Genomic DNA, 72,089 nt, shown 5'->3' on the forward strand with positions numbered 1-72,089 from the left:
ATAATACTTTCTTGTTCATTATGAGATTACTAGAAATCAATTAGTTGAATCTCATGGGGTTGGTATAATAGTAAAGACATGATTCTTTTTTTTTCTCTTACAAAAATCTTGCCTACAAATTCAAATTTTGTTAGGTTATTTCTTGATATTTTAAAATGGTCGAGCAAGTACATGTGTTTTTGACTGGTTTTAAAACGATGGACCAATTGATCAATTTTTCTGGCATGTTTTTCACCTTTCTTCCTAATACATTTGAATTATTAGAAAAGTTTTTTTTTTCTTTAAAACAAAATTTTGGATTTTTTTCTTATATTTATAAAACATTTTTAAAAAGTTGATAACAAAACAAAAGATTGGATTGTAATCTTAACTTTAAGAAACAGAAACTAAACATAAAATAGTTATGAAATGAGATTTAATTTTTCCGTTTTCTTAATACACACCAACTTAATTTATATATCAACCAGTTTTAGGGTTATATTATTAAATAAAAAAGGCACTCCTTTCGGGACGGATCTTTTTTCTCGAACAAATTCATCCTTAAAAAAGAGTACTTTTGATCGATTGAACTATATTTATGTTAGTAGGCTGTGGACATGTCGACAAAAGGTTGAAAATTAAAAATATATATATAGAAATGCGCTGGCAATATGAATATAAATAGGAAAGACTTACAATTTTGATGAAAATCTGTAATATACATAATCTTTTCAAACTGAATATTATTGATAGTTCTACACATTTTGAACTTCAGACAATTTTGTTGACATAAAATTATGCATAATGGGGTAAAGCTTTTTTAAAAAAAAAAAATATTTGAGAACATTGATTTCTAAAGAAATCCTCAAAATATAGGATTTCTAAAATGGGTGGTTTTTGGGTTAGTTGTTCACCTTAAAAAAAGGTGAGTAATTCTTCAAACTTTTTTTTTTTACTTGAAATTCTTGATCCACAAATATTACAACACAATTGTTTTGAAAAGCAGTTATTATTTTAGAATATTACATTACAAATATGGAGAGTAGGTGATTCGAAGTTTCAAACCCGCAAAAAATTTAAGGGTACGAACACCTAATCATTTAAGTCATAGTCGGGTCGGATTTGTAAAATAATTTATTTATTAATAAATTATAATTAAAATAAGAATATTGAAGAAAGGGTGACATATTGGGTTGAAAAAGAAAGGTAAGAAGAATTGTTTGGACCTACGAGCATGTGCACCGAATTCAAATGGGACAAATTGGATAATTCACATTACAAATAATGCTTTTTTTCCTTTTTCTTTTCTTTGTTGGGTTTTTGGTTTTTTTAGCCTTGAATTAATATTAGAATTTTGATTCTTCTCTTGTGACTTCTATTTTCTTGTCCCAATTTTGATTGTTTCTTAGTTATAAAATATGGATGAAGTATTCGAACTCACGACCTTCTGGTTGCTTTAATTCGTTAAGTTATGCTTAGGTCGACGAATTTTTACTATTATTACACTTTATAAATTTTGTTTTTGGCTTTTTTTTTTCTTAATTTGTTCCTGAGTGTTTGTGGACTATGGAGTCAATATTCTAAGGTTTAAATCTTAGTTGAGTATGGAAAATTTGATGTTTTGTTAAAGTTATTGAATTTTTAAGGCTTATTTTTTTGTTTTCTATTTCTGAAAATTGGAGTTTATGAAGACTTAATTTCATTTATGTGTTTTTTTTTATCTACTTCTTAAATAATATTTTCAAAATCTAAATCAAAATTTAAAAACTAAGGATTCGTTTGATCACCATTTTGTTTTTAAAAATTATGTTTGTTTATGCTCACAGTTTCTTTTGGTGTTTTCCGCTTTCTAGAAAATACATTTGAATTCTTAGTCAAATTCAAAATAAATAAATAAATAAGCTTTTGAAAATTATTTTTTTAGTTTTAAAAATTAAATTAGATTTTAAATATAAATAGCAAATTAACAAAGAAATACATGGATGAAAGTAGTGTTTAGCTTAATTTTCAAAAACAGAAAAATGAAATAAATATCAAATGGGCATAAGGTGATGTTTAATAACCCTTTTTGTTTTTAGTTTTCTATTTTTAAATATATATATATTCTTACAATTATTTAGTTTTTTTTTTCAGTTTTCTAATAAAAAACTCATTTGAATTATTTAGTTAAATTTTAAAAACAAAAACTACCTTTGGAAAACTTTTTTAATATAAAAAATTTTGGCTTAAATTATGAAAAGGCTTTTAAAAGATACATAAACATATAGATGTAAATTATTTCTAAAACCAGAAAATCAAAAACGAGATTGTTATCAATTTTGCTTAAAAAATAGTTTTTAAAATCTTGTTTTTATTTTTAAGACATTACTGCTCAAATGTTCTAGTTTTGTTTGTTTGGTTTTTTTTTTTTTGTTGCGATTGAAATATATTTTTAAAAAAGGTTAAAACATATCAAATAAATTGCAAGAAGATTGAAAAATTGTTACCAAATGTTTCTGTGGCCTAAATAAATAAATATATATATATATATATACACACACACCCCAAATTCATCTAAAAAATCCAACTAGCCTATTACATGTGATTTCTCACATACTTGTCTTAGGTAAACATTTATTGATTGATGTGTTTAAGTTTGATTATAAAATAAGATTTTAACCCTCTAAAATATATATATTTATATTATTAGTCATTTTTCTTATTTTCATGTCAGTCACATAGGTTGATACAATATCTTTGATTTTGGAATTTTAGTTCTAGGTTTATTTATATATATTTTTTGATTTCAACGTATGTCGATCGGGTGGGAGCTATGTTCGTATTGTCCTTATTTTTTCAGTTCAACAATATATGAAAGTTTGATTCGACCTTTTGATTGAAGATATACACCTTGTTGAGAGATATACTTAGGTCATCCAATTATCTAGATCCAAGTCTCTTGTATTTAGAATTTCTTTTAATATGGTCTCTATAGTTTTAAAATTTTCAATTTGATTTCCTAGAGTTTACAAAAACCTCACAAATATCTGGTTATCATCCTGACACTTTTTTTTTACGTATCAATGAGTTGGTTTTTCTATCTGAATGACTGCATGCATTAGTTATTTTATTAGAGTTATTTAAAATTGTGAGTAAAAAAAAAGGTAGTTAATTTTTTTAGGACTAAAAGACGGTTTAAGGATGACTTTATGAGATAATTTAACCATATCATAAAACAACACCAAATTGAAACTTTTAAAATCATATACTTGTCTTATAACCTATATAAAAATAGTCAAAACAAGTCTAGCTTAGCGGTAATTGGTATATCTCTTCAATCATGAAGTTGTGAGTTCGATCTCCCACCCCCAAATGTTGTATTAAACAAAAAAACCTATATAAAAATGGAGAGTATTATATTATAAAGAAGAAAGAAAGTGATTTTGACTTATTTATTTTCTATATTTGGTATTTTGTGTTTTGTTAAGTAATTTTCAGGTACCCTTTATCACATGCAGTGTGGGGAAAAAGACAGATTTCTAACATGTGCTCAGAATAGTAACCCTTCACAAAAAACCCTGTTTCTCTAATTTATTGATATCTTTTTCTCTTCTTCTTTTTTTTTTTTTGAATATTTTTTTGTTATATTCAATTAATGTTTCATATAAATATTTATGGTTTATTCTTTACTTTGATTTTTTTTTATTTCGATAACATACATTTTGATTCTTATCTTCTTAAAAGGTAACTATTTATATATTTTTATTTTTATGTCTCATTTTTTCGATCATAATTTTAATTTGATACTTCCGTAACTAAATTTCTTGAATAGTTATAAATTTATATTAAATATTTTTATTGTATATAAATATGTGTTGGAATTTTGTAAATAGACATCAAAGTTAGTTACTCTTGAAACATAAAAATCAAAATAGACAGTTTCGAAAGTACAAAAGATTAAAATGAACAAAAGTTAAAAATATGTACAAGACTAAAATGATTATTTTGAAAACACAAGAACCAAAATGAAGCCATGCAAAAATTATAAAGATCAAAATAATATTTAAATCAATATTTATTATTATTTTTTAAATGAAAGATTAATAAATTTGTTAGATTTATCGACTTAAACATAATCCTAATAAGGTAGGATTCGTATCACAAAAATTATTGGATTTAACACATCAAATTCTATTTCTCTCATTCTTCGTTATATTCATGTTATAGGTAATGTCATTGTTTTATACGATGACTTGATTTTTTTTTAAAAATGATAATATTTTTTAATTAAAAAATGAGCATATTAATTCATGTCAATTAACCAAAATTTATTTAATAGACATGTCGTGTTAAGATTCTTGGTTTAAATTCTAATTTAGTATTTTAATTTTTAAAATATCTATTTTACTCCCTATATTTTTTACAAAATAATCATTATTGCCCTGTATTTTTAAATTGTCTATCTTATTCCAAAACTTAAAATAAATATAAATATTTTGATCCAACTATTATTTTTCTCTCTAATAACTACCTATTTCAATACTCTCTTAATTATGACTTAAATACATGTCTATATCAACATATTAATACATATAGACGTGCTACGAAGTTGTTATTTTGAAAAAATAATAATAATTCAAGAACTAATTAGATTAACATTTTTCAAATTTTACGGACCAGAATAAAATAGTACTCAGTGAAAGTTGAAGGATTCAAATAGGCACTACTAAAGTTGAATAACCAAAATGAAATAATTTTTAAATTATAGAGACTAAAATAAGATTTAAATCTATTCTATCATAGTTGAATAAATAAAAGAGTGACTCAAAATTGTAAGACATCATTGAACTTAAAAGGTAAAAGATTAGGTTTAAATATTATTTTGATTTGCGGCTTTAGTTCATTTTGACCTCGTGCACTTTCAATTTTTATTCATTTTAATCTCTTGTACTTTCAAAACATGTATTTTAATCTTAGTACTTTCAAACATTCCGAAAGTATATGAACTAAAATGTACAAAAATTTAAAATATAAGAATAAAAATGGATGTTTTGAAAATCTGTATACTAAAATCAAACAAAAACGAAAGCATGTAGACTAAAAGAGTATTTAAATATGAAGATTAAATAGACATTATATTTAAATAAATTAATTAAATTTATAATTGAAATAGGGTACTTTATTTTGCTTTTTTCTTTTTTGCAATTAATTTTTTATTGAAATGGGGAGGTTTTGATAAAGTTACAGAACGGGATCCCGTGATTGGCGAGGGGCCGTACGGACAACGACTTACTATTTATTCATATTTTATTTTATTTTTTGAGAAATATCCATATTTTAATATTTGAATTAAAAATAACTGTTCACATGTCACCAATCTTCACATCTATCTATAAATTTAATTTTTCTTAGTATTCTAATATTTTATTTTTCATAATATATTTTTTAAATGTAAGTATTATATACATTTTATAAAAAGTTAGAAAGTGTACATTATTTTATCTGATCATGTTTTAATTTTGTGTTTATTTTTTTCAGAAAAAATTTCAAGTAAATTTAAAATAATATTAGTAAAAGTTTTTAATTTATTTTTTAAAATTTTAATAACAAAATTAACTCTTTATTTTATTATATTACTTTATTGTTATTTACTCTCACCTGCTATAAAAATTGTAAGATGAATTAATATGTCACGTCAATATTTAAGTAAAATTTGTTTGTATCCTCGGATGTTGGCGCAATGGCAAGAGGCTTGAGAGTGTCACACCCAAGATCATTTTTTCGTATCATCTAGTCTCTATTATTAAAAAGAGTTTTAGTATGTTATATTTTAATATTTTTCAATATACAATTCTCATTAGTCATTAGTGAATGTTAAAATTGGTCGATGATAAATTTGATATTTTGTTAATTAGCTGGCAGAAATTATAAGAGAAATTTATCCATTAAAGAGAAGAGAAAAAAATTATGCCAATTTCTTAAAGAATCTTGGAGCTCATATAATTCATCTAAATATCTATTAATCTCATAAGTTTATCATCAGTCAATTTTAACACCTATTCACCTATAATTTTTAGAAAAATGTTAAAACTAAGAAATAAAAATAAAAAAACTTTAATATTATGTCCTAAACATATATTTAGCCTAAAATTTAAATCAATTGAGATATAATACAAAAAAATGAGAACACAAATTACATAGTTATCCTCAAAGAATTAAAAGAAAAAAAAAACAAACAAGCAAGGACATGGACATGGAAATATAGACCCATAATACTGTCTCATTCTGTCGTTTATCTAATTTTCATACCCTTTTCTCAAAAAAAAAAATAATAATAATAATAAATAATGCTCCTTCCGGAGTGGAATCCAAAGCATATTATGGCAATTTATTTTATTAGCTAAATATATCAACTAATTTCTTTTTGAGTATGAATTCTTTGAGAATTTTTAATCCATGATCCATTTTTTTTAAAAAAAATCTGAAAAAGTTAAATATAAAAATTTGTAAATATAAAAATTCATAAAAATATTTAAATTAAAAAATAAGAATTTCATCATATCTAAAAAGTTAAATATAATTAATATTATGACTATATTAGTGAGATTTAGTTGTTGCTTTTCGTAGTTTATCAATTTCTTTTGTAATATAAAGAAATGTTCATTTATCCCTCATGCCGATGTCGAACCCATCGATACATAATGTTGATAGATGTTTAATATCATGCTCCCAACATATCTTCCAACTGAATTAAACATTTTCCTTTATTTTCTATTTTGTGAAAGGAAAAAAATATCTATTTGTTTTTCAATTTAGTTTTATTTCGGCAATTAAAACTCGAGCATGTTGTTGTTTTCATCTTTGGAATTCCTTTGTACTTCTGCTAATTTGCAAAACTAGGCTTTTCTTTTTCTTATTTTATTATTAAATTTTTATCAATATCTCGAAAAAACTATAAGTTTAAAGTTAAATTATCTATAGTTTAACTTTCATTTTAATTCAATATTTATGGTTTGGGTTTAATTTAGATTTAGTTTTATAAATTTCAAAGTTTCAGTGCGAAAATTCTTGCGAACTCACTAAATATTTGGTCATTCTAAGTTTATCACCAACAGGACTGACTTGAAATTTATTTTATTTTATTTTTCAAATTACAAAAGTACATTTGTTAAAATTTTAAAATATTATATATATGGTTTATTTTTTCCTTTCATTTTCATTATCCTATTATTGCAAAATGCGGGGCAATAAATGCAAGAATCCACGTGAGAGTATATCTAGATATGATACCTGATAGTTACAATATAAAAATATATTATTATAAATTTTTTCCATTTTTTATTATTACTTTTTGTCATCTTCCAAAACTTGGTCAATTTCTTCTTTAAATCTAAAGCCGCCTCCTCTCTGACTCTCTTATTTAAATAAGTTAATTTCAGATTCCCTGTAAAAAAAAAAAAGTTAATTTCAGATTTAAATCCTTAATATTTTAATTATTTTACTTTAAAATAATTTCGCTCTCAACATAAATTTAATTAATGCGTATTTTTAAAAAATATCATAGTTTTTTTAATCTAGCATAAATTAATTTCTTTGATGTGTTTAATATTACATTTAAGTTTGAGTTTGATTTAGATTTTTTTTTATAAATTTTAAAAAAAAATTCTATATTTAAAAATACATGTGTTATTCTATGCTATTATGAAAAATGCCTCAAGTTTAGTAATTATTTAAAATTTAGACACCAAAAGCAAAAATATTTATGAAATTTAAGGTCCCAAATAAGATTTTTTTTTATGACGCGTTGATTAGTAAATATAGTCAAAACTATGCTTATGCCTAACAAAACACAAGTACTGCTCTAATTTTGAGTGGTTAGCCCATTTTATTCGTTTATTTATTTATTTATTTATTATTTTGAGCTCAATTTGAAAATTTAACTTTGAGGATGTATGATATGTTGACTCTTTTTCCTAAACAATTATATATTTAAAATTAAGTTACTTTAACCTAATTTATTTTATCAACAATCTTGGAAATTAAACTGAGTCCAAATTTTAGTTCAAATTATTTCATCTTATTATTCTTTTATTTGTCCAAACAAAACTACCAATTCACGACATCTAATCCAAAATGGAGCGTCATGTTTGCAACTAATGATATTAGCCTGGACTAAAGATATATAATATGGAATCTTAAAATATAATTAAAAAATTGTGTAAAACTAAAATTTTTAAAAGGTTACACAATTACTGACCATGAAGTGAAACACTATTTTTTTAGCCTTTATTTTAATTGTTAATTTTTAAGTTTTCATTTTTTATAAATAGTTAGAAAATTTAATCAAATAAAATGATTTCGAAAATTAAGGAAAAAATAAAATTATTTTTTGAGAATGAAAAAGTTAAACTCAGACCATAAAGGTCAAATGAGTAATTTAACCCTCTTTTTTTTCAAAGACGGAGAAATGGTCAAGACGATTTCCTCTTTATAACCCTCTATTCAAACTTAGTCATATTTTATTCTCGTACTCTTTTTTCTGTCTTTATTTTTTTTTACTGTCATATTTTATTCTCACTTTTTTTTTTTTTTTTTTTTTACTTTTTTGACTGTTATCAACTTCAAATTATTTGCTAGAGAAAACGTGTGTTTCTTAAACCTAAAATAATACTTAAAAAAAGCAATGATTTCATTGGTTTGTCATAATTAATTTATGACCCCGTTAACACGTATATATACATACTTCCAATTTAAATATTGTTTAGTGTATTCTATTGAGTTTCTTTGATGTGTTTTTGTTATAATTCCTTTGGCTAGTTATAAAATCAAACGAGTCAAATATAAAAAACTTAACAAGAAAATGCTCGAATCCAACTGAAAAGTATTTCCTCAAAGAATTAATATCCATAAAAATATTAATTGGAAAAAAGAATGAGAAAGTTAGTGAAGTTACTATGAGTTATAATGAAAAAGTTCGAAATTGTAGTTTATTGACTCAGCCAAACTATAAGGATAAAATTGCCATAAATTATATTCATATGAATGAGTATTTCACGTGATAGAATATATATTAAAAATATATGTTATTATAAATGTCAATATTTATGAAAAGTGAGAGAAAAATATTTTTGAAAAACTCAAATGTAAGATGCAGCGTATGTTATATTTTATATTCAAAACATATATCTTTCTCAATTGGAATAAATTATATATCTATGCCATATTCATAAATATTATGATAATAAAGATATAATTGGTGGTTTGATTAATTTTTGCCTTGTGCTCAAAATCTGTGTGTTGAAAAGTCTACTTTTTTTCCTCCTATTTTAGGTTTTAAAATATCAATTTGTTTGAAAAATAATCCTTTTTTTTTTTTTTTACCGATTTTACCATTATAGTTAGTTAGGTGAGCTAAATTTAACTTCGAAAAAATATTATTTTTAATAATTAAATCTTAACCTCCTTTGATAATTCAGTTTGAGTTATATTTAATTTTTTTAAAATAATTTTAATTATATTCCTGACTTTTGTATTGTATTTTTATTTCATCCATATTATCAAGAACACAATTAATGAATTACAAATGCCAATAAATCCTTCTATTTGTTTACCATATCATATCAACTCAACCAAAATTATTTAATATGTTTCATATTCTAGCTAACTTTGCTAAGCTCTAAATAAATATATATATATATATATATATATTAATATTTGAAATATTTGAGGATTGTTTTAGAAGGCTTAGTTATTAGCAAATTAGTAATTATAATGGTTTGTTGCCTTTAATGAAACCATCATTTATTGTATGTGTTTCTTATATATTTTGTATATGAATTTTGTTCTAAATGTATCTCTTTGTATAAGTAATAGAAAAAAAATATTTACATAAGTCTATAAAAATATGGCAAAAAATAGAACTGATCACACAGAGATGTATGTTAAAAAAAAAATCACAAATTTTTTTTAGAGCCAAAAATTCATGAATTTAAATAAATTATTTTTGTTACTACAAATTTTAAAAGAAGAATACTAATTAAAATGTTTAATATAAAAGTACTTCAAAACGCTTTCAAGTCTTTTTTATATTTTAAAGAAATTTTTTTGATATATATCAAGATAAAAGGAAGATTAAAAAATATTTTAATATTAGAGATATGACGTGGTTGGCAATATTAAATAATTTATGGGATTTTTAAATGTATATTTCGGTAGATGGAATTATAAAAATAATAATAACAGTGCATTATATTAGTAGTTGTCATTAAAAAAAAAAATGTTTGCGAAAAAAATTCAATATTAAATAAAAACAAGCTGCAATTCTCATTAAAAAAATCACAAAAAACATTATTTTTATTGAAAAACATTAAGTTGATGCTGCTGCTATATTATTTTAAAATACATTACTTTATTATAGATTTGTGTATATAATTCGAGAGGAAGAAGTCCATATATGTAGATTTACTTATCTTATACTATAATTTCTAGTTATATAAATTCATATTATAATAAATTTATATTTACAAAATCTTCATTTTATGATATATATAATTAACATATTTATAAATAATGACCTACAAACAAAATTACATAAACACAAATTCAAATTTATGGAACCTATAGTATTTTGTACAATCAAATACAAATTTAGGCAATCTTCCAATTTATGAGCTTAGACTTACTAAAACACCGAGTATGAGTGAAAAATATCCTAAAATAGTTTAGGAGACTTTTGAATTTTAATTATGTTTTTTAAACTTTCAAATATCTATTTTTATTATTAATTTTTAAGTTTGTTCTATTTTGATCATTGAACTATCAAATCGTGTATTTAAAGTCTCTGGACTACTAAAAAGAATATTTTTTTATTCTTATTGTTATTAATTTAATTTAGTAGTTAATTGTTTGAGATAGGAATAATATTACTTTTCAAATATGTTTATTAATGTATTGACCTGAACAGATAAAGAGTCATATAAATTATATGAGATGTATATCAAATAATATGAATATTGGGTGAGATAATAATAGCAATAACAATAAATCACAACATGTTCAATGACATCTTGGAAGTTTAAAAGCTAAAAAAAAAACCTCAAAATTTAGAAACTAGAAACTTTTCTAGATTAAATTATAAATTTAGTTTATGAATTTTTAGGACTGTGTCTAGGTTATTGAAATTTTTTTCAGTAAAATAAATGTAATATGTTATTGAATTTTAAAAAGTTTAATAAAGATTGGTAACAATATTGTTTACTTTTCTTGTTATTAGTTTATTCTTTTTCAATAAGAAAACGTAAGTGCTTTTGGTAATTTTTCTTTTTTTTTGGTTCTTGAAAGGAAAGAAAAAAACAACATTTTTTGTAAGTATTTCTTGCTTTGTTGTTCTTTAGCTAAAATTAATTAAGAAAAGTACATGTTTTATATGAAAATTAAAATTTGCAAATTTCTTTTACGTTGTATTTATTTTTTTATGTGTTTATGTATTTTATAAGTAAAAAAATGATAAAATAATGTTTTTATCTTTGTTTTGGAAAAAAGCTGGAAACATAAATAACAAATGGAATAAACTTGGTTTTGGTGTACGAAGGTTTGGAAACATTAACGAAGAACGTAAATAGCAACTAAAATGTTTATGCATTTAAAAATTAGAAATAAAAATGTTATCAAATAGACTTTAAAATTTCAATTTTGTATCTGTTGATGTTGAATTTGATAAGTATTTAAGATTAGCCAAATTCGACTCAAATGAGCTATGAAAGAGCGAGCAATGCAAGGGAAAACTGAGTTGCCCTCAAACAGAATAGCTTACCTGATAGAGGGGGGAGGGGGGGGTGCCATTTTACACACAGAGATATATAAGTCTATTATGACTATTCCGACAAGCAGTTAGCTAGACAGTTATGAGTTGTTAGATCATAGGTTGACATTGGTGAGACTAGGAAGCATGTCTTTGCAAAGATCATCATAGTTAGTCGAACTTCAAGGTCACGTCCAACCTTTTCGATACTATATCTGGTTTGGTCGACCTATTCAATACCACGCTGGTCGAGCTTGATAGGTCAGCCACTAGGATGAGTTATTCACTCTTACCTAAAGATCAACTTAATAGCTTCGTCGACTTATGGATGAGCTTGATAGCTCGACCTCGACCATCCAATCACTCAAAATGATCTATTCTTCGGTCCGACAATGATAGCAGAAAGGAAAAAATAAGAAACTAAACAAAAACTGTAAGGGCAAAAAAGAAAAAAAAAAGAAACAAGAGAGAATATTTAGCACAGTCGCAAGTAGGACACTAGCACATGCCTTGAAAAGCAAAACTCTGGACCCGATAATACCCTTCAAACCCAACCGTCGTATCCGAAAAACCCCATCAATCCCCGAGGACAATTCCGTCATTTCACCTTAACCGCCCGACACTTTTCGCGCCAATCTCTCTCCGCGTTCTCTTTTTTATTTTTTTTTCCTCTCTGAATTTATTGTGTAAAGTAAATGAATCCAATGAGTTGAAATTATAATGTAAAAATTAAAGGCATTAATTGACCAATCGGTCCAAAGTTTTTGCGATCTGTGACTCTCTTCATGATCCTTCTGCTCTTCTCCTGTCCGGTAGGTAGCAGCTTCTTCACTCTCCTCTTCCACTCCAAAATCCAAAAACCCTAGCCCTCAATCTCATCCCAATTCTCCCTTTCTTCTATGTGAAATCTTCCTCTCCGATTCCTTCCCTGGATCATCGCCCACTGTATGTTCACTTTTTCCCTTTTCTTCTGTTTTTTATTTTCTGGGCTTTCCGCGATTCTATATACTTTGCTTCGGTTTCTTCTAAAACTGATGGACTCACTCGTGATTTACCAATGTCAATTTTGGGTCGAATCTGCTTTTACTGTCACAGTTCTGAAATGAATGTTCTGTAACTTAACTTCTACTGGGTTTTCATTATTTTTTCTTTTTGCTCTTTCTCCAACCTCTGTTTCTTGTCATTCAAGGTTGGGTCTGGGTGGGTTCCTTTTTTTGTCCTTCAAATTCTTTTCTTTTCTCTTTCTTCCTCTGCACCACCAGTTGGGTTTTACGAGCATGATTGAGTGCTAGCAGTGTTTTGATTATCTTTGGTGAGGAAGAGGTTTTCTGATCTACTATGCTTGCTTTTCTTGAAATGTAGACTTTTACTACTTTCTCTCGGTTGATTTGGGATTTTCCATAATGTTTATATCATTGTTATAATTGGGTTTTGGGGCTTCCTTCGTTGTGAAGTTCTTGTTTCGTTTGTTGATTTTAATGGGTGGTTCAGATCTTGTGGATTTCTGAAGTGTGACACTGGAAAGAATGGTGGTGGGTTTCCAGCAAGCGGTTCTTGTGTTTTTGGCGCTTCTTGTTGTTGGGAGGGCGGACATTTACATAGTCAGCATTGAAGGAGAACCTATTGTAAGTTACAGAGGCGACCTTGATGGTTTTGAAGCCACAGCGGTGGAATCTGATGAAAAGATCGACCCTACCAGGTTTCGACTATTCAATTCTGAATTTGTTAATGGTTGTGTGTGTTTTGTCTTTGTCGTGTTCATGACTGGAGTTCCTAATCATGGTTGAAAATAATCATCTAATGCTTTCCAGCCCGTGAATCATTTACCACCGCATAAATAATTGGCGGAAATTTTGAGCTTTTTTCGTCCGTGTTGTGAACTTTTTCGTGTGTGGGTTTTTATATTGTGAAATGTCATTTTCTCTCTACAGAGATTTCAGTTGATTATTTTGGGAGCTGTCAAGATTTGTTCCCCCTTGTTTTGACTTGTCTGGTCTTTGTCATGTGATTAAAGTTGAAGAAACCTATTAGGTGTTGTGATGTATTACACTTAATTATTTATAAAAGCTAGGATATTTGGTTTAGCTAGAATTTGACCCAACTAGTTTTATATTTTTCTAACTGGGCTCTGTCATGCATTAAAACTATTCTCTTAATCAATAACAAAATACATACAACTTGATCGGTCAAATACTATTATACTGAGATTAAAATAAACCTCAGGACTCCTAAATTGTACATTTAAGGGCAATACCACTGCCCCCTTCAGTACAGTGTGGTCAATTTATTTAAAAGATGATTACTCAAGAAATTGTAAACACTTCTCCTGATTATTAGAATGACATGGGGGGTGGTGTGGTGTGGAAGGGAAATAATCTGTAGCAAGTAGGCGAATAAAAGCGCTTCTTAACCTGTATATATTGCTTTTAATTCTATAAAATATTTAGTGGATTCCATGTCAGTCGAGCTCTTGGAATAAGACTTCATTATATATGATTATGAAAATATATTCTTTTGGACAGCTAGGCAATTCTAAATAGTGTCCTTGTAATCAGTAGCTGTTTCCTTTTAGTTTTGAAGGGTTCTGTTGTACAGAAAGATTTTACCAGCTTTATGTTATTGAATATTATGCATCTCATACATGGAAGTTTCTTTCAGTGAACTTGTGACATCCTATGCTCGTCACCTCGAAAATAAACATGACATGCTTCTTGGGATGTTGTTTGAGAGAGGATCCTTCAAGAAGCTCTATAGTTACAAGCATCTCATCAATGGGTTTGCAGTTGACATCACACCTGAACAGGTAAGACATAAGAAATCTTCTTGCGTTCTCATTTAGTGAAATAATTGGTCTTTTCTATGTAATCTTAGTATCTCTTCAATTTGTAGGCAGAGATTCTAAGACATACACCAATTGTAAAATCTGTTGAGAGGGACTGGAAGGTTAGAAGACTAACAACACACACGCCAGAGTTTTTGGGCCTTCCAACTGGCGTATGGCCAACTGGTGGTGGCTTTGACAGGGCCGGAGAAGACATTGTGATTGGATTTGTGGATTCTGGAATTTATCCACATCATCCAAGTTTTGCAACATATAATACTGAACCTTTTGGGCCGTGTTTGAAGTATAAAGGGAAATGTGAAGTTGACCCCAACACCAAGAAGAGTTTTTGTAATGGAAAGATTATTGGAGCGCAACATTTCGCAGAGGCTGCTAAAGCAGCTGGGGCATTTAATCCATCTATTCATTTTGCATCTCCTTTGGATGGTGACGGACATGGAAGGTTGGCCCTCCCTTTTTTCTTTTACTTTATCTGGATAAAATTATTTTCTGTTTGTGCATAAATTTATTTATTTGTTTTCACTTTATCATGATCAGTTATTAAACTGTGTTTCATCCTAAGAGAGACATTTAGATACTTAATTATCAAGAATACATCTAAGCGAACATGAACCAATACAAGATATGATTTTTTTGTGCAATGGATATGGTAGACTCTTAATGCCCAAAAAAAAGAAAAAGGAAAAAAATTGCAAGTAAGAAAGAAGTAAAGGAGTATTTAGTAAGTTTACTAGTTTTACTTTTTTGTAATTTTATGCATTTGGTAAAGCTCAATCTTATAACCAGTAGAAGTATAAGAAGGTATTATGTGAAAATTCGTAGACGAGAAATTTTAAAATTTGCATGACTGCTTCCCATATGATTTTACTTGTATGCTTGCATGGTCAGTTCAACTCACTCCATTCCTTGTCATGAGTTGGTAGCCAAGGATTTTAATGCATGACCCTTCTATTACCCTAGGGTCGTTTATATGATCTGATGTGCAGTTTATATTGAGGGCATAGTCCACAGAGCTTGGAAAGATGATCAATAAGTTATTTTTATTTGCAGTTTTGGAGTTGAATATTGTCGTTCTTTTTCTTTTTTTTTTTGTTTTGTTTTTTTTTTTCCATTGATTTTTCCTTTAGGACGTCATTTGTAATATAAGTCTACCACGAGTATTTGTTTGTCTTTAAGATGACTTTTTCTTTTTATTACCCTAAGGTCTTTAATCAATTTTCCCAATCCTTGACGTGATTGGATTTTTAGTTTATACTGGAAGGCATAATCCTAGAAATCTGAATATACGGTCAATCCAGTTTCGGAATCGAATCTTTTGTTTTTAATCATTTTCTTTCATTCCTTTTTGTTGATTTTTTCTCTGGCACGTCTTTGGTGGGTAGTTTAACATGAGTACTTGTTTAGATTTAAGGTGAGAGATGATCAGATAATCATGTTAAAAAGGATTAGTGATGGAGGAGATAAACCATTGTTTTGAAGGAGCAGCTAAGAGATAGTTTGTAAGAGTATTTAGTTCTAGTAATATTCTGAAGCCTCACTTGCACTAAATACTTTCCTAGATATCTTTGGAAGGCGTAGAAGCTTAATTTAAAATGCATGAAACTGCTTGCTTCTTTTTTTAATTATTTTTTCTCTTCTTCTTCTCTCCCTTCCAAAGATGCTATTCTTACACAAGAAATGAGTTGCAAGCAATCTGCTTTGTTCATTTTATTATGGAGATGGTTGATATAATATATTTTTTATTTACTTTATGTTTTACTGTACCAGCCATACGGCAGCAATTGCAGCTGGAAATAATGGAATCCCTGTAAGAATGCATGGCTACGAATTTGGTAAAGCAAGTGGGATGGCTCCCCGTGCTAGGTGAGGGAGATAGAAATGGCTAAATTTAAAGTAGCTGTATCATTCTCCTTCTAAATGTTTCACTTGAATTTTCTATGCATAGAATTGCTGTATATAAAGCTCTCTACAGGATTTTTGGAGGATTTGTTGCGGATGTAGTTGCCGCTATTGATCAGGTATGTGCATCCAATGACTTCTGATGGAAAAATTAAGAGATTACATCTTTAGTTGCAGCCTTTTCGTTTGTGTTTTCATCAATCGGCTCGTTCCTTCTAAGAATTATGTTTTAAATTTCATCTGTGAGCCTTATAAGTCTGTTCCCTGTTGGGATCATTTTGTTTTTGTCCTTTTTTTTATTTTTTAATTTAAAGTAAAAAGGTTATAACTGTGGAGTCCCCCTAAGTTCATATTCTTGGTTTACAGCTACATGGGGAATTCCTTATGCAGATGCAATATATGTTCTAACACATGCTTCTTTCTTGTCTTGGGGATGAACTGCTTGTTACATGAATCTTTGTACTATTCACATCAGTATTGCTAAAATATATGGACAATTTTTTATCTGTATTCACTTCTCTTCGTTCTTTGTTTGTTCCATAGGATAGCTTAACTGACAAAAAGAAAAAGGGTCTATGTAAAGAACTCTAGGTTCAAACCCTCTCCCCAACTGTATTTTTAAATAAAAGAAATTCATCTTTCCCTATTAATGTAATTTGAGATCATTTCCTCTGATGGTAAAATTTTTTTGGGATGATTTAAAACAATGAACTCATGTGAACAGGCTGTACATGATGGGGTCGACATTCTCAGTCTTTCAGTGGGTCCAAATAGTCCTCCTGCAACTACCAAGATCACATATTTAAACCCTTTTGATGCTACCCTTCTTTCAGCTGTGAAGGCTGGTGTATTTGTTGCACAGGCTGCTGGAAATGGAGGCCCATTTCCTAAAACTTTAGTGTCTTATAGCCCATGGATAGCAACTGTGGCAGCTGCAATTGATGACAGAAGATACAAAAACCATCTGACACTTGGTAATGGAAAGATTCTGGCAGGACTTGGGTTATCACGTAAGTTTCATCAACTTACTGGTCTGGTACTTCAGCCTTCAAAAGAAACGTAGTTGTCTCCCATATCTAATTTTTCAAAATTAAATGAAAGCTCACGGTTTTGATACTAATGTAGCTCTATTGATATTGTGATTAGGGAGCAAATTGTTTGAGTGACAAACTAGTGATGATACTATCTCATTAACTCCCCAGGATTATTTTTCTTGTTTGTTCTGTGAATTTAAACTCAGCACTATTGCTTAACCTATGATTATTTAGTATTTAGGAAATTCATAGGATATTCAATATCTCATATAGATGGTCCCATAAGATTTTTATTTCTATTTTTTTTTATTTTTTTGGATAAGAACATTTCATTGATAATATGAAACTACATAAGGCGGGGGAAAACACTTCCATTGGGCAGTAAGAGAAGTCGAGCCATAGCTACGAAAGTATGCAGTTTGTTTACACAATGTGAGGGCCAAAAGAGAGAGAAGATTGAAAAAAAGGACTGTCAAAGCATGGCTCCCTGATCCGGGAGTTCCATCTGTTCCAAGAAGTCTATAGGAAGGCTCTAATAAAGTTGAGCCATAAAAGTCGTCTTCTCTCTCTTTGAAGGTGATAATTTTAAAAGAACTTTTGGGAATCTATAAGATCTTCTACATTGTCAAATGTTATTTAACCTTATAATTTGGTTCTAGTATTCTGTAGGTTCTTTTTACATTTATTTTGCATTGCAGATGTCAAATGCCTTTCCTGCTTCTAATATTTAAAATCATATTGCAATTGATTAAAATAAGTAGATAGAACTGATATAAATTTGTTGTTTTGTGCAGCTGCTACACATTTAAATCGAACGTACACATTGGTTGCAGCTAATGATGTTCTGATAGATTCTTCAGTAACGAAGTACAGCCCCTCAGATTGCCAAAGGCCTGAAGTTCTAAATAAACGCTTGGTTGAAGGAAAAGTTCTTCTGTGTGGTTATTCATTCAGTTTTGTTGTCGGTACCGCTTCAGTAAAGAAAGTCTCTCAAACAGCAAAAGCCCTTGGTGCAGCTGGCTTTGTCCTTGCTGTTGAAAACGTCTCTCCTGGAGCAAAATTTGACCCTGTTCCTGTTGGCATTCCTGGGATTCTTATAACTGATGTCAGCAAGTCGATGGTAATTTTTGAATCTCTCCTCTGCAAATACAGTTTCCTGCATACAAAAGCATGTTATTGCTCTTCAAAAAAACTTGTCATCTTATAGTGTATCTTGCTCTTCGAAAATACTCAGATTCGGTATCCATATTATAATATCCATAGTATACAACTCTTTAGCTACACTTTATTTTTTGGATTTAACCTTTCACTTTCTTTTGCTTTTCTTTTTCCTCCATTTATATTGTTTACGCTTGCTTGTTCCTTCTAAACTATTGTCTCACTTACTCTTTCGTGATTTCGTACTTTGGAATTTACTTTTAGGATCTTATAGACTACTACAACACCTCTACACCAAGAGACTGGACAGGTCGAGTAAAGAGCTTTGAGGCTGTGGGTAGAATTGGGGATGGTTTGATGCCTTTATTATACAAATCAGCTCCTGAGGTGGCATTGTTTTCTGCTCGTGGGCCCAACATTAGAGATTTTAGCTTTCAGGATGCAGACCTTCTCAAACCGGATATTTTAGCTCCTGGTTCTTTGATCTGGGCTGCTTGGTCTCCAAATGGAACAGACGAGCCAAACTACGTTGGTTAGCATCATCGAATCCATTTATCTCAGTATTAATGTTCCTTTATAGCAACCATTGTTCTAATAAATAATAACAGAGAATAAAAGAGAACAAATCCAACACGGTCGGATAGAGTTTGATGTAGTTTTGCCCCATTTTTTTATAATCAAAGGAACCCGAAACCAATATTTATTATTTGAAATGGAATACTCCATGCTGACTGTTTCCTTCTTCCAGGAGAGGGATTTGCTATGATTTCTGGAACTAGCATGGCAGCACCACATATAGCTGGTATTGCAGCTCTTGTGAAACAGAAGCATCCTAATTGGAGTCCTGCAGCCATCAAATCGGCCTTGATGACGACATCAACGACGATGGATAGAGCAGGAAGACCTCTTAAAGCACAACAATGTTCCGAAACAGAAGCCATGAAACTGGTACCTGCCACACCTTTTGATTATGGGAGTGGCGCTGTAAACCCAAGAGCAGCCCTGGATCCTGGACTCATCTTTGATGCAGGTTTGTCTTCGTCTTGCTTCCCTTATCTAAATTTGGTACTTTAATTCTGAAGTAACCAATCACGCCGGTCAAATTTGAACACGGGTCTCTACCGAGACCGCTTAAAGGGAGTCACATCTTAATCCATCTTCCCTTGGGGATTGGTTCATAGGTCATGCTCACTTGTCTAGCTTTCTTTCCTTTTTTGGTGAAGCTCAAGCCTATTCAGAAATGAAATCAACCATTAAATTTCAGAAGACGTGAATAATGAGAATGAAAACGTCCATATGAGCATAAAAAGTGACATGATTTTTTATTTTTTATTTTTAACGTTGAATTTTACTAGGATGGCGATGATAGTTAAAAGTCTTTTCCACGTCTGCATATATGCATTCAGGCATAGATTTTTTCTAAATCATTTACTAGCACTTCAGGAGTAGTTTTTCAAATATGTATCTGATGGCCCCCGCTCACATCTGATCTCGCTAAATCTCAGGTTATGAAGATTACTTGGGATTTTTGTGCACGACCGCAGGCATCAACGTTCACGAGATACACAACTATACAAGCTCACCTTGCAACTTCACCATGGGGCATCCTTGGAATCTCAACTCCCCATCAATCACCATCTCCCATCTTGTGGGAACTCAGACTGTTACTCGCACGGTAACGAACGTTGCTGAGGAAGAAACCTATGTGCTCACAGCAAGAATGGACCCTGCCGTTGCCATAGAAACAGATCCTCCAGCAATGACTTTACGATCTGGTTCCTCCAGAAAATTTACAGTAACTCTCACAGCTCGATCACTGACAGGAACATACAGTTTCGGCGAGGTTCTAATGAAGGGCAGTAGGGGACACAAGGTTAGAATACCTGTAGTAGCCATGGGATACCAACGATGAGTTCGGTTTTGGGTGAGGTAAAAGATTATGTGGTTGTAATATTCTTTGTATCTGTTGGAATAAGCTAAATAGGATGTCAGATGTAATTTTTCTGAAATATGTATGTGGCTGTAAAGAATCAACTCAGAACAAGAGGGAAGGCTCCTGGCTTCTTCCACTTAAGTTTTGATTACTAATTTGTTTAGTAATACAGTTAGATTTTGCATAATGAGTTCTCTTTTTCTCAGATTCCTCATTCTCTATTGGCTTGTTTGCTATAGATTTTGAATCTTTTCACAAGGTAGGCCTCATCGAGTTTTCTCGACAAATCGACGTGCACACACACGTTCTACACACATAAACTAGAGATTTCAGATGTAGCCCTTCATAAATATGAATTGAGTTTTCTTAATTACCATATCAATCTGCACATGTGCCACTCGTAGACTAAGAGATATATGGAGGACAAGTATCGAAGAGTAATTAGAAGAATTATCTTTATGCCTCCATAAGTATGAATCGAGCTTTCTTACCATATCAGTCTGTACATGTACAAGACGTAGACTAAGAGATATATGAAGGACAAGTACTGATGAGTCATTAGAAGACTATCTTCTCTCAACGACTACTTTTCTTGGACCATCCTAATCAAATTTCTACAATTGTTGGGAACATCGATAATAATACTCTTTTACCAATTTGACAATATCATATAATATTATTTGGTAATTTTAAATTGAAGAAAACTTTACACAAAATAGAACAAAGATAAACGTTAATCTTATTGACAATTACATTAGGTTGAAGAAATTATTCTCACTAATATTTTGTTTAAAGTATAATTTATCTTTTAGGTTAGCTTATTTTATATGTCTAAAGAAACATAGGTATGATTTTGTTCATTCATAATCGTCAATAACATAAGATGATGCTTAAATCGATTTTAATCGCTATCTATTAGATGATAGTTCATACATGCAATAAAAAGTTATATTTGTTGTAGTGATTTGGTGTACACAAACATTTCATCGATCAGAAACTTTTGATATACGATGACAAAATAAATTAAATAGAGATTGACCAAATAAAAAGTTTGGTAAAATGGGACCTTTGACTTTCTTAATATTAAGGTCTCATCCTCATCCAAAATATTAAATAGGTTTCAATGTATCTAAAACCAAACACATCATTTAAGTAGAAACATAGTAAAAGCCTAAATGGGGGGTGTTAGGTGAGAGATGAAATAATAATAAAAATCAAAATTTTAAATATCGATGAAAATGTCGAGGTCTCAAATCTGTGGAAATATCAATAATAAAAATATTGATGTCGTCGATGGATATTTCTAAAAAAGTTATAAAAATAAAAAATTCATAAAAGTATTTTAATTCACAAATAAACATTTTACCCATTTTAAATAAATTAGAAATTATTATTATTATTAATATTATGCCACATTAGTGATATTCTTTTTATATCTTTTTGTAACACTCTAGACCCAGGATTAGGAGTTCGAACTCAACACCTATTTGCCCCAAGAAAGATCATCTTTATCCAAGCTACTTAGAAGAACAAAGACTATCCTTATAGACTAACACGAGTCCTTTCAGCATGCTTTGTCTTCACTCATATGCTTCCTTATTATGACCGAACCACTGAAAAGGAGAACTATCAATTCTTTTAAACCTTTCCTAACCATGCTTCCACAATCTGAGGATCCCTCTCATTTAGATGTGGTACCGATTCATCAATGTACCCCTCCTCTCCGACGTCATATTTTTTCTTTATATTCTGTCAATTTTTTATGACATTCTAGAAATTTCAATTCAACCCTTATATCGATGATTAAAAATGTTGATGGAAATATCGAGATATCCATAAAAATTTAATACTTGAATAGAGAAGAATGGGAACACAACTTTGGGATCAAACAAAAAAATGAAAAAGAAATCCTTGTTTGAGATTACATTGCATTAATTTCCCAATGTGTCTACTTGCTCTTTAGTTTCACGTTGGATGTTACCAAAAAAATTGAACAAATGGTGACAAGAGACCGTGTGGAAGTTTAATGCATTTCCTTGACCATTGACTACAAATTCTCTCTCAATCTCTCCCCCTTTGCCCTATAAATACTCTCATTCCTTCATTTCTCTAACTCATTCCATTCCAATTTCATCTTCAAAAAAGAGAGGGAAAAAATGGTGATCTCTCAATCTCTCTCTCCTTTAATATACATTTTATTTATTTTTCTCTCACTCGTGTTTCTGACGGTGTAAAACTATATGATCATATTATGTCAGTCATACTGAACAACGCTTCTCTTATTTTTTACTGTTAGTTGGTCTCTTATTTTCTCCATGGTAACTCTCTCTCACTTCTCATTTTCAAATTCCATCTCATGATTCTAATGGTGTAAAACTGTTGGATAGTATTATGTCAGTCATTTTTAATAACTTATTCTATTGTCTATCAATCACGTGTTTGTTTCTTATTTTTCCAATGGTAACTGATCTTTCTTCTATGTCTTTTCTATTAAGATAGTAGAGATCCTCTTCCTTTTCGTTTATCAATAACTTAATTGTCTCTTCTACATCGTTACATTGACTCATCATGTATGTTCGAATAATGTTAAATGATTTACAGAATATTTAAAACATCGAAAAGAAAAGTAGAATAAGTTGGAAAGTTTAAAAGGTGAAGTATAACTTATACCCTAAATAAACTTTTATTCTTTATTTTTTAATTATTGAATTGTGAATTGTGGAATATATATATTCTAAGAGCTGAGAAATTGTAGGATGTGGATGAGAGCATTGTTTCAAAGTGCACTCCAATTGTACTTGCAAAGCCTTTGTCTTTGGAGGAGGAATCTGATGCGGAAAAAGCATCGAATCTTCTACGTCATGTTTTGACTATCATCAAAGATCTACGGCCAGGATTGGATCTCATTTCCTTCAAATACAAGGTACGGTTCAGATCACATGTCTTTCTACTTAAAATTTAATCTAATTTTATGTTACTGAAAATATTTAAGCATAATTCTTAAATAATTAAAATTGAAGAACAAAAACATTATTAAAATTTTAAAAAGAGGCTCCAATGACTCAAATATTTCACTTGATAATACTTTTATCGTTAATTTTTATCTTTAAGAATTAAGTTTGTTTACGGTTTAATTCTTAGTTTTATTTCTATGTTTGATAATACTTTTATCGTTAATTTTTATCCTTAAGAATTAAGTTTCTTTACGGTTTAATTCTTAGTTTTATTTCTATGTTTGATAAATCGTTAATTTTTATCTTTAAGAATTAAGTTTGTTTATGGTTTAATTCTTAGTTTTATTTCTACTTTTTAAAATTGTAACCCATTTCTTTTTTATTGCGAATAATGGATTTGTTTGGTTTTTTATTTTTTAAAAACTATGTTTATTTAGTAATACTTTTCTTTATTATATAATCCACCTTGCGAAAGAAAAATACTTTTAAAATTCTAACTAAATTTTGAAAACTTGAAAAAAAGAATAGTGGTTGTCGAACCTATCAGATCTAATATAATGTACTATGACCACGAGCCTAATTAAATTAATTAAAGATATTGGTGCATATTCGAGTATATGGATAAGAAATTTTAATACATTTTCAAAAGTCTATAGTTCATCCCCGCTCTGATAACTAAAAGAAATTAGTAAAGATATCGATAACCTCTCTCAAAAGGCTAGAAGTTCAAAATCTCTATCCACTCCCGTTATCGAATGAATGGATCTCTACATCATAAAAACGTCGACGGAATTTATATTTTCACATTAATCTTCATCGACATTGACATTTAATTAAAAAATTAACGGTTGGAATTTTTTCTTTTTTTTTTTTTGATGATGATGTAGGCCCCACCATACTACAACATGCCAAAATCTCATCTTCAATGTTTTGGAGAATCGGTGTATTGTTTGGGAGACGACATGTTGGGGAAGTGTAACGACGGGAAAACTGGTGTCGACCGATTGGCCGCAGTTGTCGGATGGAGCATTTCGACAACTCGCCCTCTCATTTTTGGGGTTTTCCCTTATAACCCAATTCTTGGAGAGACCCATCATGTTTCCAGGGGCACTCTCAACGTCCTACTTGAGCAGGTCTTTCCCTTTTTGCCCCATCGTTTTTTCAATTTTGTCTCTATCTTTTCATGTAATCACGTTTTTTGGATGCATCTATTTCTCGTCAGTTATGATCCGTTGAGCTATGTTCTCCTTGACAAATTTTTTTTTTTCTTTTTTTCTTTTTATTATTATTTTTTAATTTTTATTTTGCCCATTAGAATTTAATATGATTATGATTTTGAAATATTGCAGGTTTCACATCAGCCACCTGTAGCTGCCCTTCATGCCACTGATGAGAAACATAACATAGAAATGATATGGTGTCATCACTTTTCTCCCAAATACCGTGGTAAATTATATATTTAACCTTCATTTCTTACAATATTTTCCAAATATACTTATATTAAAAAATAGTTATAATTTTAATATTTCTAGAAATTAATTGCAAATATTGTGAATGAGTACGTGTATATATACATACAGCAAATGCGGAAACGTAAGATTGAACTTTCGACCTCTAGAAAATGAGTAAGATACATTATGTTGTGCTATACTCAAACTTTGATTATGATAATCGGTGTTTTTAAATTTGATGTAATAGTGATTGACATACCTAATTGACCGAATCTTTGAAATTAAAAATCTCATCAAAACGTGAATCCGAACACAGTTAATAAGGCATATATTATCCAAAAGGGTGGGTTCCAAATTTTAAAAAAAAAAATTTATCAAACAAGGATATGTGCTTTTTAATTAAAAACCGATTAATATATATATGTATACTCTTCATAGTTAACTCTCTCCTTTCAAATATTTTTCGGTTTCCAATATATCTCTCTAATATATGTATATATATAGAAAGAGTTTTAAAGTTTGCGTTTATTTTCCTCTCTCTAGCATATCTTTCTATTCAACAATGAGAAAAGATTATCAAACAGGATCTTAAATTATTCGTCTCTCATATCTAAAGATACGAAAGACTAAAAGGTTCAGCGACGTTTAAATATATAGGTACATGCGTGGAAACTGAGATGTGCGGGAAGAGGCAGCTAAAGCTCAAAAACCATGGCGAAACTTATGAAATGAACTGTCCAAACTTGGTGTTCAAATTCCTTCCAACAAAGGGGCTTGAATGGGGAGGGAAAGTGAAGATCCAATGCCAAGAAAATGGCCTAACAGCTGAAATAAGTTATAAAGGCCTTGGCTTTTTAGGTCGCAAAGCAAATAGTAGAGCCATCAATGGCAACATTTTTGGTGATCAATCTAATTTTCCCATTAACCTCTGTGACATTTACGGCCATTGGGATAGGTAAAGTTTCGAGCATCGATATATATATGTTTTGGGTTAAATAGAAGTATGGTCTTTTGAACTTTTAAGATTGTGTTTAATAGGTCCATACACTTTAAAAAGTGTAATATACATTTCTGACAAACTTTAATTTCAGTGTTGTGTCGGTTAAGTTTTTGGAATTTAAAAAGTGGGTCTAGTAGATATTTGAACTTTCATTTTTGTGTCTAATAAAATCCCGACTTATAAAACATTGTTTAAAACTTGGGGACCTAGTAGACACCATCCTTCTAAAAATTTATAAGCTAGCCTTTGTCATTTAACCTACTTTTTGTTCTTAGCTTAGGCAATTAAATATAGTAAAAGTTATTTATAATTTGACAATTTAATTCTCTATTTTGCTCAAAATGCAGAACTGTCACACTGAAGGACAACAATGGGAATGTTAAAGTAATATACAATGCAAGGGAAGTGATTTCCAACTTAAAAGCTCCTCTTGTTCATGATCCCAAGGTAAAATTACAAAACCTTTTCAGTTACGATACCATCACGTACGAAATCGATCATATATCATTTTTCTTCGTCACATTATATCGTAATTTTTCCCGAATTGAAACTTTTCGTTGATGAATGAATATGATCAGGGTGTTTGGGCAACAGAATCAGCCAAGGTGTGGGGGGAAGTGAGCCAAGGGATTATGAGCAAAGATTGGAAAAAGGCAAAGAAAGCAAAGAAAGAAGTGGAAGAAAGGCAAAGGGAGATTGCAAAACAGAGAGAATCAAGAATGGAGAAATGGGTTCCAAAGCATTTCAAGCTCTCTTACTCCAAAGAAAATGGTTGGGATTGCTCTCCTATTCAAACCACTGTCCCACCAGCCCCCATTGTTGTCCCAATTTAGTACCTTTTTTTATTGTTGAACAAAAGTTCATAAAGGTTATATTATATGGTATGGAAGAAATAAAGTTACAAAAATGGTAACTAGTGTAATAAAAGTGTAGAATATATCAAACCTTTGTTTGAATTCTTTCTTTTTTAGAAAAATGAAGCTCTAGCTATTTGATCTGTCTTTTGATTTATATATATATGATTATTATTATTGGGTATTGTTTTTGTTTTCTTGTTTGGGAGAAATATATATATATATATACACACGCTGTAATATAAAATATCTCTAGTTTTTTCCATTCCACATAATAGAACAGATCACAGTTTAATCAATAATAAAGGAAATACGAGATAGGGATAGAAAACAAACACCAAAAAATATACTGGTTCACTCCAAGCTCGGAGTTACGTCCAGCTGCAATATGCAAGTTTCACTATAATGGGAAGATTAGAATGACCTTTCTTCACTCTATGACTCTCTCTAAAACAATAACAACTTAGCTTCGAAGCACTACAACAATAGTTACTTAGATATATAGAATGAAGAATCTCATGAGAATCGTGAGAACGGACTATCGACGACGATCTAGAATCCAAGATGTCACTTTCTTCTCTCTTCGATAAAAATGGCCGCTGCTCCCCTTTGTTTTGCTTCTGTAAAATTCTAATTCTTCATATTGTGGAAATATAAAATAAAAGAAGGGTGGCCAGCAAATTTGGTGATGAAAAAAAAAAAAAGCTAAGTCACGGCCTAATACAATAGCTGAAATGTTTTGGTTATTATTTTATTTTGTCTCCATTCCCAATAGAAAGAAACCATGAAAGGTTTGAAGGAAAAAATTAAGAAGAAAGAAAGAAAGAAAAATATAACGTGGAAAAAAAAAAGTAGAACTTTTCTAATTAGGTTTGGGTGATATGACATTACACGTGAGATGTGAAAAAATAAATTATAATTTTAAACGTGCAAAGGATGCAATAGTTTTGGTTAGAGCAAAGTATAGAGGCTGTCAGTCTAAGAATGGACTGTGATGTGGACTAGCCATGCCTGAACATGAGCGGCTGAAAATCCGCCTAGAGAACGGGCTAGACGCAACAGATCGGGTGACGACCTGGGAGTCACTGCTAGAAAGGTTCGACTTCAAAACCGTACGTGGGGCTTCTAACTTCCCACCCAAAAACAACTCAGAGCTTAAAAGTGGGTGTGAATCAAGATAAAGGGGAAAATCCCTACATTTGGTGGCCCGGGCCTAAGTGAAAGTGAAGTGGTGGTGGGCCTACCAGTGCATCCGGGGGTATGGCGGCTTGTGCTGTACCATCGATCGTATTCTTGAATTTGGAATGTAACTGGTTTGTTAAGATGTTGTAGTTGCAGTGTAACGATGTGAAATTCGCACTCGACACCTTGCACCACATCTGCTTAACCTAAGCTGCCAGTGAAAGACTTTTACAATAGACCAAGAAGGTCTTTTTAGCATACTTTTGTTTCATAGAAAAAATCTTTAGGGAGTTAACTATAAGATTGATCTAAGCATGCTTAACTTTGGAGTTATGTGAAGATTGAGTAATCGAAGAGCAAGGTGTACTTTGTTGTTATAGACAATAACTATCAATTTTTTTTAAGTCTTTTTCTTATCCATATACTTATGTAGTTTCAAGATTTCTCTCATTTTGGATGTAGAGTCGGTTCAATATTTATGTACAACTCTACTCGAATGTCACGATAATGGTTTTTCTTTTAAAATATTAGTTTTATCAGGTAATTATCCAACTTATAACAAGATTATTTTTGGAAATCTAGCATAAAAGATTAGATTGAAGGGAAGTGCACATTGAAAAGCAAAGGTTGGTCTCATATATGAAAGAGTAAACTAAATTCAAGTTGCAATTTTTATATATTGAAGGATAAAATCAACCAATTGAATAGAAAAATCACTTGAGGTTTAAATAAGATCACAATTGAAAACAGAGCTTTTATCCTTTCTTTAGTTAAATACAAATTCAACAGTTAATATTCATCATTGTTGTATAAAATAGAAGTTCATCCAAATATAATATAATGCAGCCAATTAACTTCCTAAATTTAAAATTTTCAGATAATATAATTTATATATATATATCAATTATGTATATTTAGTTCTAATAGATCCAAATTTTTTATAAATAAAAAAATGTCTATGATGAACTTTCTTTCAAAAATAAAACTAATTCCAAGAGTGTTCTCTCCTTTTACTTTTCTCCCTTTTTTTTTTTAATTTTATAATAGAGCATGGGTTTGAGCCTTCCTCATGTAGAGTAGCTTGAGTTATACAATATTTTAGTTTGAATTGTTTGTATCTTGAAAAGGACTTTGGTTCACCAATTCTAAATTAAAAGAAAAATCATAACATAATTCATCCTAATCTTTATTGGTTCTAATTTGGATTAAGTTTAATTTTTGTCTTTAAATTCTATACTCAAGGTTTAATTGAATTAGTCCTTGATGTTAACTTTATGTTAAATGACTCCCAAAAAAAATAATAATTATAATATGGGGTGATTAACTAGTGATGTGACGTGTAATTAGACTTTTTCATATTTAATATTATTTTTACTTAACGTCGACACAGATCATTTATCTTTTATCTCTCTTTCAACTTATCATGATTTCGCTCTCACTCTAGAAAAGAAGTTCACTCTTTTTTCATTCCTCGATTAATTGGAAACTCTAATCTCATATTCTTCTTATTATTTCTTTTTTCTATGTTATTGAATCCTAGACTTTTGTAATAGTAATAGATGTCTTATCCACTAAACTATGCTTGAATTACTTAAGATTATCGATCGAAATTTTCGAAATGTCACCATATATATAACTCCTCTCTCTAGAATTAAATCAATCTCTTATATTCATGAATCTTCGTAATGTATGAATTTGGTTGTGTTTTAGTCAACACTTGAAGGTTTCCATTATTAATTAGTCAACGTTTTGTGAGGTCAATACTTGAGAAGGTTTTCTTTCTCTTACTCTTATTGTCTTGTCTGCCTCTCCGACAAGTCTTTCTTGACAGCCACTTGTGGAAAAAGAGAGAGATGGAGAATACTAAATTAATAGGTTGAATTATATTTTTAATTTGAGGAAAAAAACTTTTAATCATGAATTTCACGATGCGTATCAATTTTTATCGTAAACTTATAATTTTATCCTATTGCACATTAAACAACTTAGATAATTGTATTGTAATATTTACATTAAATTTGAAAAAACGATTGCACAATTCTTACTTTTAATAATAGAATTCATTTGAACAACTTATTCATGAATGTTCAATGAATTACAATAATATGGATGTGTATGTGGTGGTAGAAGTTTTTTATCTTTTTTTTTAACAGAGTTATTCAACAGGTTGATTTTGTACTTTATGATCAAACTTATTTTAGGTAAAGTTTGATTTCAATAAAATTAGTGAATTTTTAGAGTGTTTCAAAAAAATAAAAAGTGTATTTTTAGAGAATTTTTTTTTTGTTAAAATGAGTGGATGAATTATAAAAATTGAACATAGGTAAAAATTGTAATACTATCTAAGTCTATAATATAATTTGATGAAATTGATTACCTAATTTAAGGGCAAAAACTGATTTTTTTTTTCCTTTCGATTTTTAGATTACTATTTTAGTTTCATTTGATGTCTATGTCTTTAAAATTTGTATCATATTGTTACCATATTTTAATTAACATTTAAAAATGTCTATGGTTTACGAAGAGTAACACAGACAATTTGTTTTATAATTAAAGTTTTATTAAATAATTTCTTTTAACTTTAAAATCAAGTGTAATTTGTTGAATCGTAAATATATATATAGTCTTCATACAAATAGAAACAAAAACAAAAGAATAAAAAATAAATGTTGACATAACCAAAATATAATCTAACTAGAAAAAAATTTCTCCCCTAAATCTTTGACAATGATATTCAATATCTTCAAGAGAAAAGAAGTTTTCAAGACACATGGGCATATTGGAGACTTTGAGATAATAATTTTCCAAATCAAGAATATTGCAATCGCTCTTTCTCAAAATAATAATAATAATAATAATTGCAATCGCTTTCTCATAAATTAATTACAGATAATTTTGAAATTAGGAGATCTTCTAGACTTTGTGAATCTTGTTAAATTGGAAGTATTTAGGGATGCATTAATTATTCTAATGTTGCTTACATCAAGAAAATTTGTTCATATATAAGAATAGTAAATTGGATTAGGTTATATTTATATATATATATATATACTTAATTACTTAATTAAACCACTTTTGGAGGGAACTCCAAATTTCTTTTAATCATATTGTATGTTATAAACGTAGGATTTAGATTCGGGGGCTATAACGTCGAAAACTTCAACAAATACCTGCACGCACATAAGATTTGCACACTAGTGTAATTTTAAACAACACATTCTACTACTTAAGTAAGACAAAATGATTGAGTTGAGGGTAGCAAAGAGTAGAGTTATGAAAAAAATGTACCTTAGACTCAAAACATCTTTTATTTATATAGAAGTAGTCTCTAAGGCTAGACTCGAGTGGATCAACTCGATCGAATATATAGTTGGGTCTGGTCGGATGGTCCAGCCTAATCAATTTGACTTGAACAGTTGGTTCATACATCATTTCCTTAACGAGGTGAACATATAATAGTTTCCATATTTTGAGGGGATTATAAAATATTAAGTTAACTTATATAAACATTACACCATTATTGCAATTAAATCATTTTTCTTTTAATAATTGTTTCAATTAAGAAAAAATACCGTTAGAAAAACTAATTCAATATTTAGTAGAGATTCAATCCAAAAAAGTCATTCCCAACGTCAGTAGATAAAGTATCTATTATAATCTATAGTTGGATGCTCACGATAGACTCAATCTAAGAAAGAAAGAAAAAAAAAACCAAAGTGCTAAATTTCATTAATTAACTAATTACTCATTAATTACACGCAAAGATTTAGTTTTAGCTTGCAAATCCGATTTGTTGATCCTCTGGTTCAACGGCCTCTCCTTAATGGTGTCCAACAATGGCTTCCACGTCTGCGAGCTCTGCCCCGCCGCCGGAGAGTTCCAACGGGGCCCACTGGATGGCGGCGGCGGCGGTGTCTTTCCGGCGCATTTGGCGGCGGCGGTGAGCCTTCTGGCTATGGAGGCCAAGTCCATGGGGGAAACGTCGGGCTGGAGAGTGGAGAAGGGAAGCATGAAGTAGACCTTGCCGGGCTGGAGGACGGCGTCGGGGTTCAGCGCCGGGGCGGAGGCGGCGGAGACCAGCTGCGCCGCGGTGCAGAGGAAGTGCTCCGGCGGCTTTCCGGTGACGTGGCGGACGGTTATGGGGTGGAGGAAGTGCTGGACGTGGCCGCTCAGATGAACAACTCGGATTTTTTCGTCGGCGACGGTGGAGGAAGATGATCGGAGGGAGATACAGCCACCCATTTCTCTCTCTCTCTCTAGAATTCTTGTTTCTGTTTGGAGAAATTCCTAATGTCTTGGAGAGTACAAGGAAGAAGAAGAAGAAGAAGGGAGAGTTTATAAGTATAGAACAAGCCAAAAGGAGTAGACTTTCAGCTTGGGTGGCCCCATTTCAAAACATAAAGTTTTTCTAAGAAGAAAAATAAAAATTAACAAATTGACTTAAATTTTAGAAAGGTTCATTAAAAATAATGGAACAAAGAAACAGTGAAAGCAGTATTTAGGAGCTTAATTTTAAAAAATAAAACAATTTAGTCTAGGTTTAGTTTTAATTTAGTGCATATCTTAACTTTGGTTTCAACATAGTCTTTATAATATTAATGAACTAAACCTTACAAAACTTCTTTAAAAGAAAGGTCCAATGGGTGACCATATTCTATATAGTAATGGTTTGTAATAATATATGGATTATTTGTGAGGATTAGCCCACCAATGTACGGGAATTGGAACAAATTTGAAATTATACTTAAATCATAATTAGAACAAATTGAAACTAAGCTCAAATCATACCGATCAAATTGGTAATTATGAATTTGTCTCGTGTCTAATTGAGACTATTTAGTGATTTTCCAACTTTAAAAAATCTGGATTATTTTCATCTAGGGTTGTTAGTAACACTTGGCATTTTCAAAACTATGTCTAGTTTATAATAAAGTTCTTGAATTTCCAAGAATATATGTACTGAATCTTTATTGTTAATTCGTTTAACGTGAGATAAATAAAAAAAATGATGAAGCATAATTAATCTGAGGGTATTGCTTATTGAAAATTTCAAGTTAATGTTGAAGAAATTTTATTTTTCACGTAAATAAATTACTGTGATTTTATTTTCAAAAAGCATGCATGGACTAAAGTAAAACAAATTCTATTTTTTGGAAAAAAAAAAAACTTGAACAAGTAACAGAAAAACAGCCAATGAGGGAAAGAGAGAGAGGCCTCTATGTCGTATTTTGTATAATTGTTGGGGAGAAAATTAATTTCACTAAAGTTTATGGGTTGGTTTGGAAGAGTCAATGGTTTGCTTGAGATGTGGTGGAGAATTTGGAGTAATATTTTGAATATTTAAGATGCCGTAGCCGTGGGGCTTATTGGTTATATATATACAATTTAAATGAAAAAGAAAAAGTTATCCTTTTTAAACGTCACTTTTCTTAAAGATAATACATTATTTAATTATTGAAGGACAAGGACAACTTTGTAATTTTAGGGTTTCATCGTTAGGGACTAAAAATTATAAAAATAATAAGAAAGTTTGTATGATATAAATCCAAACATAACTCAATAGGTAAGATAATATTATCTGTGTCTTTCTCTTTATTTGAGAATTCATTTGATTTTTTTTCCCTTTAATCTTCTCTTAATTGCAATCTATCTAATTGATTAACGTTGAACATAATCAAATGTTCAAATTCCCACATTCATATTGATTTTACAATATATATATATATATAAATCGCAATTGGTTCTTTACACATGATCTTGAAACACCCGTCACTATCATGTCAAAAGAAAACATCACCCATAAAAAAAATAGTTAGCATCTTGTTACAATAGAAGTTTTTGGATAATATATGTCAATTACCATTTGAACTATGCTCGGTTTGGCAGTTAATCATTTTCATTAATTTAATTGCATCAATTTATTACATTTCTATTTTGATATTAAAAATTTTAAAATAATATACTTTAATAAATTAATTTATTACAATAGAATAATTAATTTAATACATTATTAACAAAAATTTAATGTAACTTTATTATTATAAATTTTATTGAAATATTTTTACTAATTTAATTAATTAATTTTAATAAAATAAAGTAAATGAGTACATCTAGAAAGCAATTTACTGAAAAGAGGAAAGAGAGAGGACCCAATGTCACAAACCTTGTACGGTTTATCGAGAAAATTTCTAGTACTACGGGAGTACCATACTTCCTCCCTCCCATTGACACAATAAATGGAAGAAATTGACCGAACATCATTTTTAATACACTACCGATGTGGCAAGCTTCAAATTGAAGAGAGTATGGAACTCAACGTGTAGTACATAAATTTTCCCCCATTTACCCATTATTCCCATCCTCATTCTCCTGATCCAAACCACTCCCAACGATTGGTTGAATGGAACTTAGAATATATATACGTTGGAGGACAAAATATGGCATGCCACATGAAAAGTTAGGAAAGATTGAATTAACAGATCATTCTCCATGATCTCGAAAACATACAACCTATTAAGCTCGACCAACTATGACTTGATAGCTCAATCTAACTGTTGTTCGTCGATGGAAATAATCATGTGTCGAGATAAGAAGCTATACCATCTGTAACTACCTAACGAACTATCAAACGGTCTAACAGAACGGTCTTGTTGGACTCCACCACTTGACACCTTAACATCATTCTAACCCCAGATACGCAATCTGATTCTTTAGCTTGAGACGTAAAATCGATCTCTTATTGACTTGACTATAAAAGTGTCTGTTTTCTTTTTGCAGCGACTCAGTCATACCCAACCTTATTATCCTCGAAAGAATTCAGATAGTTTATTGCAACATAAAGAAATAATGGGAAGAAAAAAAAGGGTTACTCCAAGTTTTTGTTACGAAAGTTAACAATAATGATTTAATATAGAACTTCGTAATATATTTGAGAGACTAAAATAAAAATTTATAAATTTTATGAATAAAATTAAAAATAAAATATCTTTAAGAGAGCCAAACGCGCATAATAAGTTTAGCCCCAAGGAAGCGGCAAACTTTAGAAATTGCAAGCAACTCCTTTTCAATTTTTAAATGGAAGCATGTGTGATGTGTCCTTCATTGAATGGATTAGGCGGGAAACTTTTTTAATTATCTAAATGATTTAATATTTTAACGTTGAAAAAATATGACCCAAACTAGATTTAGAGAAATATAGGTTTTGTGAGAGGTGGAATCCGACTTTTCGCTTGGAAATATGTGTCTAAATCATGGTTTAAATAAGTCAAAATGACAAAATCGATTGGACGGAATCATCCTTAACTAATTCTATGAAAATGCAACTTAAGACTGATTTGAAAATATGGATGTTACTAACGTAAAAGCCGTGTACGGAGAAATTACATATCTATTCCTCACAAAGATATGTAATTTCTACGCATCCTAATCAAGTTCGACTCAAACTTAGTACTAACTTAAACCTCGATGTATACATGGCCAAGTACCACATCGGTACAAGATCTTATGTGCAAGTCATCACCTCGATTGATTAGACATCCACTTTGAATATGAAGTCAACCAATTACCTCGTCCAACCAACATCAACAGGTTCAATCCAATAATATTGTGAAATTTTAATCTACTTCTAGCAACAAAGTGTTATTTGTTTCTAATAATAGATTTTTTTTTTTTAATTTAGACATCTTCAAGTTAGATTTCTCTTTTAAAATATATTTTCCAAAAAGGAGAACAATCTAATTATTTTTCTATACTTATAAGTGACGTTGATTTGATTTTATATTAATGTATGTTTTAAGTCAAGTTATGCAAATTGACCATAAGTCTTCAGTTCTTCTATTTTTTTTTATCTTTGGTTCAAAAAAAAATTGTGGAATTGTTTGACGGTTGTTCTCAAAATTAAATTAAATTAAATTTGGAATATACACACACGCAAGTAGCAATAATACAAAAATGAATTTTTAAATACAACAAAAAATTGATCTTTAAAAAACAGCGTAATCAAAACCAGACTCATATTAATATAAAATACATTTTTAAAAAAAAGTCAAATCTATGTCATCTTTGTAAAGAAAAAAACATGTTGTAACATTTTTAGGAAATATATATTAAATTCATTTTTTTAATATATTCATACAACTAAGACTAATTTCTTTGGACGCCTACTAACCTTACAGCATCTCGTTGTTAAAAAATTAATAGAATTTTAATATCCTAATGTCACATTTATGGATATTAAATATTCACGTAACCTTGCTAGCTTTAAGTCTAGTCGTTGTAGTTTGATTAACCTCACAAATCATCCACAAACTGTTTTTTATCCACCTAAAAACTCGACCTACATCTTTCTATTTTTCACTCAACCCAAACCCTAATACACTCAACTAATATGGCTAGTTGAACAAGAAAATACCAACTCATTCCAACATAAAGAAATTGTGTTAATGTGGCAACAATATAAACGATTTGTTAAATTTGATAAAACCATAGAAACAAAATTAAAACTATCTTCAAACTATAGCGACCAAATTTTTATAATTTAAAAGCCTAGTGCTTCCCAAATGCCTTAACCGTTACCGTTGAGCTAACAGGATTACAAAAAATGTTAAACTAGAGTGGAAAACCTCCTTCAAATCTAACCATAAGAGAGGTGATAGGTTGGTTTCCATTTCCAAAAGGGGCTTGGGCCTTTCTCCATATGTTCTGTTCTTTTTTGGGCTTGGGCCCTCCTTGTTTCCTTTCTTCCGGCCCACTTTCCTTTTAGACCCTGCAGCTGCAAGCAAGATCAAAACCAGTGCTAAAAGTTAATGTAAATTAACATGTAAAAGAGAAAAGTCACCAGAATACAACATTGATATAAGACATGTAGATTCAAACCTTTCTATCTTGGTTGGAGATATATGTCATAATCAACAGAGCTATGGACAGGTTAACAAGAATAGATTGATATATTTATGCATCCAGTTTCACTTGAGAAAACAGAACACCTTCCAAGCACACGGTTCAACAGCGATCTACTCCTTTGCAGAATATCAGTTACTCGAGCACCTAAACAAAATATGTTCGGGTTATCATAAGATTTTTTTAAATAATCATGTCATACACATTGACAACAACGTTATAATCATTTCATCAGCCTTCAAATAGTTTGCGGGATGATTTCGTAAAAATTTTGCCAACTCTTTTTGTAAGTAATAAACTAATATAGTAACGTTTTAATGTTAGTATATTAGTATATTAGTTTATTACTTATCATTTGATATTTCCATGTCCTCATGTTTGAACTAATAGGTATCTTGGAATTCCATAAATCTAAAAGAAGATTAAAAATTAACATGATCAACTCATAAGCTTCTAGGTGTACTTCCCAACACTACAAATGTAAACCTATAGTGTCAAATTTACATGAAAAATATATATTTCCACAACAGTTTATATATCAAGAGGGAAATCAGAGAGAGTAACACAAAAATGCATCCAATTCATCTTGCATATGGAATGATAAATCATGTTTACCTGCACAGAGTAATGCTTCTCTTTTCGCACATTAACCAAGAGGAACCGCTGTAAGATGAATAATCGATACCGTTTCTGTTATGCAATCAACCTCCGATCAGATTGAGAGTGCTTCCTTTGCCCATTGATCAGCATTTACCAAAGGGGAACAGAAATTCTTTTATTAACGGAGAGGAAACTCCAATTAATGATGAAGCCGAGTTCTTCATTTTTTCCCTTCACAATTAGCCTCTGTCCAAATTGGAAATTACCTCCTTTGCTAATTGACTAGCCTTTTGAACATTTCCTTCAGAACAAAGGGAATAAAGTAGAGGATAGTAGAAGTTGAAGTCCTGGAAATGAGGCCTCTTTTCCAGATTCTCGTACTTCGTGTTTCCTAATGTGTCAAAATCTGATGATTCACAATTTTGAAGGGTTATCCCCGGGTAGGCTTCGAATCCAGAACTAATAACAGCAACAGATTCTTTGTCATTTATATGTAGTTTACGAGGTTGATTATAGTCAGTAGAATGCCTCTGAGCAGAGAAAACGATAGAGCCAACTTCATTAAGAACAGCATAGGCTTCTAGGATACGTCCTTCCTCGCATAAATGAGCAAGAGCGCTTCCGATAGACTCTGTTTCAATCTCGGTATCAACCTTGTCAATCAACTCCACCACTGATTGGGACTGTAGCATCTCAAGCAGTATATTACGTGCTTCTTCCATCCTTCCCTTGGCACAAAGACCTCTTATCAAATATAAGAATCCCAAAAAATCGGGTAAAATACCTTTCTCCCTGAACTCGAAAAAGAATGAAAGAGCACCTTCCATGTCACCCTTTCGGCAATATGCCTTGATTGCGGAGCTCACAGAGAATTCATCAGGACTAAAAACTTCTGTCCCCAATACATGTAAAAGCTTAAAGGCTTCTTCAATTTGACCAATCCTGATGTAACCATCAATTAATGAATTGTAAATGTGTGTATTTGGTTTAAGACCTTTCGGGATCATCCTCTCGAACAACTGCCTCGAATCTTCCAGGTATCCTTCTCTGCATAAAGAGTCGATTAGAGTCCCATACGTGATTACTGTAGGTATCAAGCCTATTATTTCCAGTGAATCAAATAGTTGGAATGCTTCGGTAAGACGACTTTGAAGGCACAGTCCCTTTATGACTGAATTATAAGAGACAATATTCAACTTTATTCCATTTGTTTTGGCACAAACACAAATATCCAACGCTTCGGTCATTTGTCCACCTTTGCAAAGACCATGAATCAGAATCGAATAATCAAATACGTCCCCAAGCGAGGGATTGTTTCCACTTTTCATTACAAGATTATAAGCATCAATAAATCGTCTTTCTTTTACTAGCTCTTTAAACGTGGCATCAGATACTGTAAATGTTGATATTTTCTCTTCCATTTTCTCTGGAGTTAAAAGAGTGAACTTCCTGCATTGAAAGTCTGCAAATATCTGCTTAACAATGGGCTCAGCTAGGCCATATTCTTTCAAAAAATTAATCAAAATAGACCAACTCATCTGCGTCATTCCTTCACTATTCAATGCTCTTACGAGTAAATAATATGTTTTCGTTTCAAGAAGCAAACCGACTCTCCTCATTCTTGAATACAATTCACTCGCCATCTCCGGGAAACCTCTCTTGCATAGTAACTGAATAACATCGTTGTATATAAAATTGTACATATCTTGTTCCAATTTTTCCATCCCATAAATTACTTCACAAAGCCCTGCTGCACCTTTTTCTTCAAAAATGGCCCTAATAAGCATCCTATACACACCTACATCCAAAGTCAGACCTTTGAGGTTCAATTCAATAAAGACCTCATAGGCCCTTTCTACCCGACCTTCTCTGCAAAGTGCTTTTATAATACTATTGTAAACAGACACTGAACTGCATGATGCTGACTTGAACTCATCAAATATCTCGACTGCCTCATCGATCCTACTAATATTACAATATCCATCAATCATCATACGGTAGGTAACTGAATTTGCAATAAGGCCAATTTGTGGCATGCTCTTGTAGAGTATATAAGCCTCTTCAAATGCGCCAACCATGAAAAGTGCTTTGATCAGAACATTACACATGACAACATCCAGAGAAATCCCGGCATCTTTGAGTCTCTTCTTTGTTTCGAAAATGCCAGTGATGTTCTGTTCTTGGATGTATCCATGTAACAGAGTACTATATGTAATAACATCGCCATGTAACCCCTTTGATAGCCTATTAGCCTCCGATGTTCTCCCCAATTTGCAGAGTCCATTAATCACAGTGTTGTATGTAACAATACTTGGTTTCATCCCTCTCGTTTCCATTTCATCAAGAAGGCCAAAAACCCGATCGAAATTCCCATTTCTGCAACATCCATCAATCATAGTTGCATACATAAATTCATCCACCTCCATCTCCAAACCCTTAACCATTTCGAAAAGTGCAAATGCTTCTTCCAGTTTCCCTTTCTTGCAAAACCCCAGCATGATCACCGTATACGTAACCGAACTCGGTTCTAATCCCGATTTCTTCATCCTCTCTAAAACCCCAAACGCCTTCTCCACATTCCCCAACTTGGAAAGACCATGTATTAAAACGGTATAACTTATTGTATCAGGTCTTATTCCTTTCTGGACCATTTCCCTGTTCTTCTTAAACACATCCAATAGCAAACCCTCAGAAATATACCCACATATCCAGCAACTATAGAACACAACATCAAATGCCAAATTTTCCTTCTCCATTTTACAAACCAAATCCCAAACTTCATTAACTCTATTCAACTTACAGAGTGCACTAATGAGCGCAGTATAAGTCACTAAATTAGGTTTCAAATTCCCCAATGCTTTAGCATTCTCGAAAAATTTCAGACCCAATTCTGGTTTCCCAATCTTACAGAACCCAGAAATTACAGAACTACAGACAAAATTATCAAAAGGGTAGTTCACACCCTGATCAGACATTAGCTCCAGAAGCTCCACAGTCTTATCCATCTCACCCAAAGAGCTAAATTTACGAATCAACACACAAAAAGTGAAAGAAGAAGGCAAAATACCATGGTTTCTCAAGCAATCCCGCAGAATCCCCAATGCCTTTTCTGGGTCTTCTTGATCGACACAAATTCCTAGAATCAGCAAGTTCCACAGACGATTTCGATGAAAAATTGAAGCCTCCGGCATGTGGGACTTCAAGATTCGCTCTGCGTCGTCGTATTTGTGGGATTTCAGGAGAGCCCATGTGAGAAATAGGTGAGTTCGGGAGTTTCCTTTGATGTGGTTGGCCTTAATTTGGGAGAAGAAATGAAGGGTATAGTCGAATCTACGGTTCTGGTAGAGAAAATGAAGGAAGTGATTGATAGATTTGAGAGTAGGAGAGAAGCCGCTTTTCAGTAAAGTTTGGAGACAGCGGCTTTTGGATGAACCGTTGGAAGAAGAAGTTAAAGAGCGAACTCGTTTAGGATTGAAGATGTTGAGAAGAAGAAGCATGGTTCCGAACGATTAAGAGATTCGGAAGCAATTTCTGAAGCCCTGTTTTTACTGTCCAAGATGATCCCGATCGATGCTCAGGTTTCTGAGGGGTTTTGCCGAAACCAGATTTCTTGGGAAGGTTATATATATATATATTTTGGTTTAAATATTATTTTTTATCCATTTTAACTCCCAAAATGTCTATTTCACTTTGGCCGATTTAATTTTTATTTGTAGGATATTTATTTTTTATTAAAGGATCGTGAATTCGAATCCTAACCTTCACATGTTATATTAAAAAATATTTAATACAATTTTATGATTAAATTTCAAAAAATTTATTATGTGAAACGTAATGCTAAAATTACGATGGAAGGAAATGAGATAAAAATAAAAATGAACTACAAAATTGTCATTTTTAAAAAATATAAAGATAAAAATAGACGTTTGAAAAGTACATGAATTATAATAAATAAAATTTGAAAGTAGGTGGACTACAATGGACAATTTGAAAGTAAATGACCAAAATTAACCAAAAAAGTAGAGGGACCAAAATATTATTAAAATTTATACTTTTCAAATTTTGTCGATGTATTGTTTTGGTTAAATTACGAGTTTGATACTGAGTAATTCTCAAATTTTCAATTTGGTCCCTATGATTTTAACTTAATTTTAGTTTGGTCCCTGTCATGATGATCATGACCATGCTATGTGACATGTCTTTTAATTTGCATGTGAATGAGCTAATATTTGATATTTGGCTCAATCTACAAGTTGACAACTGTAATATAGTTTTGGTCAAATTAAAACTTTTACATTGGTAAATTTTGGGTGAGTAAAATGATTTAGAGACCATTTGTAAGATTTAATAAAACAAACTCATAGAGATGAAATTGAAATTATATTAAAACCGCATGGATAAGTTTCTTTAGTTAGGTTTGTCACAAAATTAAAATGTGACATAAATATTAGAAATTAAATCATATATGTGTCTTAAAACTAAATTAATGACATTTCATCCTCCAACTAAGAGGTTGTGAGTTCGAATCCCTCCCAACATGATGTACTAAAAAAATGTCATTCCATCCTCTCTAGGGTTACCATTGAACAAACAATAATAAAAATAAAAATATAATTAATATGTGATATACTTTTGTTATCCAATTTTTCTAAATCATGTCTTATTCTTTATTTTATTTAGAGGGTAAATTACCAAAAAAAAAACCTTAATTTTACCATTTGTCATTCTAAAAGTATCAATACTACTCTTGACCTTTCGTAAACATTTCAAAAATACTCATTTGAGCAAACATTCATTAATATTTTGAACGAAGTTGACGTAGAAGAATTTAGAACGACGTGCAATTAACGTGGAAGTTTACTTGGATTAACTCTAAAAAGAGAGAAACAATATTAGAGCAAAATTGAGTAAAGAGTGATGAAGCAAACTCTATTGACAATAGAGGAAAAATACTTTTAGGGTAAAATTTGGTAAATTGAGGAAGCTTTCACATTAATTGCCACATTATTTCCAAATTATGTCACATAAACTTTCTATTCAAAATATTAATGGATATTTACTTAAAAGAATATTTTTGAAATGTTTAGGAAGGTTAAAAGATAGTATTAAAACGTATTTTTTAAATAAATAATAAAGTTCACGAGTATTTTTTCTATTTTAACCTTATTTATAGATAAAAAAGCTCGAATAGTAAAGTGATCACGATAACGACCCATCTACATCTTCCAACAAGATGGTCAATCAAATGCTTATTTTCACTGCAATTGCCAATTGATATGAAAATGAAATCCCTAAATACCCATGTCACACATCTTGGTTGATTAGGTGAGAATGTTTGATCAAACTTCCAAATGGACCTTAATAAAAAAATTTAATAATTCTTTTCAAATGGATACCAATTATTTTGAGGTTTCTTAGATGGCAAATATCATTACATAGAAAAATAAGGTTCAAAATTTATCTAATAAAATACGGCATTAGTAAAGAAAACGAAATAGAATGAAATTGGATCAAAAGAATATACTACTTTATGCAGCTACTCGCTAATTAGTCGTTGTATCTTTTTCTGACTAACGACAATTTTTTCTGCGACATTTCGACTCGGATGGCACTTGGTATGGTCAACACCAATCGTGTTCAGGTCATAGAGCTAACACTAATACACATTGGTTCATCCAACTATGTCCTAAGCTTCGTGAGCCTCTTCAATTCAATAAAGTCATACTTGAAAAGCCCCTTTTGCAAATTTATTGATTGTTTATTTAAAAAAATGTTGAATTGTCACCTAGCTCTTCAAAGGGTTGTTTGACCAGTCTCAAACCAATGCTTATTAAGCTAGGCCAAGACTGTTCGATGTCGACTTATCACATCCCGGGGTTATCAATTGTTCTTGGACTATATTTTAGTTAGTCATACATTTTTTTTGGTTTTTGGGTGGCATTGCATAGGGAATAAGGCAAGAATGTTTGCTTTAATTAACCATGAGATTCAAGATACGACTACTTCTGTAATGCCTATTTGCTACTTTCACTGTCATCTTTTACAAAGTGATGACCCACAAAATGCCCCAAAATGGATTAAATTATATAAAAAAATTCACATCAAATCACTTTCCATAAGGAAGCAAACTCCCCAGTTTAGCCTCCCTCCCTCCTACCTTCACTGTCATCAAACAATGGTTGGCTTTGTTTTAGCCTTCACAAGATGTGGCGTTTTTTTTCTGACTTTCTTGTTGTAAGAGCGGACGGGTTTGTTCGAAGCAACAAACTGATATGATCAAAGAATATCAAGTCAAAATTTTCTGTTTGAAATCGACGAGTAGTTGGAGAAGAGGTTTAGAAGGTTATTTAGAGCCTCGGGATAGAACTTCCTCGCAAACAAGTAACACGGCCTCTGTACACCGTTCCACAAGCATGGCCATCTTTGCACTTCCTTCTGTACATAGCTCAAATACAAAAAAAATGTTCAAATGTTTGTCGTCGTAGGCTTTATAACGTATAACAAATCTAAGATCTGTCAGAATAGGCTTACCTTCTCGTCACTTGTAACGTGCACACTTACATCGATCGACTGCAAACAGAGACATCCAACATAATCTAAAATATCTATACTAACAAGATGTAATCAATGTGTGCACAACATATTATAGGCGTCTCGAATCATACCGTGATATTTTGCAGAAGTTCATACGTAATATCTTGAGCCCCATACGATTTCGGATGCCACTTTCTTTCAGACCAATCGACGTGAGTAATAGACCAGTTTGCAATCCCTCCAGGATCCGTTATCTGGACGACATAAAACCCAACATTTTGTTGGAAATGCTCAAAATACACAAGTCTGGAGATGTGATTCTAAGGTAAACGCTTACATGGAAAAAGGTGGGCAAATAATGCTCATCTGCAATGCAATTGTGGCCCTCCAGGCCTGGCTGAAATGACCAACAAATTCTTATTACTATGTAGAATCATCGTCCTAGTTCTATTAATCAAACATCTCCGGGACTGTGATTCATAATCGCTGAAATAAAAGTACAATTTACCCTGCAATAATCTCGAAATTTTGAGTAGTAAAGGTTGTCAGCCACAACAATCAAAGCGTGTTGTCGTTTCATCGAGAACCACTGCACAAAATTTTCAAATATTGAGGTTGTGAAGCCACAGGAAGAAGATCAGATTTCTAAGGATATGCATCATGCCAAAAACTTTTAATTCATGACAACGTGGTTAGTTTCGAAGAATTGGATGAGAGAGAGGTTTAATAACTGTTAGCATATGAATATTCAAACTAATGAAGCATGTTTCATGAAGCAAATTTCCATCCATGTCAAAATGAAACCAAACAGTTCATATGTAAAGTAGATAGAAAATGATTGTTTTGAACATGAACGACCTAAAACTAATCTAGAAACTGACGATATTGTGGTAGATAATTACTATACTCTTCAATATCTATACCTGAGCACCCTTTCTGAAGTCTTTCATCTCAATTTCAGGTAGCATATGCTCTGAGTACCTCCCATTTCCATGTGGACCAGGATCGTTAAAGCTGAACGAGAAAAAATGACGAGAAATAAGTAATCCATATCTCCAAATCAAATTCGTGTAAAGAATATGTTGTGCGGGTATTGCTCACCAGTCCACATAGCTGATATTTGTATAGATCAAAAACTGGTAGATATAATCAAAGTTATGAAGCGGTACGCAACTGCAATTTCAGATATAACAAATCAGTATCGTATATAGCAAAAGTAATCACAAGTTCGATCAGAAAAGTTGAGCTAATTCAGTAATTCCATATGATGATCACCTATCAGAAAGTAAGACAAAATGCTGATTATCAAGATCATGGAGAGCATTTGCTAACAATCTTCTCTCTGCATCGACCATGGAAATTTTACCCCAAACAACCTGACATACAACAAATTCGCCAAACTGATTACAAGGTGTTTCGATAAAAGATATTAGTCATGAGAGTGAACTTTTCCTTCTGAAAGTTAAATATAGACCTCATCGCTATGAGTTTCCCGGCCAGCGAAATAACGGCTAACATGTATTGGCTTCTGCTTTGATGCATGGACATAAACAGAGAATTTCCCTTCATGGCCCTGACAAGAGATGGAAATAGTTTCAGCCGAAAACATCAGGGTTATACGGAATAATAACGGCTTTAATAGCTTCATAGAGAGTAGTAGAGATTGACATATGAGATTAAGATATTAACTTCAACAGATTTCTCTGCCATGATTGCCTAGACAAGCATTCGAGTGAAAAGGTCTTCATATAGATAAACCTATACAACTAGAGAGTATTAAGATTTCAAACAATTCAACTGGACTTGTATATCACGAAGTAAAAGCAAGATTCGAGTTTTTCCCAAGTTGTCTCGGTCTTAAATTATAACCTCAATTCAAATTGTTGGTTTAACAAAGCATATTGTTCATCATGCAGAGTCCAACAAATATCTGAAGGATACATATTATATAATATATACAAGTTACAGTAGGCAGCAAACACATCGACATCCCGGATAAAAGTAAATATGATGGCTAAACTGTTAAAAACATAATCACTACATGAAGATCCGGGAAAAGATCAAGGAATAAATAGTGATAATAGTAAGCAAATACAGAAACTTACCTCAAAAAACTTATCCCATAGCTTCTCGAAAGGCAGGGAACCAGGAGTCAAGAACAAGAATGCAATTTTAGGAGTTTTTGTTGAAACAGAATGTGTGTTTAAAATTTCTCTAATAACAATACGTGATGCGATCTCGGCATCACTATATTCCCTTGCAGGTGCGGGTGGGAGCCAGTCAGTAATAACCTTGCAGCCCTTAGAAGAAAATATGTAGCAGGCACCTGAGCCATTGGGTGGATAGATATAGGCACATATTAGGAACACACTGACCATAGAAACCAAGATAATGATCCATAATGGCCTCTTGGTAGGACGTTGTCGAGGACCAGGCAGAATTTTCATATCGCCCATGTCTAACCGCCACTTTTGACCTGTCTTCATCTAAAACAAATGCATCACTACTTCATAAATAAATGATGTAAGTTGTGTCCAGCACAAGCCAACGGCCAATACTATATCAGGATGATTTGGACCCAGAAAACGTCCAATCAAATTTTCAATGTGAATGATGTTAAAGAATCTGCAAATTGAATACAAAAATTGATCCGTTAGGAGTTGAAGAACCCATCGAAATGGTCAAAACTTGAATCACTAAAGATTTAGTTAGATGATAAGAAGTAACCAAAATTCTTCATGCACACCCTAAAAATACCTATGCACTAGCCTTCATCTTTCAGTTTGGCAGATGTCTCATGTTCTCTACTGTGGATCTATCCATTTTTTATGAGAACCAAGCTTCCATTTAGATAATTGAAAAAATAAACAAACAAACAATACAAAAATAAAGTCAAAAACAAAAAAGAAGGGCTCCAGTTATTCTTATTGGGAATAAGAGATAATTAAGAAACAGAAAACAAAGAAAGGCATTGAACCTAGTAAAAGACAGCACCTCCCTCCAAGGTTATCTTTTACAAACATTTTGGAAAGTCATGTTTTGTTCTAACCAAACACTCCAAAGAAGAGCTCGCATAGCATGATTTAACCATATGACCCTTGGCTTCCTGAGATGGGACACCACAAAGACAGGTTACAAGGGCTTCTTCAACCAAGCCTTGGAAGACAAACTGCGCTCTGAACTTTTGGAAAAGTTTCCACCAAACATGGCTTGGAAAGGATTTCCTACTTCCTAGTTCATATATTATCATTGGTACTCATGCCTCCACAAAGACCAACCGAAGGAAGATTTGTACAATTTAAGGATATTTAAACTGTCTAAGGGCTCTAACCATCTCCTTAGGGAAAGAAGAATTGTAGGCTGGTCGGTAGGTTTTTAAATAAAGCTATGCAATTGCAAATATTGATTTGAACAATCTCAAGAAAATAGAAACTAAAACCAAGCTCATCTGGCTGGTTTTAAGACATTATTTTCTGTCCTAAATTCACAATGTCCTTTAGCTTTAGCAATCTAGTGAATTTAGAACTCTCTTGATTTTGTCCTTGATAAAAAAAATGGATGGTAACCCCGAAACCACTTTCTTTTCATCCTTAATAATTAAAGAAGTAGAAGGAAAAGAAAAATAAGTACCCAAAAGAAAGAAAAGTTCGAACATCAATTCAATGAACACAACAAATTCCTAACCTTTAAGTCAAGTTTCAAGAACTGAAATCACTATTTAAGTTTGAAAATTTACTCATCATTAACAACCATTTAACACAAATATCTCATTAATAGACCTCCATTCATAAATATGCTTTAAATTTAATTTTTAATTTTCCCTCAATAGATAATATGAGAAATTATTTAACGTTAAAAGCTGGCTGTAGACATTAAAATGTGAGTAATACTTTTTTCCTTTATAAAGTAGGAATAAGATAGCTAGGCAATAACTCCCATCTCTTTCATACTGATATAAAACCTTGAAACTTAAAAAGATGCATTGATTTGGGTCTCAATTTTCAATCACAATAGCTCACAATGTCCTCAAAAACCATTACACAAAGAACTCACACTACTCCAAAAAAGTCAAACCCATTCAACAACTAAAATAATTAGGGTCTAAACAACAATCAGAAAGCTTAAAACTCCGCCGCCTCGCCGGTCAAACTCCCCAAAATTCCACCCATATCCCAAACATCTCAAATGCTCTGTTCCGTCGGTGAGTAAACACAAATCCAATAAACCCCAAAATCATCTCCCGAGTTCCTCTCCATTAACTCGAAGAAAAACAGAGAGAACCCAAGAATGGAATTGACGAATTGAAAACTTGGGGGGGACCGATTGATTGGGAAAAAAGGGAATAAATACCTGAGTTCTCGAGCTGAATCTCGAACGCAGAGCGATCGGAATCCGACCGTCGAATCAAAGATCTGGGAATTCCGAAGCTCCGGAGTATTGACAAATTCCGAGATCTACGTAGAAGAAGACGACCATTCCACAAGAATCGCAAAACCCAAGTCGGAGAAAAAAGCCTCGAATTCAAAACAAAAGAAAAAAATACAAAACGACCCCTTTTCGTTCCCGGTTCCACAAATCGGAAGAAATTGATTTCCCGAGCTCCTCCGGCTTAATTTTCTCCGCTTTCTCTCTCTCTCTCTTCTCGCTTCTCTCTCTCTCTAAAACTCTGTGTTTATAAAATTGGTTCTGTGAGAGAGTAGTGGACGCTGTCCTCGTTTTTGGAGGGTCTGTGACTCTTCCATTCACAAACATTTCGGGCCGGCGTTTCGGATTTAAAATTTATTAATTTTATTATTTTCTTATTCTGTTTATCTTTTTTATTTTTTCCTAATTTTGATTGGACAGAGGTGGTCGGAGCGTGGAACTTCACGCGCGTTCTCAACGCGTGTCGGCTAATCGGTCTTCGGCTTTCACGTTGACTTTTGACATTTTAACGGAACGGCGGCAGAATTAGCCTTCTCAAACTGGTTCCCTCGCCGTCGCCGTCGGCCGCCGAATTTTAAATTTAAATTTTCTTTTGACGAAAAAATAATTCTTTACTTGTTTGTTTAATTTTAGTTGTTTTTTAAGTTAAGGTTGAAATATGGTTTTTGATTTTTAAAGTTTACTTAAAAAATGATATGCTTTGTTTTTCTTTTTTTTAATTAAAATATGATTCTTGTTTACTTAATTTGTTTATGCAAGGATATGCGCAACAGTGTATTTCAGATTGTAGCTCGAATTCGGCCTCCGGACCGATCTGAATACTTGGGCAGACCTGCACAAAAAGGTGAGCACTCCGACAATCAAGTCAGTATAGGTCGGATTCCCAGTTTAGTTCGAGGTCAGAAATCATCGTACCTGATCGTGGAGTGCTACTTATGGGTGGTAGTCCCGCTAATCTCGCAACGGTTACACCCGGTAATCTCGGGACCGTCGGTTACACCCGGTAATCTCGGGACCGACGGTTATACCCGATAATCACGCCGCTGACAGTAGCTCACATCGGCCCCCACCGAGCTTCCCGATAGGTCGGACCTCGGCCAAGTTCACCTCGGCCCTCATACTTACATCTGTCAACGCTAGTGGTGGTGATCTCGGCAGTCCGAGCTGAGGCATGACTCATGGTCACCTTGGGGCACCAATGGCTGTCCTTCACGTGTCCAGGGTATTCTTTCCCCCAAACATTGGCCCCCTCTCTGTCTGGTCCGATCCCGACCTGGCAAAGAAGTTCATTTGATTTGCTTCGGACACGTGGCGACTCCCTATTCGTGGGAAAACATAACCGTTGCGGTGGATTTATCATCGGAATATTCAAATATTCCGACGCTTCGGATCTCCGGGAGGATCCTAGCCGCTCGTTGATTACACGTGTACGGTGGGGAAATTTTCCAACAAGCTATAAATACCCCCAACCCTTCAGGTCATACCTTACGTTTCCTGAATTCTTGGAGTTCGATCTGAAGGCAGCTCGAACCCTTGGTAGGTCGGTCTCTTCCCTCTCTCTTTCGAACGTAGTTGCCATGTCGTCCTCTTTTAGCAGCAACTTAGGATCCGATGAGGATTTAGCTCGTAAGTTAGAGTCCAAGCTCGAGGAGATAGAAAACTTTAGGTTCTCCGATGACGAGGAGGATAGTGATGCCTCCACCTCGGGTCAGGGTTTGGAATACCCTTCTAAGATACCTGAGCACTACCTCGGATCCCTTCGTAGGGGATTCGCTATCCCTGAGAACATCGTCCTTAGGATTCTGGTGGAGGGGGAGAGAGCTGACAATCCTCCAGAGGGATAGGTCACTCTCTACTTCAAAATGTTTGAGTACGGCCTCAGACTTCCCCTTCACCCTTTCGTCCAAGAGTTTCTTTTCCGAACTGGGCTGGCTCCGGCTCAAGTGGCCCCCAATGGGTGGGGTGTCATTTTCGCTTTGGCCATCCTTTTTTGGCTACGAGCTCGGGATAGTGAAGAGGCCGAGCTGTTGGACGTAGACCAGCTCCTTGCGTGCTTCGAAGCGAAAAGGATAGCTAAGAAGCCTGGTCGGTTCTATATGTGCGCAAGGAAAGGCGCAGGCAGTATAGTTAAGGGGCCGACCTCCATCAAGGGATGGGTGAGGAAGTGGTTCTACGCTTCTGGGGAATGGCTTGCAAAGGACGAGTCAGGTCGTTCCTTCTTTGACGTTCCCACTAGGTTTGGGAACCTAGGTACGGAGTAGTTCTTACTTTTTGTGATTTTCTTTCCTGTCATTCAGGTCTAACTCGGATTTTGTCTTCGTGCAGTTTCAATCCGACCAGACCCCAAGCTTACGCAAGCCTCCTTCGACACGTTGAAATATTACAAGGAGCATTTTCCGAGGGGTAGGAAGGTCGGAACCTTGGTGACCGACAAGCTGCTGCTCGAGTCCGGGCTGCTAGATTACAACCCTGCAGTTCGTCCCATTGAATCCTCAAGGCCGAACTCCGAATTAGGTATGCCGAGTTTGCTACCCCCTCCTTTTCCTCTAACTTTGTGCTGATTTCTTTACTTTGTTTTGCAGTCATTGTTTGCGGGTTTGCGAGTAACGTGAAACGCAAGTCCAAGGGCCGAGCCCATGCTCTTGAGGCCGCCCAGAGTTCGAAACCTGCCACTCCTGTTGTGGTAGGGCCAGCCTCGGAAGATCCAGCCCCAGTGATCGAGCTGGAGTCTTCTGGGGGTCCTTCGAGGGAGAAGCGCCCCAGGGATCAGACCGAGGCGGTGGACGTCTCGCCCTTGGGCGAGGAGGTGAGGGAAGAAGTCCCTCTGAAGCGAAGGAGAAAGAAGAAGAAGACCACCTCCCCCTTGGAGGTCGGAGCTCGTGGGGTCTTGCCTGCGAGCTTCGCAGATCGGGTGGACGATCCTGAAACCAGGATGGGCGGGACGTCCGACGTGACGGCACGGTTCAGAGTTGAGCCGTCAAGTTCTGGGGTGAGGGACCAGGTGTCCCGCATCTCAGCTGCAAGTTTGGACCGTTGCCTAAGGAGGGCGTCCAAATTTGTAAGTGATCCAGGGTCCGTTCTGCAGAGGACCATCGACTACGCCGCTGAGGTAAGACTGGTGTCTCCATTTTTGCTCAATTTACCTAACAGGTAGCTCGGTCTAATTTTCTTCTTGGTGTTTTTCCTCAGGCGTTTGTTGCTTCCATTCAATCGGCTCTGGCTGTAAAGGTCGAGCTGGATGGGAGAGAAGTTCTGGCAACGAGGGAGAAAGAGGAGTTTTCTGCTGCCTTGGAGGCTGCTTCCTCCACCATGAAGGATGAGCTGCTGAAGGCTCACTCTGAGGTGGAAATTTTGAAGGCCGAGGTGGAGACCAAGGCCGAGCAGCTGAAGAAGGAAGAGGACAGACGCAAGGCCCAGCTCCGAGCTGCCCATGCAATCACCAGGGGCTTGGAGAAGGAGAAGTTCCAACTCCTGAAGGAGAATGACGACATGCTCCAGGCGCTTGAAGCGAAGGATGAGGAGCTGAAGCATGCGACTGCCGAGCTGGAGACGGCGAAGGAGCGTCTCAGCAATGGAGTTCTATTGGAGGAATCGTTTAGGCAACATCCTGACTTCGATGGATTTGCCAAGGACTTCTCTGAAGCGGGCTTCAAGTTCCTCATGAAGGGCATTGCTTCCGACATGCCTGACCTTCAGATCGATCTCAGTGGTCTGAAAAAGAGGTATGCCGAGCAGTGGGCGTCTGGGCCTGGCGGCACCCCTGGCCCCCAAGCGTTGGTGGATAAGTATGTCAAAGATCTGGACTCTGACTACTCCGACCTCGAAGAGGACCAGGTCGGCACCACTCGGGAGGGCGCTCCTCAGGCAGGCTCTTAGGCGATCATCCTTCATGAGGCCTTTCTCTGTCTTTCTTCTCTTCTCCTTTTTTTTGTTTGTAAGTGTCAGGGCAGAGCTGCAAGGTCTATAAGCCTTGGCTCTGCTCTCCATTTAATGAAGAAGCTTTGTTCGTTTTTACTTTGGTGTTGGCAACATCTTTCCTTTCTTTGCTTTTTCTTTGAACTGCAGCCAATGTCACCTCGCACCTCTTACCTTTGAGGTCGTGCCTTCAATGAAAATAATTGCAAGTTTGAATTTGAATCTCTGTCTAGTGTTCAATGCATTGCACCAACTCTGGATTTTTTAACATCGCACCCTTAACTTAAAAACGTTAAAAGGCTAAAATCCTAAGTCCGTAGCTGTTCTTCATATCGTACATCGTACCCTCAGGTTCAGAGCCTTGATCATTTTGAACTTTTCACATCGTCCCTTTACCTTGAAGGTTTGAATTTTAAGTTCATTAGTGGTTTTGGCATCGCACCTCGTACCCTTAGGTTTTGGAGGATTGAATTTTAACCGACTGCTGGAATGTGATCGCGTGGGAGTCCGTGGCCCCCATTTAATTTCTGGTCGAACTCGGAATCATGAAATTAAATCATCACATTTATTCCGATCATAATTCTTTTGAAACAGTTTTTATAGATCCATTGAAAACCCTTTTGGCATTTCAAGGATAATAACGCTTCAGGTGCTCCGCGTTCCACGGGTGCGCGAGGACGTCTCCTTTCAGATCGGCCAATATGTACGTCCCAGGTCGGACTATGCCCTTGACCTCAAACGGGCCCTCCCAGGTCGGATCAAGGGCACTCACATGGGTTTGGACCTTCCTTAAGACCAGATGTCCGACCTGGAAGGTCCAAGGTCGAACGCGGGCGTTGTAATGTCTGGTCATTCTGCCCTGATATTCCGCCAGGCGTAGCTGGGTCATTGCTCTTCTTTCTTCCAACAAGTCGAGGTTGAGGAGCAGCTCTTCCTCATTTGCCGTAGGCTCGTAATGCTTTACTCTGTCAGATGGCATGCCGATCTCAACCGGGACTACAGCTTCGGAGCCGAAGGCCAGGGAGAACGGGGTCTCACCCGTCGATTCTCTTTGGGTGGTCCGGTACGACCATAGAACCTCTGGTAGCTCCTCGGCCCACCTGCCTTTCTTGGAGTCCAGTCTAAGTTTGATGCCTCGCTTGATGATCTTGTTCACTGCCTCCACCTGCCCATTTGCTTGCGGATGTGCGGGGGACGAGCTAAGGTGACTTATGCCAAGCTTGCTGCAAAAGTCTTTGAACTTGGTGTTGTCAAACTACTTCCCATTGTCTGTCACAATGGCCTGCGGTATACCAAAGCGACATATGATATTTGTCCATACGAAGGACGTGACTTTGGATTCCGTTATGTGGGAGAGCGCTTCGGTCTCGGCCCACTTTGTGAAGTAATCCACAGCAACCACAGCGAACTTGGTCTGGCCCTTACCCAAAGGGAAAGGACCAATAATATCTACCCCCCACTGCGCGAATGGCCACGGGGCCGAGATGGGGGTGAGCAGCTCGGGAGGTTGGTGGATTATGGTTCCGTAGCGTTGGCAATTGTCGCAAGTTCTAACGAACTTCTTGGCGTCCTGGCTGAGGGTCGGCCAATAGTATCCTTGTCGGATCACTTTGGCTGACAGCGACCGGGCGCCTGAGTGATTGCCGCACACTCCTTCGTGGATTTCTCTGAGGACGTACAGGCCCTCTTCAGGGGTTAGGCATCTCAATAGAGGCAGAGAAAAACCGCGTCGGTACAATGCTCCACCTCGGACCACGAACCGAGCTGCTCGCCTTGCCAACTTTCTGCGCTCCTTGGGGTCTTGTGGTGAATTGCCCCTAATGAAGTCCACAATCGGGTCCATCCATGAGGACTCTGGAGCGCCGATCTCCATCAGATCTGGCTCTGAGATCGAGGATTATCTAAGATCTCGACGGGGACCGGCCTGGCCAGGTCGGTCTCGTACGCCGATGCTAACTTGGCCAAGGCGTCAGCATTAGAATTTTCTGCTCGGGGAACCCGGCTTACTTCGTAAGTTCGAAACTGGGCGAGGTACGATCTGACCTTGCCCAAATACTTCTCCATTCGGGAGTCTTTGGCTTGGTACTCTTCCTTGATCTGGCTCACCACCAGTTGGGAATCGCTGAAGACCTTAACACAAGAGGCCCCCAATGCTCTAGCGATTCGCAGGCCGGCAATAAATGCTTCATACTCAGCCTCGTTGTTAGAAGTCCGGAAGCCGAACCGCAAGGCATACTCAAATCGCTCGCCTCCTGGTCCGAGCAAGAGTACCCCGGCCCCGCACCCCTTCTCATTGGAGGATCCGTCGACATAGATTGTCCACGGTAGGTCGGACTCGCTCAGCTCGGAAGGTGGTGTGAACTCGGCTATGAAATCTGCCGCTGCTTGTCTTTTCAACGCAGTTCTGGGTTCGAACTGGATGTCGTACTCACTTAGCTCCATTGCCCACTTCATCAGGCGTCCAGAAGCTTCTGGCTTATGGAAGATGTTTTTTAGGGGCAAGTTAGTGAGCACCACCACAGTATGGGCTTGGAAGTATGGTCCAAGCCGTCGGGCCGAGGTGACTAAAGCAAGAGCCAACTTTTCCATTTGAGGGTATCTGGTCTCGGCTTCGGTCATAGCCTTGCTTGTGTAGTAGACCGGGTTTTGCCGCGCTTCCTCTTGCCTGATTAGGGCCGAGCTGACGGCGCTGTCAGACACTGCTAAGTACAATTGGAGCTTGTCCCCCGGCATGCGCTTGGCGAGAAAAAGTGCCGAACAGAGGTAGCTTTTCAACTGCTGAAATGCTTGCTCGCACTCCGCTGTCCATTCAAACGGCCCTTTCCTCCATAGGACTTTAAAGAAAGGAAGGCACTTATCTGTCGATCTTGAAACAAACCGGTTTAGGGCCGCAATCCTGCCATTGAGGCACTGAAGCTGCTTCAGCGTCTTAGGTGCCTCCATCTCGAGCACGGCTTTAATCTTTTCGGGGTTGGCCTCGATTCCCCGGTTGTTCACCATGAAGCCAAGGAATTTTCCCGAAGAGACTCCAAAGGCACATTTAGCTGGGTTGAGCTTCATTTGATATGTCCTCAGAACCTCGAAGGCTTCGGTCAGATCGGAGAGATGCGACTTAGACTGCTTGCTCTTGACAAGCATGTCGTCCACATACACTTCCATATTCCGGCCGATCTGCTTGGCGAACATTTTGTTCACCATTCTCTGGTAGGTCGCTCCTGCGTTCTTTAACCCGAATGGCATGACCTTATAATAGTACAGACCTTGGTCTGTTATGAACGCGGTATGACCTTGATCTGGGACATGCATCTTGATTTGGTTGTACCCAGAGTAGGCGTCCATGAAGGTGAGCAGTTCGTGCCCGGCTGTGGCGTCCACGAGCTGATCAATCCTCGGCAGTGGGAAGCAATCTTTCGGGCATGCCTTATTTAAGTTCGTAAAATCTACGCACATTCTCCACTTTCCGTTAGATTTTTTAACTAATACAACATTGGAAAGCCACTCGGGATACGAAATTTCTCTTATGTATTCAGCTTTCAAAAGTTTGCTAACTTCCTCAACAATTACATCACTCCGCTCCTTGTTTATAGGTCTTCTTTTTTGCTTTACAGGTCGGAATGACAGATCTATGCTGAGGCGATGCGTCATAATTTTCGGGTCAATGCCAGGCATGTCCTCATGGAACCACGCAAAGACATCCGAGTTGGATCTGAGGAAGTGGATTAGCTCCTCTCTGTCGGTGGCCCCCAGCTTGGTTCCTATGCTTACTTGCTTCTCGAGACTAAGCAGAGGAACAAGCTCGAGCTCCTCAGTGGGTGCGGCAAACTCCCTCCTCGACAGGTCGGCCTCGAACTCGAGCGTCCCATCCCTACCGGCGAGAGTTTCGAGGGCGCAGACCGATGAGCCTTTGAGTGCGGAGGCATAACACTCCCTCGAAGTGGTCTGTTCTCCTCGGACCGTGCCCACGCCATTGGGGGTGGAATACTTCAAAATTTGACGAAGTGTCGAGGGAATGGCCCGAAATGAGTGGATGATGGGTCTCCCAAAGATGGCGTTATAGGCCGATCTACCGTCAATTACCACGAACTCGGCCATTTGGGTGACCTGAGTTTGGTCCTGCCCAAGTGTGACTGGCAAGTCGATGTAACCCTCTGGGATGACCGATTCTCCAGAGAACCCAACCAGCGGTGTCGGGCTTTTCGTCAATTGCGACCTCGTCCAACCCAGGGCGAGGTAGGTCGGTAAGGACAGGATGTTAGCAGATGCGCCTCCGTCTATCAGCACCCTCCTGACCACCACATGATCAATCAAGGGAGCGATCACAAGTGCATCATTGTGGGGCAGGTGGACCTCCTCTAAGTCTGTACTGTCGAAGGTGATTGGGCAGGTCGGCCTCTGCTCCCTGATGATGCACACCTCGCGCCTGGCTGCCCGAGCTAGCTCCTTTCTTTTATGTCCGGACTGACCCCCGCTTGGCCCTCTGAAAATGGTATTGATTACCACAAGTCGGTCAGTGCGCCGGGGCGGCGTCCTCGAATGCTTCCGCTCTTCCTTTTTCTCTGCCGAGCTGGTCCTGGGCTTTCCCACAAATTTCTTGAAGTAGCCATCTTGAATTAGATCCTCAATTTGGCGCTTCAACTCCCAGCAGTCCGACGTGTTATGGCCGTGCTCCCGATGGAAGCGGCAATACTTGTCCTTGCTGCGCCTTTTCGGGGCTCCCCGAAGCTTCTCAGGACGCTTGAGTAGTTTTTCCATTCCAGACTCCTCGATGTTCGTTAGGATCTCGGAAATTGGAATTGTGGTCGGGGTGAGGCGTTCGTAAGGTCGGCTCCTGGTAGGTCCGTTCTCCGCCCTTCGATACTCAGCTCGGCCGCTGGAAAAGGATCCCTTGTCCTTGGACTTGGGATCTGCCTTTTCTATATCTTTTCCACTTCTGCCCCGGCCGATCTTTCGTTCTGGTCGGCCGGTTTTGGTTCGGAGGAGCTCCTGTCCATCGATGACTTTCTTCGCCTTCAGAAGCACCTCGGCGAAGGTGGCCGGGGCCTCCTCTCCAAGTTTCACCGTGAGGGCTTCGTCGGCTAGACCGGTGAGAAAATAGCACATGGCCGAGTCATCGGAGCAGTTTGCGACTTTCAATTGCTCCTCCTGGAATCTGGTGACATATTCTCGCAGCGTCTCACCCTCCTTCTGTCTGATGGTGGCGAGATGGGTCGCTGTCTTTTTGTCATAATGCCGAGAAGAGAACTGGGCGAGGAACTCCCTTCTCAGCTGAGAGTAGGTTGAGATCGACCTGGCTGGCAGTCTCCGATACCACAATCGCGCGCTGCCAGTAAGCGCGATCTGAAAGGCGCGGCATTTGATTGCGTCTGATGCCGCTTGGAAATCCATGAGGCCTTCAAAGACCTCAACATAATCCTTGGGGTCCTTCGACTCATCATAAGGCTTCACGGTAGGAGCTTTGAACTTCGGAGGGATCGGTGCTTCCAAAACGTCCGAGGTGAAGGGCGATTCTCCCAAGTCGCCATCGTTCAGTGAACCTTCTTTCTGCTCACATTTGGCCTTTAAGGCCTTCACTTGAGCGTCGAGCTTGCCCCTCAGCTGGTCGAACTCCGCCCTTGTGATCACCCCTACGGGAGTTGCTGGGTTGTGAGAGGATTCAGCCTGCTGGTTGGAGCTCCTGTGTGAGCGGGATGGTGACTGTCCTTTTCGGAGAGATGAGTCTCTCTTTCTGTTGAGGTGTTCACGAAGGTCTCCTCTCTGGCGAGTGTGTCCCTCGCTCTCATTGTCTTCGGGATGTTCCTCCTCGATTGGGCCGAGGTGGGAACCCCTTTGCTTGCGTATGTCAATGCGCGTCATTCGATTTTCAGATCGGGACTCTGCGGCTGCAGCTAGTATCATCTCGTTATACATTTCCTCCATGGACCGCATTTGTGTGCGCATTGCCTCCAATTCTCTCTGGAGTGCGTCAAAGTTCTCACTTGGTGGAGCCGGGGCTGGACCCCGGGCGCCCTTCTTAGAGGTCCCACCTCAGCCACGGGTGGCCTTGGATGTCCTTGGGTGCGCAAGTGGTAGGACAGGCGCGGTGATTCGTGCCGACCTGCGGAGGGGTTCTGCTGCTAGGCCGTCGTGACCTTGCCCCTCCACCACTGCTGCTCCGACCTCCCTCTGGTGGGCATCGCTGGCATCTAGAGTCCTTCGATCTGCCGTATTGGTCGAGTTTGCTGGTTGAACCATTTTCGCTCGCGTATTGGTTTAAAAGGATTGAGATGACTTAGATTGTCGTTCCCACAGACGACGCCAAATGTTTATGCAAGGATATGCGCAACAGTGTATTTCAGATTGCAGCTCGAACTCGGCCTCCGAACCGATCTGAATACTTGGGCGGACCTGCACAAAAAGGTGAACACTCCGACGATCAAGTCAGTATAGGTCGGATTCTCAGTTTAGTTCGAGGTCAGAAATCATCGTACCTGATCTTGGAGTGAAGTCCTCTACTTATGGGTGGTAGTCCCGCTAATCTCGCGACGGTTACACCCAGTAATCTCGGGACCGTCGGTTACACCCGGTAATTTCGGGACCGACGGTTATACCCGATAATCACGCCGCTGACAGTAGCTCACATCAGCCCCCACCGAGCTTCCCGGTAGGTCGGACCTCGGCCAGGTTCACCTCGACCCTCATACTTAGCATCTGTCAACGCTAGTGGTGGTGATCTCGGCAGTCCGAGCTGAGGCATGACTCATGGTCACCTTGGGGCACCAATGGCTGTCCTCCACGTGTCCAGAGTATTCTTTCCCCCAAACATAATTAAACATTTGTGTATAATTTTAGTAAACATTTGTAACAATTTTTAGTATCAAATCTGATATTTATTTTTATTTATCAATAAGATTTATGTATAAAATTATTTCGTAAAATAGAGATGATAGTATATAAATATTATGAAAGTCATGAATTAAATAAAAATCTTAGCTCAAGGGATAGAGTAAAAGGTTTCGAATCTCCGTCCTGGTAAAAAAAGAAAAAAAAAAACCTTACCAGAGCTGAAAATTTTGAACCATTGGAGTAGATTTCAAATATCTCAAAAAACATATATATATAGAATTATGTCTTTTTTTTTTTAGGTTTAAATAGTGTGTACTAAAGATGAAACTCACTGAAACTTGTGGGACAATTTTTTACTAAAAAATAAAATTTTTATTTTTAAAGACAAACTTTGAAACTAGGGACCATAATTATTTTTTAGAATAGATAATTTTAAATTTTAATTTAAAAAAATATAACAATTTATTTATAATAATCTCTCATCTTTTAAAGGTGGGGTTTATTCCTACCTCTATTAAAAATATAGTTACCAAAGAATTCTTCAAATTAATTAAAATTTATTAATTGAGTAGTTCAAGTTGGCAAAACTAAAATTCTTGAAATATTATAGATCATATATTTATGAAATAAATGTGTGTTATTAAATATGTGAATCCTATTATGTGCAATAATTTCATTAATGCTTCCAATTGTAGGCCATTCTTGACCTATTCCAATGTTGACAAATATTTATAAAGAAAATGTTTTGACTTTTTTTTTAGGGACTTGAAAATAGTTTGATATTAATAAGCAATTGACTAAAAATATCATGGCAATAAAGTCCTTGGTTTAAGTAGGTTTACTTATATATACTTATACTAAATATGTGTAATACACATATTTTAAAATTTTGACTAAATTAAATTTATAGTTCCTATATTTTTTTTAGTCCTTAAATTTTAAAATATTTTGAGTTCATAATACCTAGAAATTTAGATTATAAACATATTTAAGGTTCATTTTGTAACATTTATATTTCTCGTTTCTTGTTTCTTCTTTTTTGAATAAATAAATACAGAACTGCGTTTGTAACTATTTATTGATTTTTTTTCTTTCCTTTTTATTGGAAAAAAAATACATGTTTGGTAACCATTTATTATTTTTTTCTTTAACATTTTAAATTAGGAAGAGTATCAAATTTATCAAACTTTAAATTTAATAAGGGTGTCGTTTTTAATTTGTATTAACTTTAATTAATAATAATGTAAAAGTTATGAATATGAAGAGTTTGAATACAAAAATTTTGTTTATTTATTTCTAACCATTTATGATTTTACATTTAATTGAAATTAATAATAGAATTCAAAAGGTATTGGAATTTAATTCCAATTAATCCATCGTGCTTTGTATATATAAACCTGTCCTCCACTAATTTTTAGTGCAATTTAGTAGTATTGTCTATCATTAGACGTCACTTAATCATACCCATACCGTATAGTTTGATCTCACACATCAAAGCAAAGGCGAATAATCTTTAATTTTGATAAATTATTTTGAAATATCAATATAAATTTATGCATGATTATAATTTTTTTTAAGTACAACATGTGGGGTATGCTTTAACTACTATAGCTATGCTCGGTTTGGCTATGCATGGTTATAATTTTGAAATTTAATATTACTTATTTTTTAGTTTATCAATTTAATATAATTATTCATCAATTTTCTCTCCACTAACATGAAGAAACAATGTTATTCATATTTAGTTTTGAGAATCTTTTTTAATGAAAATGACATATTATTAGTAAGTATTAAATAAAAAAATTAGCTAAATTTTTTTACCTATGTAACAAAAATTATTTTAATCTCGTTTGAAATTTTATCAATAATTAATTAATAATATATTTTATTTAAAGTATAAGGTATATTTCTCTCATTAATTATAGATTTGTTATAACTCATTAAAATTAATACAATAAATTAAAAGAAATATTATTAAAGGTTGTCTAATATAGTACAATTTTTTATCATAGTAATGTATTTTATTTATTAATTAAATACACAAATAAATATAATATATAATTTAAATGAATAAAATTATGAATATATATTTAAAAAAAAAGTTGATCGGTTCATAATGCTAAAAATTAAACTAAAATTCAATAAGATTTTATTAAGTAGAATATAAACGTTGGAAAAATAGCTGTGGATAAATGAAAACTTAAAAACACCATTAAGTTGATAAATATATGAAATTTATAAAGGTCGAATATGAAAAGTTGTCTTTCACTTTCTTATAATTGACTATAGAACTTTAATTGAGTTTGAATTTCGAAAAGTTTTATAATTTTTCCACTCTCTAGAACCATAAAACCATAAAGTGTGAAGTTTTATTCAACTATTATTTCAAAAAAAAAAAAAAAAACTTGAGTTTACATTTATTGTCTATCATTTTTCCTTTTTACTAATTTTTAATAAATAGTGGTTTTTTTACGAGATAAATAGTGGTACTTCTAATATTTTATTAATGTTGGTAAAAAAATTAAATAAAAAAATATTATGTGCAATGCATGTGGTGATATATTGGTAGCATTAAAATTATTCTATCTAGTAAAGGGTCTCCAAACTCATATCATCGAATCAATTTTATTCACCGTAGAAGTTATTTTTAGCACAACAAAGATAGGATATGAATATTTGAATTTTTGACTTCGTGAAAATGAGTAGATGACATTACTGTCGAGCTATGTTAATATTGACTTCACCAACAATATTGTTTGTTTTTCACAAATGTATCTATATTAGTATTACCCAAATTTCTATGCCCGATAAATCATTATTGTAATTAATTATCTTAAACAACACTATGTCAATCATAAATGTATAATTATTAGGAGATTCTATATATAATTCATCCATATTTTTTAATTAAAAAACTAAATCAATAATTAATTTTAAAATACCACATTTAGTAATTTTTTTATCTAAATAAGGTTTAATTCATATTTTCATCCCAACATCTCAAATGTTCTATTTTAATTTTTGCTATTAATTTTTATTTTTACAAATGATTTATTATAACCCTAACATGAACCTTTATTTATTCATTTACTTGATTAATACTAAAGTTTTAAATATTGTCGTTGATAAAAATGTTGATGGAAAAAATCAATTAAATCTGAATGTCGATTGATATTTTTGAAAATATTATAAAAATAAAAAAATTCATAAATGAATATTTAAATTAATAAATAAGCATCTTATCATTTCTAAATGAATTAAAAATAATTAATATTAATATTATGTCTATATTAGTGATATTTTGTTGATATTTTTCATATTTTGACGATTTTTTCTGCAATACTATAGAAATGTTGATTTACCCCTCATATCGGTATTGAACTCATAGATATATGAAAACGTTGATGAAAATATCGACATGTCGACGGATACTTAATACACTGATTAGTACATATCTAATGTAGATAAATGTTCGATGAAGCCACATATAAACAAGTCAAATGTTAGGTTCTAAAATAGATTAGAATTGTCGACCTAAATATGACACAACCAGTTAAGAAATTATAAATATGTTTCAAAAGCCAAATGTTTGAATCTCCACCTTACCTATTGGATTAGAGAGGAAATATATATATATATATTTGAATTATTGTTAAATTATTAGTGGAAATTACAACAATGACAAAATTTTCTCTTGGATTAAAACAGAGCATTTTAAATATTCGATACACTAAAATAGCACATTATCAAAATAGGATTTAAATTAAATATAAATTTACGAATATTATTTAAAAAAAATAAATGCTCGTCGAATTTTCCAAAAAAGTCTCTCGCAAGGACTCCAACGGGCTTTGAAAACGGATGGCATTTCTGTAATTAACCGTCAACCGCTACCTCCTCATACTTCTTTTTTGCTTTCATGCGAATTACGCGCCAAACCGAGCGCGTGGGTTAACTGCGAAGAATTTTGACCAACTCTGAAGAAGCTTCCTCGAGGCTATAATGGTAAAATTTTATTGCTGAATATTCAATGGTGCCCATGTTGGCTATTTGCTCAAACATTTAAGGGAAAAGATTAATTTTAGTATATTAATTTTTAGTCTAAATTTTAAATTTCATTAAATTTTACTTAACATTTTATTCCTTTTAGTCAAATCATGCTATTGGAACTCCATGGTTCTAAATATCCGTCAACACGACAACATTTTTATCGATATATTCATATTTTCAAGAGTTTGACATCGATATGAGAGGTGAATCGACATTTCTATCATAGTACAAGAAAATCGACATAATATGAAAAATATCAACAAAATGTCACTAATATATATATATATATATAATATTAATATTAATTATTTATAACTAATTTAGAAATGAGAAAATATTATTTGTTAATTTAAATTTTTTTTTCGATTTTTTAATTTTTCTAACTTTTACAGAAATATCCATCGACATCGACATCAACATTTTATCGATATTTTCATCGACATTGACATTTAAAATCTTGTGGAACTCCTAAAGTTTCTCCCGTCCACCTCCGTCAAACTCAACCTTTCATATTTACTAGACCTTAGGGTATCAGATACATAGGATTAACTTTGATTTTCCGACCAACAACTTTTCGCTTGGAAAATACGTTACCAATTTTAACCTGAACAAGCGCATCATTAAACTTTGATCTAAGTATTGCAATTTTCCTATTAAATTTAAAAAAGGTTGCAATTTTCACCATATGATGGATTTTTGTTCAAAATTTTGTTAAAAAAAATATTCTTATATGTACCCAATGAATTATAGATTATATATTTGGTATGAAATTTATATGATTTAGACAAAAAAGAAAAACATTAAAATTGGGTTTTTTTAATTTATTAATTTTAACAGAGTTATTTATGAATCGAGATTTTGTGCATCAATCAAAATTAATTTGGTACAAAACTTTATTTTCATTAAATTATTAAGCTTTGGAGCTTTTTTACATTTCATATTTTTAAGTTAATAATTGAGAAATGTTATCAAATGCATTTTTATTTTTTATTTTTGCCTCAAAAGTAGGCGATACCGAAATATTTTATTGTTAATATTAATATTAATTTCTCAAAATGATACCATGATATAAATACAAACACAAATAATAATAATAATAATAATAATAATAATAATAATAATAATAATAATAATAATAATAATAATCCAGGTCATTCCAGGCAAGCGCTGCGGCTCCGGTGACGCTCACGCCAAATGGAGGAACGATTAATGCCTTGTATTTATTTAATTATTTGAAAAGATTAATGTCTTGGATTTTTCTTTTTTGAAAAATGTCTTGGATTTGTTTCTTTGTTGGCTACCAAACAATAAAATCTTATTCAATTAAAAAAAAATTAGTTCATTTTTGCCATTATTTATTTTCTTCCTTTTTTGGCGTGTTATTTATTTTTGTAATTTATTTTTCACTTTTTGGTATGTTCTTTATTTTTGTGTTTTTTCTTTATCGTTTTTTTTTTAATAATTCAAACTAGGGCGAGGTACTAAAAAAAAGAAAAATAAGGGATGAGAATTTGAATTTCTCTCACAATGATAATAGTACATTAACTGAAAAGAGGATAAATAAGTGTTTGATCAAAGAATGACCAAATCTCTAAGCCTCGGATTGACCAGGACGAGCTAAACAAAGATCTTCAGATGCTGTGCAGAAGACCTGTAAAATAGAGTAGAAACTCCGATGTTAAAGTCTATAAGTGTCCAAGTCAACTCAAGAGACAGAATTGGGTTGATTGCATCCCTTAAAACGAAGTGAAATGGTCCTATTTATAGGCAAAGCCCTCGACAACGTTCCCGACAAGACCTCAACGACTCTTTAAAGTTGCCGTGAAGTGCGACATGGTGTTGCGGAGTCTGTCGGAGAACAGGCTGAGCTGAAGTGGTCCAAGTAAGGAAATTGATCGGCTCGGTATGAGGAATCATGACCAAGGAAACTACGCAATGGCGAGAGGCGACACGTGTATCATTGAACAGCCTCTATAGCACGCCGTGTATAGGCTGAGGATTCACCTCCCACAATAAGTAATTTAAAAAGTTAAAATTTTAAAACATTAAAAATGGGACAATTGAGAATTATTTATGGACCTATTTATAATTTATATTATATTTAAATTTTCAATAATGTTAGTTTGTATTTTATTTATTTCATTATTTTTATTAAAATTTAAAATAACGTTTAATTCTAAAATTTAAAATAATATTTATGGTGTAAAATTAAAATGAATCATGATCTTGAAATTTTAGTCAAATTTTAAAATGAAAACAAATATTTTTGAAAATATATAGGACTGAAATTTTAAAAATAACTTTTTCTTATATATAAAAAAGAAACTTTTCTAACCAAACATAAAATCATTAGTCAAATAAAATCTAAAAATTTTAAAAATATATATTAAAGTACCTCACATGTAAGTTTTATATTTTTATTTTTACCCCTTTCATAAAAAATATTTTATTTTTACGGTAAATCACATATTTCTTTGGTACAATTAAGCTAATATGATTAACATTCAATCAATTTTATTTTGTAAATAGTTAATAAATATTCATTTACCCTCATTCAAAATCTGAACTTTCTTTCCCTAAATCTTTCATTCAAATTCATCTATTTGAACATAATTCAAGACAAAGACAGACCTACCTACCAATTCTAAGTGGTAAGATCAATGAAAGTAAAAAGACTCAAGAGGAGAACATGTATTCTTCTTCTTTTATATCTCATCGTGTACATCGTAATAAAATACTTTTTTTCAAATCCAAAAGTGTGAAAGTTCGAATCTCTCACCTCACATTTTGTACTAAAAAAATAAAAAATCTTCATTGAAGTTTTTGTTGACTTTATCCTTATTATAAACTCAAATATTTCTTATAGAAAATTCCTGAACTATGATTATTTGCTAAATTATATAGTTACTTAAAAATTTCTAGACTTTAAATTAGGTTTTTTTTTTTCATTTATATTTCCCACCATTAAAGTCGATCAATAAAATAAGCTGACATTTATTTTTAAAATTTAGATAACGTGTTATTTTTTAAATTTTATAAGTCAATAATGTGTTTTTATTTATGTTTTAGAAAAATTAGAAATGGATACAAGAAAGTTGATTTTTTTTCCAAAATTTCTACACAATTTTGGAAACATTTCTTAAAATTGGTAAACGAGGAACAATAACAATTATCAAATGTTTATATTTCTAAAAAAAAAAAAAAACTGGAGACAAGAAACAAGAACCAAAAAATTGTTATGTTACCAAGAACGCTCTAAGTAACCAATAAGACGAATGGTAGATAATAGGTATGTAATTAAGACACATTACATTAGTGAGAGTTGTTGATCAATCTAGTCGGGTGCCATGAAAACTACATGTTAGAATGTTCGTGGATTGGGAGATCCAAAGACATTTAGCGCGTATGTAGCTCGAGAGATTAACAAAATAGCATTTTTAAAAGTGAATTCCACTTTTTATATCTAGTCAATTCAATTATTTATAAATTTAGGATGTGAACACAATTTGTTTCCTTAAAAGAAAATGTAAAAAGTACTAATTTGATATTTGAATTATCACTATTTCTTTTTATTTAAGTTTCCACATGATTAAAAATAGCAAGAAAGTTCTTTTTTTTCTTTTTTAGCTTTGACTTCCAAAAAAGAATCAATTTCAACGACAATAGTGAATTGATTACATGACACTAAATTTATTAAACAATAGACATGTATAATGTTTATTTATTTATTTTAGTGGTAAGGATGAATATTAAATTTGTGTCGGATTCCTTTTTTCTTGATTGAGTTTGATGATTGTAGAAATGGAGATCGAACTTTCAATTTTGAAGAACGTAGTTAATACGTTTATTCATTCGGCTACATTCGAATACATAAATAACATTGAAACTTAAAATGTAATATTATTATTTCCAAAATTTTATTTCTTTGCTTTGGAATTTCGCTACAATATCAAAAGTATTTTATATTATTTTTGGATTTATTTGAAAAATAAACCACTTTCTTTCGGCATCTATGTTCAGTAATATATTTTAAAAAATTATTTAAAATTCTCAAATAAAATTTTAAAACTTGCGACTTATTTGATAAAAGAATTTTATTTTAAGTTTTATAATTTTTGTAATTTGAATTTTTTTCCTAACAATTTCTTTAGAACGTTTTTTTAAAAGCTAAGAAAAGTAGTTTCTAAAATTTTATTTTTATTTTTAAAATTTCGGATATATACACACACATAGTTAACTGAAAACTAAAACAAAAGACAAAAAAAAGTTGCATGCTTTTCTAATTTACTTTCTAGAAATGTGCTTCAATTCTCAACTTAATTAATTTTAAAAACTAAATTACATTTTTTATTTTTAGTTACATATTTTTTAAAATTGAGTTTGTTCACTAACAATTTCTTCGATGTCAATCTTCATTTTTTAATATTTTGTAAAATTTTATTTAGATTTTTAAAATTTAGGTTATATATAAAGTTATTAATTAGAAAGAAAAAAAACTTAATTTTTCAAAACAAAAGACAAAAAGTTTATGGGGTTGAATAATAGAACCCTTCAACTTGCAGACCTAACAACTATTGAATTAGGCTATCAACTGCTCCAAAGTTGAAAACTTCAGTCTTATAATATAATTTATTTTTCTTGGAAAATATAAATCTTGAAATCCAACAATTTTATTAAAACATTTGAGTCAAAAAATGCACATAATATACCATTAATTACTTTATTCTAGAAGTAGCTGTTTAAATGTTGACACCTATTTCCTACCAAAATGGGGTGAATTCGAATATTTACCTCACATGTAACAAAAACAAAAAATAAGTCATTTAAAGACATGTTTCGTGTTAAACATCCGATATATAAATTAAATTCATCCAGTTTAAACTTTCGGGTTGAGTGGTCGTTTATCCATCTTTAACGTTTAGCAAGGTTCCCATTTTTTTTGTTTCTCGTTTCCGATTTTATTAAGAAACTAAAGACATGTTTGGTAATGTTTTTGTTTTTGTTTTTGTTTTTTTTTTTCATTTTTAGTAAAAGAAAAATGAATTGCATAACCTCAACATCTTTAAATTCAAGTAAATTATCAACAATGATTTAATGTTTCATTTTTTAAAATTATTTTTTAAGGTATAAAGGAGTTGGTTGAAGATATTAGTAAATTTTCAATAATTATTTAAAATAAAAAGATGAATTGGGTTGATAATTGAAGTTAAAAATTAAAATCCACTTAAATTAGAAACATCCCCTCCTTTTTTTTTTAATAAAAATAGAAACATCTTTTAAAGTTAATTAATCTTTTTAATTACTTTAGATTTCGTGAAAATAAATACATTGGATTCGTGAATCACGGTGGAGCATGTGCGCACGTGACAAATAGTGAGCCAATTAACTCAATATGTAGTTTCGAAATCCATAATAAAATGCCAATAATTAAAAGAATTGTTCCATTTTCTTTTAAATAATCTTCATGAGAGAAAAAAAAAACATAATCTTGACTATACCTTTTGGTGTGTTCAAAAGATTAAAGATGTTTCAGAGGTAACATAAAATTATTATTTAAATTTCTTTTCTATATAACAAAAAAAAAAAAAAAAACTATACAATATCATATTTTAATTAGTTATATTTAAGTTGATTTGTTGCTTTTCAATATCATAAATCAGATCTCGTTAAATTCTCAAATTTGAACGATGCCTAATATGCCTTGACATATATCACCAACAAATGTAGACATCTCTTTTAACTTTTAAGACTATTAAAAGAATACAACTTATTTTAAGATGGTTGATCTCAGATTTTGAATAAGCCAAGATTCGTGAGGAGCTTCTTTTGACCAAATTTATGTAGAGCGAGCTATTTAAGAGAAATTTGCATTCCGACGCTAAAATCAGTTTAAAGCCATAACTAAATAAGTCGGTTGCAAACAAAATCACATATTAGCATATGTGAGTGGCTACATATTTATAGGTTGTCGACGAGAGGTCGTTATTTTACCACCATTACATAAATTATTACAAGTTTGATATTAGAAGGTAGGTTGTCGACGAGGAAATGGACAAGACTAAATGATCTATTCTTATTGGTCCACGTGACAAGCTTATAATTTACCCTCCACCACGTATTAACTCGCAAGATGAGAAGGAAAAAAAAGGGGGAGCGCCAAAAGGGATTCTAAAGAGAGTATTTTTTTTTTATATTTTATTTTATAAATATATTTTAATTTTTATTCCAAAATATTATTGGACTAGCTAAATTATTGGACTCCATGCTTTGGGCTTCTTTATGATCTCATGGATTTTAATATTCAGGCCCAACCCTACTAACAATGTTATATGATGAACATATAAAATTTAATTTAATTTGAAAAAAAGGGATGAACGGATGGAATAACAATAGATTCGCATGAATTCTCAAAAAAAAAAAAAAAAGATTCGCATAAAAAATATTTGATAAAAAAGTTGTTATATATTAGTCATTATTATGAATTTGATTAAAGTAAATTAATGTTTAAGTTTATTAGTTATTGCTATAATTACAATCAATCTCTTTTCCAAAAAGGGAAAAAAACCAATCAATATCTAAGTTTGTAGATTATGTAAAGCAAAAAAAAAAAAGTTTGTAGATTATGATAATCTACAATTATAACATAGTATAAACAAAAATTTTAATGGTAGCATTTTAAAAAAATAGTTGCAAATATGTGATTTTGTAAAACTAATTGTAAATATGATGCTTTTAAAAATTATAATTGCAAACATAGTATTTTATAAAGCTGGTAAAATGATTAACTTAAAAAAAAAAAATAATAACAACAACCTGAACGTTGGCGCAGTGGCAAAAGGTTTGGAGTGTGATACCCAAGATCCAAATTCGAACCCTCCTGTGTCTTGTAGTAAAAAAAAAATAATAATAACAATAACCTAATTATTATTAAAAAATGACTCATTCAGATATTCAACATGTGGGGTCGTAAATTCAAATCTATGACATTGTGATGGAAAATGTATTAAATATTGTTGTTAATTATATTATCAAAAAGAAAAAGAAAAAAAACAAGAAACTTTATTTTGTTGTTTAACATTTCTTAAAAATGAAAATGAGAAAAAAAACAGTCATCAAATAAAAAATAGAAATGACCAAATAGGCTAAAAAATATCTATTACCTTAAAGATTGAATCTACCATGGGCAGAAAAAGTAAAAAATTAGATTGTTTCAAAATTATTTCAAAAGAATGGAAGAATCTGATAAAGTAATTAATTAATGTAAAAGGTGATGCTACAAACATAGGAAAATGAAGAACAATCATTAATATTTTTAATTAAAAGAGGATGCAATATTATTCAAACGATAATGGTCTTGAGAGAGGACCGAATATATATGCTCTCAATTGGAATTTGATTCACTCAAATAATAGAATTGGAATAACATTTTTATTGGAGGTAATAAATATTTATGAATAAATATTTGTCCCTATCATTTTCCTTTTTCCCCTTTAATTTTGTTCTCTTATTCGATATGTAGACACATCGATCAGAATGTCAAATAAAAATGCAAAATTGATCGAATTAGTTCCCATACATTATGTGCTAACCATGATTATTATCAGAATATATTACTGGTTTATTTATATAAATAAAGAGATATTAATTTAACGAGAGTATTAGCTCACATGATTAACGATATTAATGTTTTTTTCTTTTAAATTGTTACTTCGTTTCTATGTGATTTTTATAGTGTAATATTATTTTAACGGGAGTATAGCTCAATAAAGAGATATTAATTTAACGGGAGTATAGCTAAAACAAAAACGTTATATTACTGCAACCATTCTATACTATTTTCTATTCAATAGTCAATTCGAGAGCGTAGCTAGTGGATTAAGATATCTATTTGAACTAAAAAAGAGCTCTTGTTTATTTAAATAGAAATTGAATAGGAGTATTTTTAATGGGTAGTAAAAATATTTGCCATTTACAAATGTAAAAAATTAAATTTTTAGGTCTCCAAATATGACAAAACTTTTAAAATTTTAGATTTTTCGTTTTCTTTGTTATTTGTCATCGTTACTAATATACTTCATACTAAGGTATATTATAGGTATAACTGATATACCTAATATGAAGTATATCACTCATAATTTGGTATATCAGTTATAATTGATGTACGAATATAAAATATATTACTTATATAACTAAAATACGTGATATGAAGTATATCGGTCACACTAAATATATAAATGATATTACTTCAATATTAGGTATATCGTTGATAAATCTTCTTTAGACTGAAGATTTTAATTTAGGTAAAATTTTAAATTTCTTATTGATATATGAAATATACCAGTGACATACTTTAATGATATGTTTATATAATTGATATACCTAATATGAAGTAGATCACTAAATATAACTAATATAATTTTGAAGTTATATCAATCACACTAAATATATAAATGATATACTTCATATTAGATATATCATTGATAAATCTTCTTTGAGTTGAAGATTTTTGTTAGAATAACATTGTAGATTTGTCACTGATATATCATCAAGTATTTCAAGCATATGTTTAATGATATACTTATATTAGGTATATTAGTTACCAAAGATAAAGATATCACTGTTATAATTGATGTATCTAAAATGAAGTATATCAATCACACCGAATACATCAATGATATACTTCATTTTAGGTATGTCAACAATCAACCTATTAAAATTTCAAGCTTCTATATAAGATATTTTTGACCAATTTTTCTCATATATCAAATTAACAATAATTG

General features: G+C 33.0%; 5 protein-coding genes across 7 annotated transcripts; 2 read left to right on the forward strand and 3 right to left on the reverse strand.

Annotated features, from left to right (window-relative positions):
• Positions 1 to 12,492: 12,492 nt before the first annotated feature.
• Positions 12,493 to 20,811, forward strand: LOC111018183 (subtilisin-like protease SBT2.5). Of its 2 annotated transcripts, XM_022294162.2 has the most exons (11): positions 12,493 to 12,703; positions 13,250 to 13,457; positions 14,417 to 14,561; positions 14,648 to 15,042; positions 16,368 to 16,463; positions 16,546 to 16,618; positions 17,224 to 17,509; positions 18,328 to 18,653; positions 18,956 to 19,223; positions 19,440 to 19,721; positions 20,197 to 20,811. In XM_022294162.2, exons 2-11 carry the CDS (start codon positions 13,285 to 13,287, stop codon positions 20,601 to 20,603), a joined length of 2,451 nt encoding a protein of 816 aa, XP_022149854.1. In that variant the 5' UTR covers positions 12,493 to 12,703; positions 13,250 to 13,284; the 3' UTR covers positions 20,604 to 20,811. The 2 variants fall into 2 exon arrangements, with proteins under 2 accessions (XP_022149854.1, XP_087983884.1); XM_088127758.1 differs by lacking the exon at positions 12,493 to 12,703 and having other exon boundaries at positions 13,231 to 13,457.
• Positions 20,812 to 22,754: 1,943 nt separating this feature from the next.
• LOC111018216 (oxysterol-binding protein-related protein 4C-like) lies at positions 22,755 to 27,024 on the forward strand. Its single transcript, XM_022294222.2, has 7 exons — positions 22,755 to 22,783; positions 23,380 to 23,547; positions 24,466 to 24,711; positions 24,928 to 25,024; positions 25,687 to 25,984; positions 26,377 to 26,476; positions 26,608 to 27,024. The coding sequence occupies exons 1-7, from the start codon at positions 22,781 to 22,783 to the stop codon at positions 26,860 to 26,862; spliced, it is 1,167 nt and encodes a 388-aa protein (XP_022149914.1). The 5' UTR covers positions 22,755 to 22,780; the 3' UTR covers positions 26,863 to 27,024.
• A 4,673-nt stretch (positions 27,025 to 31,697) lies between these two features.
• Positions 31,698 to 32,391, reverse strand: LOC148209907 (uncharacterized). The gene has a single exon (XM_088128080.1). The coding sequence runs from the start codon at positions 32,305 to 32,307 to the stop codon at positions 31,807 to 31,809; it is 501 nt and encodes a 166-aa protein (XP_087984206.1). The 5' UTR covers positions 32,308 to 32,391; the 3' UTR covers positions 31,698 to 31,806.
• Positions 32,392 to 36,459: 4,068 nt separating this feature from the next.
• On the reverse strand, positions 36,460 to 41,162 carry LOC111018202 (Pentatricopeptide repeat (PPR) superfamily protein). 2 transcript variants are annotated; one of them, XM_022294208.2, is made up of 3 exons: positions 37,579 to 41,162; positions 36,940 to 37,110; positions 36,460 to 36,835 (listed from the first exon to the last, which is right to left on the reverse strand). In XM_022294208.2, exon 1 carries the CDS (start codon positions 41,058 to 41,060, stop codon positions 37,803 to 37,805), a length of 3,258 nt encoding a protein of 1,085 aa, XP_022149900.1. In that variant the 5' UTR covers positions 41,061 to 41,162; the 3' UTR covers positions 36,460 to 36,835; positions 36,940 to 37,110; positions 37,579 to 37,802. The 2 variants fall into 2 exon arrangements, with proteins under 2 accessions (XP_022149900.1, XP_022149901.1); XM_022294209.2 differs by having other exon boundaries at positions 36,460 to 36,859.
• Positions 41,163 to 43,515: 2,353 nt separating this feature from the next.
• On the reverse strand, positions 43,516 to 48,847 carry LOC111018229 (glycosyltransferase BC10). The gene is made up of 11 exons (XM_022294245.2): positions 48,448 to 48,847; positions 46,203 to 46,722; positions 45,572 to 45,670; positions 45,373 to 45,473; positions 45,199 to 45,270; positions 45,021 to 45,111; positions 44,606 to 44,686; positions 44,435 to 44,494; positions 44,229 to 44,351; positions 44,095 to 44,133; positions 43,516 to 43,998 (listed from the first exon to the last, which is right to left on the reverse strand). The coding sequence occupies exons 2-11, from the start codon at positions 46,581 to 46,583 to the stop codon at positions 43,855 to 43,857; spliced, it is 1,191 nt and encodes a 396-aa protein (XP_022149937.1). The 5' UTR covers positions 46,584 to 46,722; positions 48,448 to 48,847; the 3' UTR covers positions 43,516 to 43,854.
• Positions 48,848 to 72,089: the final 23,242 nt, after the last annotated feature.

This window comes from Momordica charantia, assembly GCF_013281855.1.
Source record: "Momordica charantia cultivar OHB3-1 chromosome 8 unlocalized genomic scaffold, Mcharantia_2.0 BLBB01000008.1, whole genome shotgun sequence".
NCBI lineage: Eukaryota > Viridiplantae > Streptophyta > Magnoliopsida > Cucurbitales > Cucurbitaceae > Momordica > Momordica charantia.

Bases quoted from the DNA above. Each gene is read 5' to 3' on its own strand.
- LOC111018183 (XM_022294162.2), top strand. From the start codon at position 13,285: ATGGTGGTGGGTTTCCAGCAAGCGGTTCTTGTGTTTTTGGCGCTTCTT. The intron at 15,043-16,367 runs GTTGGCCCTCCC...TTACTGTACCAG, and splicing joins GATGGTGACGGACATGGAAG to CCATACGGCAGCAATTGCAG. The intron at 17,510-18,327 runs GTAAGTTTCATC...TGTTTTGTGCAG, and splicing joins GGCAGGACTTGGGTTATCAC to CTGCTACACATTTAAATCGA.
- LOC111018216 (XM_022294222.2), top strand. The intron at 25,985-26,376 runs GTAAAGTTTCGA...CTCAAAATGCAG, and splicing joins ATTTACGGCCATTGGGATAG to AACTGTCACACTGAAGGACA. The intron at 26,477-26,607 runs GTAAAATTACAA...GAATATGATCAG, and splicing joins CTCTTGTTCATGATCCCAAG to GGTGTTTGGGCAACAGAATC.
- LOC148209907 (XM_088128080.1), bottom strand. From the start codon at position 32,307: ATGGGTGGCTGTATCTCCCTCCGATCATCTTCCTCCACCGTCGCCGAC.
- LOC111018202 (XM_022294208.2), bottom strand. From the start codon at position 41,060: ATGCTTCTTCTTCTCAACATCTTCAATCCTAAACGAGTTCGCTCTTTA.
- LOC111018229 (XM_022294245.2), bottom strand. From the start codon at position 46,583: ATGAAGACAGGTCAAAAGTGGCGGTTAGACATGGGCGATATGAAAATT. The intron at 45,474-45,571 runs GTCTATATTTAA...GTTGTATGTCAG, and splicing joins GGGAAACTCATAGCGATGAG to GTTGTTTGGGGTAAAATTTC. The intron at 44,687-45,020 runs GTATAGATATTG...AATTTTGTGCAG, and splicing joins ACTTCAGAAAGGGTGCTCAG to TGGTTCTCGATGAAACGACA.